The sequence below is a fragment of the Mizuhopecten yessoensis genome, unplaced genomic scaffold (assembly GCF_002113885.1).
Source record: "Mizuhopecten yessoensis strain PY_sf001 unplaced genomic scaffold, ASM211388v2 scaffold7887, whole genome shotgun sequence".
Classification (NCBI taxonomy): Eukaryota; Metazoa; Mollusca; class Bivalvia; order Pectinida; family Pectinidae; genus Mizuhopecten; species Mizuhopecten yessoensis.
This window is the reverse complement of record NW_018407272.1, coordinates 94,922-167,010: the sequence shown is the minus strand read 5'-3', so window position 1 is coordinate 167,010 and position 72,089 is coordinate 94,922. Positions and strand designations below refer to the sequence as shown.

Here is a 72,089-nt window from a genome sequence, read left to right as displayed (position 1 = left end):
TGACAAGTACGTCTCAACTATTTCCAAAGGTCTGGCGTTTCGGTCCAGAGAACTTCTATGTTTGTGTGTGTTTTATAAGCCATGTCAATTCAATGGTAGGACTGAAGGCTATTTAAAAATAGAACGAATGTTTAGGGTCATGATTTCAGACATCACGATCGGCTTGCATATACTTTAAACTATGTGTGTTATTCATGTGGTGAGGAAAGTCCCGAGTTTCTGAGTCATACGGTGAGCGGACATATATTGCGAAACATTGCACTGTGATAAACACCTTAGATCTCTTCTTTCAAAACCCTAGATTCCTTGAAATCTAATTTAATTTGATTTAAGATAGTTTTCAAAATATTTCAGGAAACTATTTTCTCTGTACGTGACCGGACAACACCAAGCATGGGTTAAGTATTTGTTGTGTATTGTTATTGATTATGTAGGTGTTTTCAGACACGTCAGGGTGGCAGACGATGGAGATAACCCAGATAAATGTAATTGTCTTATACAAACAGAGCATATTAAAGTTGCAATTAGTTAAAGAATATTTCTAACTGTATCAGGAGGGTTGTTTTCTCTGTCCAAAGTTGTCAAAGATTTTAAAATCAGCAATAGTTTTAGACACAGGTGGTGAGCGATATCACCATTGTTTCATGACAACGGTAATTTTAAAGTCTTATCTCACCGTGTTAGATTCCTAATTCAGAGAGTAACAGCAATTTCTACTATTATGAGGCTAATTCGTCATTAGTGCTAGGTATTTCGTTATTGTTTCGTACAATAAAATGGGTCCTTTTATGTAGTATTTGTTGATTGCTACAGTTGAACGGATAGTGGTCATAAATATTACATACCCCTATATATATATCTTCACTAGTTATACTGCGTTAGTATGTCATTTGCTATATCGTTAGTTAGGCATTGTATGATCTAACTTCACAGTAAATACTAGCTAGTCAATGAATAAGATCTAGCAAGTAGTTTTTTTTTTAGTAAGTCATGCTGATACATAACCTTAATGTTTTTTCACTCGAGTTTAATTTCACAGTAAATACTAGCTAGTCAATGAATGAGATCTAGCAAGTACTTTTCTATACATAAGTCATGCTGTTACATTTTGTAGTTGGTATCTTACGATGTTGTCATGAAAATGTACGGAAGCCGATAAGTGTAACCTTACTTTTATCATTTTAAGTTCACATCTACAATGTAATGGTAGATATATGCACCGCCTCAAGTTTTTCTTTGCTTAACCCATTGCTGCAATCGTCTGTAAGCATGATCATTTTTGTAAAATTTTATATTATTTCCAAAGCATACTGATCTTTAAAACTGAATTCTCATTAATTCAATGATGTAAAGATAAAATAAAACCAGTTTTGCACTGAGCTTAGGGCTGTCGAGAAGCTTATCTTTTCGACAAATGCGTTTCATCTGTCGTTTATGACGTTATTACAATCAAATGGAATGTAGCATATAATTATTTAAATGTTATCAAATAACCATTACAATGACTAACTCCATATCACTCCAAGCCCTCTATCAGCCCGAGGTCTTGTTTATAACCTTTTTATCATATACTAAACAATATAGGTATTTAGAATTATTAACACTTCCTCATAGATGCATTCGGCAAAATTATATTTCTTATCTATGTTACTCATGTTCTACCTTCAAACAAAATATAATAAACAGTCATATTGTCCTAGCAGATATGGTCGGTCTGGGATATGGTATATGCACAGCTTTAAGTATCGCGCACGGAAAACAACCCAAATTGCGGACAAGTAAAGGCTTATTGCATAATACTTATGTATCTGTGTTTACGTTTCGATGCACAAGAACGCACAATACTTCCAGCTTTTAAATAGTTTCTGGATAGTTATGAATTAAAGTGGTTCCTAACGTTAAAATATGTCTTCATACATGCATGATGAGCTGATGTCAAATATATACATCCTAGTATATTTTCATTAAAAAAACCAATACACAATGATATTATATATCAGTGTAAACTAATATGAGGTCTTGTGTGTATACGCGTGGATTCATCGTACAAGGCGAACACATTGTGCAATATAACATGATGTCAGGGGTGGGAGTGACGAAGTTTAATAAATGGGTTCAAAATATTACATAATCCTTCCTCAGTTGTCGACTTTATCTCTCCTATTTCAAAATGATATACGCTAAGCATAGGTCTCACTAAGAGTCAGTTTTACTTCTATGCCCATCATCTGATAAAAAGAATATGTGGTCACATTGTAAAACGAGACATACCCTACTCGCAATAAGATCATACGACATATTATACTCCAACAATAGTGTGCACGACGTTATACCACCCGTTCTTTAAGAAAGTATCTGTATCAGTGTTTCGGACCTGTTGAACATGTCACACGAGGTATGAGTATTGCACAATATGTACCTGGAGATGTAAGGGTGTCTAGTTAAGGATCGGTATTTGACCTTTACCTGGGAACCCTGAAATATCAACTCACACGATGACTTGCTTATGCTTCATAAGACATAAAATCGCAAGACGGTGATTCCACTTTTGCAAACAAATTTCTATAAACAGTGACCTCACTTTTGACTTTGGAATCCTGAAATACAAATACATTCGAGATGATACTTGGTTTTATCTTTGAATAAAGTGTGATCAAAATCTGCCCCGAAATTTTGAAGCCAGAGAATTCACTATGAATCCGGACATGACGGGATGAGCCGGACTTGGGTTACACTATTATAGGCATCCTTCCATAGAATGGGGAGAGTATAACGATCCTGAAATCACCTTGTGCTGACCAGTTAATCAGCTTCCAAAATTAACCAATGAAATTACTAGGGCTGGGACGAATCAGGATTTTTTCGAATCGGTTCGATTTCGATTTTGATCCTTTCGAATCGATTTTTTCGAATCGATTCACTTGATACACACTTTCTCATTAAAACATAAGAATCAAGTGTAAAACCTTTATTTAAGGTATAACAAAACAAAAGTAACAGTTTATAAAGTAGCCATGGTAACATATTATAATTTTTACCAAGTTAAAATGTTTTCACTGCTAGGGGTAGATTGTGTTGATATTGATTGCCGCGAGTCATTAATTGAAATGCCATGCTTTCTTTTTAAATGATTTGACATCGAAGACGTAGACCCTGTTTGGTATTTGAATAAAACAGTGTTCCCTGTCACTTTTGTAATTGTTTTTTTTGTACCCCCATACCTCTCAAAATGGGGGTATGGCTGCATATATTAGGGGTTCACCTTATCTAAATCCCCATGGGTATGTAATATCATCACAAAATTGTTAACTAATTGTAGCAATGCCATTTTTACATGTTTTCATATATTTCATAATATTTCCAGTCTGTCATATAATAAAAACACCAAGAATCAGTCAGTAAAAACAATGTAATTTTTACATGTTTTTATTTATTTCATGATATTTCCAGTTTGTCATAGAATAAAAACACCAAGAATTAGTCAGTAACAGAATGAACATTGTGTAAGGAGGCAGTACCCAAATCGGATCAGTACCCAAATCGGATCAGTACCCAAATCGGATCCCTTTTGGCAAAAATACTTATACTTCAATAAATGTGCCAAACAATTAGTTATAACAATGATGTATTCTTAGCTATGCACCAGTTTATTTCTACAGATGATTCGTTTTTAAGTTTAAATTGCACAAGAAAACGTAATTCAAACTCAAATGTCAGTGTTTTGATTACGTTTTTAAAAACTGGCGCGTATTACTGAAACAGAGATCATATAACTTACCCACACTGGGCACAGTCATTGTGTAAGAATATGAACTGAAAGTTGTCGTCTTTAGCTGACGACAGAAATCCAAATAGCGTCTGCTGTTTTTTTCCGTCATTCATGATCAATTACGCAGTATAGTGATAATCAGCCCCGAGGATACCGACAGTTCGGCTACGCACTCGGGTATTATCTTAGGACAGTGCGGACTCATTACCTCCCGTAGTAATTATATTCGCCGCTTGGTGCGCTGCATGCATTGTTTACTACTGGACTTCCGTCATTCGCGGGAAATTCTGACAGTCGCTTTCAATTTTCTGAATATCATCATTTAAAATACAAACATGCTACAAAAATGACTTAACATTGTACAAAATTATTGTGCGTACACTGGAGAGCACACCATTTTCTAACAGTCAGAATTGGAACCGAACCGAACCGATTTCCGGAGATCCTTATCGGTGACTCGATTCGAAAGTTCTGATTGGCGAAGCACCGCACACCCTTAGAAATTACATACAAGGGGTATAACTCAAGAGCAAATACATATTTAAAAAAAACTTCTTCTGATTACTATTACTTTTTTCGATAATTTTGCGTGAAAAATATCTATAAGGAAGTAATTGAAGAATTAAGATACCTTTTACATATTTACAACAACATAATGGACCCCTCCGTCGCAGTCCGGAACCGGAGATTATTGATGATACATTGCGCAGAGAAATGGTTTTCTTGGTTCTTTTCTTTTACATATGGTTATAGTCTTAATTGGTTTCCCAAAGTTCCAAAAGCGAGAACGAGGATTGCGTTTCCCTTTGATTACGTCAGTTTGAAAAGGATGTGATTTACACGTAATTTACCAATTTCATTTATATCTCTATTTGTTCTAGATGTGTCAAAAGGTATGCAACAAAACACCACTAAAACCTTTTAGACATTCCGAAATTAAGGAACCAAAAATAACCTTATAGACACCTATCCGATATCTTCAATCGCATCTATCAACGAAGGACTTTGAAAAATAATCTTCAGTAACCACGGCGATATCACTTCTGCTAGCAATCTGGGTTTTTTTCGATGATTAGAATAACAACGGTTAGCAAACACAAAACTAATTTTCAATCGTGAATACCTCTTCTATGCTGCTTCATCGAAACCCGAACCAGGAACCAGCACTTTCAACCTTCTTCGACAGATGCTCCACAGGGACTAAACGGCATATTTTAATGTTGATATATCTAGACGGAATGCAAGTCGGTTAATGAATTGAATCATAAAATACGCACACTTCAGTGGGGTAGATACACTTTATATGTTTGCTGTTGACGATTTGTCATTATGCCTGTTGTAATGATTGATGTCAGCACGAATGACATTCTAACATATGTTTAAACTAACAATACAATACGCCTTCTTTTGTTTTCTGCTTAAGCAGTAAGGAGAAGTACAGGGAGTGTGAGGAGCTGTGGGGCGTGGAGCACACATAGAGTGTACAGCAATGCCCCACCAGCAGGTTAAGTTGTGAGAAATAGGTTAAGTTTATTCTGGACCACTGTGCACCGACTCTAGAGTTACTGCAACACACATGATGACATATTGAGAAATCTGTTCGCATCAAGACAGCAGTCATCCTTTTCTCGTCTTCGGAGATGTGACTCATTTCCGGGCCTTTATCGTGGAGTCTTCCGTTAGGTTCAAAATTACCTTCCAGATCTATCAAATGTAATAAAATAAAATATTAAAGCAGAAAATCATCCAACTGGAGGATGAACTAGATGACTATTATGTTACTCCTGGCAATGACCTTCTTCGCTATGTTCCTAGAGGGACCCGTGTTGATGAGTATTGAGGTCACCTGGGCAGGATGACCAACAGAATCAACAAGAAATACCTCATCCATTATCATCTGGCTGGAGTGACGTTGATCATCCCAATAGCAACACATAGTGTATCTTTGAAATCTAATCGTTTCTTAAATAATGTATATCGTCTCTACACAACATAAGTACAGCGGCAGCGAAACCCTTGGATTTACACAGAGGACATTTCCCTCGTTCGGAAAATTCAAACAGACAATGGACAACGACAGCACGTGCTGTATCTTGTGCTGCAAAGTAACAATGGTGTAGACTGTTGGACCTTCCAGACAGGAGAATCTTGCAATAGTCAAGACAGAAACTAAATATGTTTATGACTTGTGACTGTTTGGGAGTCGTTCTATCCATGCTCCACAAACGCGAAAGGAAGTACCTACCTACTCCGTGTTTCCCGTCATATTGTATTTCCCTTAATCTTGCGCATGCTCTATATATAGCCGTCCGATGAATCTCAGGTCTGTAACTTAGATGAATGAAACCATGGACCAATCCTCCTTAAAAATCGAACTTTACCTGGTTCGTACTCGACGTACTAAATAATGTAGATGCTCTAGAATATCGGATGCGCCAGATTACCACAACTGATTGTATATTATCAAATGATTGTTAAAGTATAGTACGAGTCATATCATCTATATAGTAGAAATCATACTATCCATGATAATGTGTCGTATAGCGAGCACAAAAAGGAGTCGTGCGGATAGTTGATAAGATTCCGAATCTATGTGATGTTTGGGTTTTTTCAGAGCTATTGAAGATGGTTTCTTGAATCATTGCATCTTTTGACTCATATAGTGCAGCCCAAATGCTGCAAACAGTTTAGAAACGAAAAGAAACTCGTGATTTTTTGTTTTGTTTTTTGTTTTTTGTTAGTAATTCCAGACAAATCCTATACACTAGAAACCGTCTGAGGATAGAATACATCAGCTACGGTCCTTTACGTTAATACTCTTTTAATTTAGCATACATATTCAAATTTTATCATGATTAATATTCTGTGCAACTCTGTTCTGCAAGAAGGCTTTGAATTAAAATATATGTATCTCACCGAAATTCCACACATAATTTTTTTTGTTTGTTTTTTGTTGTAAATAATCAGTTCATCATTAATTTAAAATTTTGTTCACAATTATAACTTGCATAAAATACGCCTAGAAAAATAAATATACAATAAATTGACTGGAATTAATTGAAACGGGGATTGGGGGATAGTTTGGTTGAAAAGCAGAAATTTAAGAGAGAGACATAAGAGCAAGAAGAGAGGAAGAGAGATTCCCGACGAAAGCAATAATTATATATCAGCAAACGGAAAAAAATCCGTCAAAGAAGAGATAAAAAAATGCAAAAAGAGGAGAGAAAAAAGTAGATTTAGCTAGTTTTTATCCATACTGACATCTTAGTAGCTTGGTATGTATATATATATATATATATATATAATCATCTCGATGCTGTATGATAGACACTGAATTAAAGCTCTTTGAAAAAACACTTTTGACAATATATTTAGAATTTTGACATTTTCTGCCCTGTTATTCAGATTTTGATTTTGTGTTATTTGCCGAAAAAATAAAATCTTTTTTACATATATTAAAAGCCACATTACAAGTAGTTTGGATCCAAATTTGGAAGCAAGAATAAAATTTTGGACTGTATTACATTCCCATAGTATATGCTGAATAGTTTCTTTTCCTATGAAGCAAAAATTACACATATCAGACTGAACCAAATGAATCTTTTTCAAAAAGGGAAACTCATGAATATACCTGGCACTCACATCTCAAAATGGCGACTGGCGTCACGCTTCGTTGGTTTAAACCTCTTGTTATATATCAAAACAGCATATCTTGTGCATTACATTTCATATAACGATTATGTGATCGCTAGTTGTCACAACAATAACAATGATACAATATTCCACTTGATATTTGATGCAGCTTTCTTTGGTAATTCACACTGAAACTATCGAAACATTTAATACGCAAAATAGCGAGGTTTCTCCCAGTGAACGATCCACGTTTTTTCACACAGTAACTAATTCAATACATGCATGCTATCATTTTTTTCCAAATATTAATTTCGTCACTTTCTCTGTTTATAGGTTTTAAATGCATAGCTTTTTCATACTTAAAAAATCACATATATGAAAACTCTGCCGTTTATATTATTTAAATATATTTCTTGTTTAAAGTTTTCACAAATGTCTGGCCAGTTGTCCCTTATAGAATATCTCCTGCCCTGAGGGACTAGACTTGTATAAAACTGTTTACTCTGATTAAACTGGATTTGAATTCAGTGAATGCAATGTTTGATCAGAGGTCGGCCATGTTGACAATCGGGTTCGAAAGTGACCCGTTATTTAACTGAGTAGCAAACGAGTAGAAATGTTTTAAATATAACTGTTATTACCTAGGCCGCTTTCGTTTATCGCTATCCAAACGGTTCATAGAACCAGTTGGAACAGAGTTATTCGTTTATGAAATAATGTCTGACCTAGTAATCTGATGCTGCTTTCAGGCGAGCCTTGACAAAGCCCTGTAAGGCCTGCATAAGCATTTGTATGGGCGCCAGGATTGATACCCAAACATGTTACATTTAAAAAACGAACAGGCCCCAGAAGGTCTTTAACTCGGGATCAACGTTCTATCAAACACCGCCCCATACCTAACACGTTAGTACATAACAAAACACGCACTTACAATAAGGTAGATCTAGAAACTTTTGCTGAACCATTATTGCATTGATCCTTATGTGTTTAAAAATATGTTACAATAAGGTCGATTTTCAGCTCACACAGTAAAAGAACGCAATTCCACAGCATATATTGGATCGAGTGTCCTACTTCGTTTTGCTTATTTGCTATAGAAAATTGAATTCTATACTGAACACTTCAAGTATTCATGTTTGATATTTAATTAGGAATTAACGTGTTGGAGACTGGACACTTTTTTTGGTCTTTTTACACATAGGTGATTCATCGCCGACTAATGTCAATTGTTAAGTTGACAAATCGTGTAGTAGATTTTGCAAGGTGTGTTACGTATATCACGCGCACCTGTTTGTACTTATCACGATCTATACCTGTTTGTAGATTATTGTCCCCCGAACCTGTCTAACCACTTACGGCAGTTTTGCTAATTTGACAGTAGATTAAAGAGAAGTTAATACCGTGATTCCAAGTTTGACAATGTGGAAGTAATTTGATCTATAAAGTGGTGTGGTTTGGGACTTGTATAATTGTGGGGCATCTTAAAAATGGGGAGGGGCATATACATTGTGAGGGACATAAAATACAATGGCGTGGGACATATGCAATATACAATGGCGTGGGACAAATATGTCACCCTGGTAAAATACTAGCCGCTTCCAATCGACTCGGCTGGGTGAATTTCTTTTTAGCTCATTTGGTAGAGCGTAAGATCACTCGTCACATCTCGGCAGATTCCGTACCTACATCAAATGAAACACATCATAGATAAAGAGTACCGGAATCGGCCGAGGTTAGCCGAATGAGCATAAGATTAGTACGTCAGAGGTCATGGGTTCAATTCCTAGCGGACGCATTGACAAAATAATGACCTCTGTTACTTATACAAAAGTGTTGGACATATACAATGGTGTGGAACCTTACAATGGTTTTACTTGAACAAGGGTGTAGGACCTTACAATGGTTTTACATGAACAAGGGTGTAGGACCTTACAATAGTGTGTCATGAACAAGGGTGTAGGACCTTAAAATAGTGTGTCATGAAAATGGTGTAGGGTCTTACAATAGTATGGCATGAACAAGGGTGTAGGACCTTACAATAGTGTGACAAGAACAAGGGGATAGGACCTTACAATTGTTTTACATGAACAAGGGTGTAGGACCTTACAATAGTGTGTCATGAACAAGGGTGTAGGACCTTACAATGGTGTGTCATGAACAATGGTGTAGGACCTTACAATAGAGTGTCATATACAATGGTGTAGGACCTTACAATGGTTTAAAATGAACAAGGGTGAAGGACCTTACAATAGTGTGTCATGAACAAGGGTGTATGACCTTACAATAGTGTGTCATGAACACGGGTGTAGGATCTTACAATAGTGTGACATGAACAAGGGTGTAGGACCTTATAATAGTGTGACAAGAACAAGGGTGTAGGACCTTACAATAGTGTGTGATATACAATGGTGTAGGACCTTTCAATGGTTTTACAAGAACAAGGGTGTAGGACCTTACAATAGTGTGACATTAACAAGGGTGTAGGACCTTACAATAGTGTGTCATGAACAAGGGGGTAGGACTTTACAATAGTGTGACAAGAACAAGGGGGTAGGACCTTACAACAGTGATATGAACAAGGGGGTAGGACCTTACAACAGTGTGTCATGAACAAGGGGGTAGGACCTTACAATAGTGTGACGTGAACATTGGTGTAGGTCCTTACAATAGTGTGTCATGAACAAGGATGTAGGACCTTACAATAGTGTGACAAGAACAAGGGTGTAGGACCTTACAATAGTGTGTCATGAACAAGGGTGTAAGACCTTACAATGGTGTGTCATGAACAAAGGTGTAGGACCTTACAACAGTGTGTCATGAACAAGGGTGTAGGACCTTACAATGGTTTTACATGAACAGGGGTGTAGGACCTTACAATGGTGTGTCATGAACACGGGTGTAGGGCCTTACAATAGTGTGACATGAACAAGGGTGTAGGACCTTACAATGGTTTTACATGAACAAGGGTGTAGGACCTTACAATGGTGTTTCATGAACAAGGGTGTAGGACCTTACAATAGTGTGACAAGAATAAGGGTGTAGGACCTTACAATAGTGTGACATGAACAAGGGTGTAGGACCTTACAATAGTGTGTCATGAACAAGGGTGTAGGACCTTACAATGGATTTACAAGAACAAGGGTGTGGGACCTTACAATAGTGTGTCATGAACAAGGGTGTAGGACAAGAACATAGACTTACAAAGGTGTGGGGTATATACAAGGGTTAAGAATGTATACAGAGGTGTTGCCGTAGATGCAGAATCTATACAGAGGTGTGGGGTATATTTACGGAGTGTTGGATCTCAGATACAAGGGTGTGAGGCATATCCGTCGGTGCGGGGCTTACTTAAGGGTCCCCGTACCACTGCATACAAAAATATACATTCGAAACTTATTTTTCCGGAATGGTTATAACTTTGATAATACTTTTTCTTTTTTAAAGAAAAGCATACTTTGCAAAATGAAACATAATGAATATGAATTAAACGAAATAATAAAAAATAGTTTACTGGGTGTTAAAAAACACAGCGTGCTACACCAGGATTCGAAACCTGGACTTCAAATTGTTATACTGTCGCCCTATCCGACTGAGTCACTTGGTCAACGGAAGTGTCGCGGACAAACTGTGCTATAGTTATATCTAAAGCGACATTAAGGGGAGGTCACTGTGTATACGAAAAACCATGGTGCAGGGGGACAGGGATACTTAAGTCGGGAAGTAGAGCTTTATATATGTTTGCAGGGACCTATACAATGATATGGGACATAGTCAGGGACCTTGTCGTATACCGTCGTGTGGGACCTACATGTATGTATTATAGTCACGGTATACCGTAATGTATGTAGAGGGGTACTAGGCTACATTCGCGTATACCGGTTGAAACAGTACGTGTGGTGCAGAAATTTTCCACGATAAACGAACACACTTGGCCGTTCTACAAGCAGAGCTAAAAATACACAGTTTCGGAGAATAAAAAACAATGTATCAAGGGTGTTAAAAAGTATGCCCTTATTTTATCCGTCCACTAAATTACATAACGTATCTTAAAAACTACATGTGACTCGACATTGTTTAAGAAAGAAATAACGCAAATTGGCAATATTCAGCATTTTAGTTTCGGTCAGGTATGTCTGTACCCCTCAATCTACACGGTACCAATTTTTCTGAGGTCAGCCTCGGTCCAAATCTGTACCTGCCGTTTTCTTTACAGGTTCAACCGGTTCAACCGTTTCAACCGGTTCAACCGTTTCAACCGGATACACGAATGTAGCCCTAGTGTCCGGATCTGACGCCAAGGTGGCACAGGTAGCCGCGTGAGGCGGGACGGGTAACGTGTAACCGCACGTGTTACAGGTGCGACACGGGTGTCTATACAGTAATAAATGTAGTTTGAGGGCAACATAGTCATTCGAGTCTTGGCGGTTCAACGATTCACTTCAAGAAATTATATTTCCTTTTGTTAAATCATAGAATTGTGAAATTTTCCCGTTTTCCTTGAGACAGGCACGAACTCCAGGGAAGATTCTGGAAAGGGAATTCCTAGCGTCTGCCAGGACCGGATTCAGGACGAAGAGAAAGGAGAAAGGAAGAAGGATCGGGCACGTGCCCTTTGTATTTCGTGTACTTGTTCCTGTCAATAAAATGGTTGACCGTCGAAGGCCACTCCCATACATATAGGTGTTGAGTTTTATATGATACATGCTTTATGTTCGGTTGAACGTAGTGAATTAGAATCATAAATGCGATACGTGTGTGCATGTGGGGTCTATTTATGCAGGAGTTTGGGATTCATAAGGTTGCTACATATTTGAACATTCATCACTAATGAGCGCGTGTGTTGAAACATACCAAAAGCGAAAAAAAACCCATATTATTCATTATTTTCATATCCATAAAAGTAGGTTTAGAAAAAATCCTTTCTGCAAAATACGTTTGGTTCAGTCACAAGAATTTTCATATTTCAATCATAAATACATGCTCAATATACATATGTGTTATGTTCGCCCTCACTCACTCATCCTACCTTGATTATGGCACCCTATAGGGTGTCCTTGTCTTATTCCCTATATGATATGTAATTGTGAGATACCAGGTGTTAAGGAATAGCTAGTGTCTCGTATCCATGTAGAGAACCTCCGACAAATTTGGTAGGGTCAACGCCTATGGAGATTTAACATTAGCGTCGGCCCCCGCTTGGAATTTCAAAACAAGATAAATGCAAAAATGTATGGTTAGTTAGTTTCAAAATTCATTTTATGACAAATGGGACCTCATTGACTAACACCTGTGTGGGTGTTAAGGGTGCGGTAATACAACTCAGCCTAGAGCATTTAAATTACACAATTAGGCCTACTATAAATGATATATCATCGTGTGCAACACATTCCAACTGTTATTTTGATACCGAATATTACACTATTTCAAGAAAGAATTGCTGTTTTTATTGAAGATTTAAGCAGAAAAGTATGTGAAATTTCATTACTAATGAGAAAATTCCTATTTTGGACACGCTCACTTACATAGTTCTAAAACGAGTCTATTTTCATGCTTGCTTAAAAATAAGCTACCAATTATATCTTTTAACATCATGAATTTCCAAAAACATGACAACCGGAAAATTTGTCATATAAAACTTTTGATTTAAAAAATGAAAAACATAGCTTCTTTCCACTTTTCCTTTAACTTATGTTTCTTCATAACCAAAGGTCACTGGGTCTTGATATTTGACAAGTAGGTTGTCCATGTGAATGGATATAAGGTTTGTAGACGTTGGTGACTTTGACATTCGTTCAAGGTCACAAAAATCAAATGTTCTAACATGGGTTTTTTGTATGGGGAGTCAAACAAGGCTATCCTTCCTTGCTTTATTTGTTTAGAGTTAAAGATATAAAATAATGTAATATTCCTTCATATTTTGTTTAATGAATGGGCAACGGGCAAAATAAAATAATAATCAAGCATATATCAGTTTTAGTATTAAGATTATTTAATTGTTTTTATATAATTGTATATCTTTGTCTGTAATACAATCTCAACCTTAATTAATTCTCGAGAGGAAAGATTACTTTGACAGAATACAAATTCATGAGTTATTACTGCTGCACATAACTTTAAAGCATGCGCAATATAATAAAGTATTTTAGGTGTGCTACAAAAAACCCAGAAAATGTATCGGTATTTACCATAATAAACATTGATAATCAAATATCCGTGATTATGTTAAATTGGGTATTTATCATTTTGGCATGCTAAAAAAGTACTTCACCGGTTTTGATATTGCATAAAAATAATTCTGTATACAGAATTTATCTATGGAAAGGGTTTTTTAAAGAATTTTAAAATATAGACTATCTTTGTAACTTTATATAGGCAAGTTAACAATGTTGGTTATATTTTGCATGTTTTTATCTAATCAAAAGTATCACTACGCTTACTTCATGTATACCAATACGACATGTTTAGTATCAAAATAACAATAATTTTATACAATGTACACTATCATAATTCATTTTTTAAATAACATTCGCCTGTGATATTTATCTGTCATTTTGTTAGGACTCCCCCGTCACTCAACAATGTGTTAAGCAAGGAGGTCCACTACGGTTATCAGTAGTAATAGGTTTTAATTCGTAAGGCGTTTTATATTTCTATACTCAAATTGTGAGACTGTTCAATGTTATTCTTTCTCTTTTTCTTTTTCTTTCTCTTTTTGTTTCTGTTGTTGTAATGCTACTATTATACATATTATTTGATACCCAGTTGTGCCATGTTTGTAAATCTGATGTATATATTTGAGGAAAGGGCGTAAATAATGTTGTAATAACTTGTGCCCAATCTTGTTGTCACTATTTTGGCAATAAAATATGTTTAAACAAAATCAGTAGTAATATTTATTATTTTTTTATGCAGTTATTGTTTATTTTTATGTTTCTTCATATGGCGAAATATGGCCAAATGGTGACCCCACCTTTGATATTGTTTTCATAAGCTGCACACAGGCTAAATAGTACGACCCTGCGCCAAAATGTAATAATTGAATGACAAAATGGTCAAATAAATTAAGTTATATCAAAGTCTAAAAAAAATATTTTATAGGCGAATTTACCTTATGATATGTATTTTACATGTATTCTTATCTTTTAAAGATATATAAAAACCTCATGCTCATCTCCGATCCAAAGACTGATTTTTATTTTCATTTACAGACACACATTTCACTTTTTCAGTTAATTTTTGATTTATTAAAAAATAACGTACACGTATAAAAATTCGCAGACGTTTACTACAGATGAAAAATGTAAAACTAATGGACAGTTCTGACATTTGCACAACCTTGCGGGACTTTTATGAGAAATAATAGGATGTTTTAACCAGTTCAAAATATACAACTTTGCATGCAATTTTATGTGGGACTGGGACGCGGAACATGCACGCCCCTCTGTAAGAGATTTGTCGCCGAGTTCCTCAAAAGTATAACAGTTTCATCATTCACATTTGAATGAATTCGATTCAGGAATAAAAACATTTAAAAAGTTTACGGATGAGTGAAACAAATATCTTTTTTTCTGCACTTTGAAAATTATTAATGACAATTAAACCTCATTAGTACACCTATGCCAGTGTTAACGGTCCTGTTGTTGTAAGGCTTTCTTTTCAGAATATATTTATCAAAGCTATAGTCATGCCGGTAAAAACAGTTTCCAACATTTAGTTACAGTTTTTGGCAGTACAGGCATCCTTAAATATTGTCACTCGTAATGTAAGGGAGATAACAAAGTTTACATTTTCAGTTTTTGAACGTTAGCAGTTCCTCAATTCCCGTCCTTTTATACTTAGAAACAAACAATGCCGAAAATAGAGATTTTTTGAATTGCATTGTTATTTTCAAGTTGATCAATGAGAAAAATGTATACAAAGTTAATATTATCGATAACTCTCCCATCCTTAAACTGTCTTTAATAAACGTTTTGGTGATCAAGATTCATGAAATACGTGGCCCTCAGCTGCGCATGTGTGACGTGTCACTTCCTTTAAACGAAACCATGGCCGGCAAAACAGCGTTTTGTAGCATTTTTGCTGTTTTAGTTTGCATTTCGACGGTATCTGGCTTATATTTTCATATAGGAGAAACTGAGAAAAAATGCTTTATCGAAGAAATTCCAGACGAAACCATGGTTGTAGGTAAGGACATTCTGACAAGCGTAAAAACTGGTCACCAAATGTTGCCACCTGTCAACGTTGACGTCTGTTGTGTGGAGTTCAATAATCTGCAAGCCACTCCATGAAGCATTTACAGTATTGTTTGCTAAATCAGTTGGTGTTTCATTATTGAAAATTTCTTTAAAATGTATCAACTAAGTTTAATATTTTTAAATCACAATGTATTGTTCAAAATATCACAGAACGTCAGAAGGAACTGAACATCAACAAAACTGACCTGTAAACATTTTTATTATATTACACGTGTCTGATAATCCCAATACGTTAAGTTATAGATCGATGTTTGCTTGCTAATGACAAAGGAATAACTTATTACGATTAAACTGTAAAGGAAGATGAAGAATTGGTCTCCCATTGTCAGTTAGAATCAACAGCCATGATTGTGATCAATACAAAACTCAATATATGATAAAATAATAATATAATATATAAACAAATAATATGAATTTTAATCAATATTCAACGGAACTTTACTGTCTATATCATTTATAATATTACATTGTACATTTTGTTAGCATCATTAGTATTATTTAATTATGTACTATGAATTGTATGATTTTGAGTCCAGTGAAGTGCTTTTGAACCTCACAACATCCCAGGTTCGTACTCCCTGTCACCACAGAGAGGGCAATGATGGGACATCAGTTGTAACAGAAAAGAGTAATGAGATATTCTTTACTTTTTCTTCATTTTGGGAAAATAAACAAGATTCTTGCTAGGGGAAGAAGACTAGGCTGTAAAACAAAGCAAATAAAAAATCCCTGTCAGGCAACACACACAAAAAGTAATTTGGGAAATATTTGGCTATACAAAACAATCAGATTTATCTACATTTACTCAAATTTATGATCATGTAGGGTGGGAAAATCCCTACATACCAATAAAAAGGCATCCAGGCTGCATCTCTTGCTGTCTTCATTATAGTATTCTAAGGGGTCGACACTAACACTAGTCCGCTAGTCCTGGACTAGTAGATTTCAGCAAGGACTAGTGAATCACCTAACCTAACGGGTCATTTGGACTTGTGAAAAATAGGATTATAAAATACAAATATTCCTTTTTTAAATTTAGAAAACTGCTTAAAATGAGATATATTGTATGATTACTGTCAAAATTTTCCCAAAACCTTTAGCATATATTTATGGCAGTTATTTAAAGTACCCTACAGTTGATTACTTTTGATGTTTCGTGCTGTAGATGGTGATGTTTCCTTAGAGAAATCTTGGACTAGTTACATTGACAAAGGACAAGCAAATAAATTATTCAACTAGTCCTGTGGACTACCAAGCAAAAACAGTTAGTGTCTAACCCTGTTATTCTCTTACATGATCACATCAGAAAGTGAGCTAGGCAAGCCACTGTGTAAGATATTAAAATCTGGATTTTTAAGAAGTAGGATGCATTTTGAATTTAATGTTTCAGGCCATTACAAAGTTGAGATTCTAGACAACAATATAAATGACTATGTACCAACAGTATACGGATTAGGAATGCACGTAGAGATCAGAGATCCTGAGGATAAAGTTGTGATGTCAAGGGTAAGCTATTTGGATCAAATGTTGACCCAAATTCAGGTTAACAGAGGTTTAAGAATTAAAAATCACAGTGCTGTAAATTTCAGAATATTTGTTGAATGTCGGATCAGCTGTCATTTTGAATGACATATAGTCATAAATTATCTTCACTGTCTGCTTACTAAGTATCATTTTTGATATATATACAGGACTCATCTTTTGATCTCATATTGTGATAACAGCTATTAGAAATTAATAGATGCACATGTACCTCAACAAGATTCCTGTGTTTAAATCTGTATTTCAATCTTTAATCTATTGGGAAAATATCAGTAAAAGTGTAAGTTAGACATTGATGAAAATACATTTGTATGTTCGATGCAGGCAAACAAAGGAAAACAAAAAATGCTGATCTGATACTTCTGCAAATAATCTTGAAACAGCAGCAGGTGATACTTTGGACAAAATGCAAGCTTGAAGGCTTGCTGTTTAAAGAAAATTGTTTCAATGCCAAACTACTGCATTTATTTCCAGGTAACTACAAAGTACAGGTGTATGATTATTCTGTGAAAGACTACTTGCCCAGTGCCCCAGGGCTGGGGATGTTTGTTGAGGTCAGAGACCCTGAGCATGAAATAGTATTGTCCAGGGTGAGTTCTGCTGTAATTTCCAGAATTCTTTTACATATGGAGACCATTATTATTTCTTTTTCTTTTCTTTTTTTACCTCAAATTTCTTTCTTTTTGAACAGTGATTGTATAAATAATGTACTCTTTATTTTCTAATATCTATTTTAATTAATATTAGAATTAGCAACATAGCGAAGTGAAAGCTTAATAAATTTACACTGCAAGAAGTCTAGATCATGCAAGTGTCATTAGGTTGAGTTCCAAAAGTAAATTGTCAAATACTATAGCCATTTAACATAAAATATTATAAATTTGATCTGAATTTGAGGTCTTATCATGATCACTGTGTTTAAAGTTTTAATGGACAAAATTCCAACCAGGTACATATAAATAGTATGACCTTAGTTTATAAATTTTACTCTTGAAACTCTTTTTGTTCTTGGGTTTATTTTGCATGCTTTTATTGTTATGAACAGTTATTTACATGAACAGTAGCTAGCTCTATGAATTTGTGTTTGTAAAATTAAGTTTGATCATTGCATGCGCTTTGTTGGTACTTAAATGATATAACAAGCTTAGCCTTATTCTCTCATTTTTCCCTTTTCATTTTTTTTTTTTTTTTTTTTTTTGTGNAAAAGGAATTTGTATATATGCATGTGTAAGCTTGTTTCATTTTACTTGTAATACAATGACATGTATACATGTATAATGAAATATTTTTCCTTTTTAGTTCTCACTGTTTTGGTCTCCATATGGAATTATGGAATACAGTACATATATTTAGGATATTTGAAATATCCTATGGTTACATTTTGTAGTCTGATTTTTTTCTGGGTGGTTGGTTTGTCACTTAGTATACTCCATGCAGTTCTTTCAAATATTTGCATTTTTCGTTTGTTTTCTTTTCTATCACTTTAAGTTGTGTTGCCTTTTTATAATACATTGTATCTTTACAAATATTATTTAAAATGATTTATAATAATTACTGTATTTTGTTTCAGACCATCATCATTCATGTCGGATTGTCCTGAGATACAATATAGCTTTATTACACATTATATGCATGCGCATCATATAAAATACCTGTACATAAACCAGTTCCCAAGCCGTTCTTTCAGTTTATTATCTAACTTTTGCTTTTTTAATGTCTCAGGTTACAAAATTGGTTTCTTCATAACTTGGGCAAGTGGATGTTTACCCCCTGTCTGCTGATTAAATTTAGTTTTATTTCTACTCTTGGACATCTTGTTTTTCATTTATATTACACTTTCGATAGTGTTAATCTAAATGGAAAACAAGTGGTCCAAGAGTGGACAAAGGTTTATGAAAAAAAGAGAGAAAAACATTACCCCCAGAACACAGCTATTGTCAGTATGTTTCTGTATGTGTATATATACTTGTGGTTTCTTTTGATGCAGAACCACTACCATTGGTCAATCTCATTCCCTAGTGTGAGACTGATAAATGATTTTGCAGTTGTAGTTATGTACACTTCCCATGATTTTCTTGTTTCCCACTTACCATTATACACAGAACGAAAATTGATTGAGAAATCATAGTTTTTAGTTTACATGGGTGTACAATTTTCATATTTTAAGTAGAAGCCCTTTTTTGATTTTGAAATGTTCTATTATCGTGACTTATATTTACATAGATTTTATGTAAATGTTGAAAAATGTCACTTGCTCCTACATAAAATCTTCTAGCACTGCTATGGAAATGTATGCCCTGTATTATGCAAATTACAGGAATAGATGTGCTTTAAAAATGATGCTATTTTACAGTTTGAGATTGTTTAATCATGACTGATGAATATGGAGATAATCATGATATTAATAAGCATTACTATCAAGTATTGGAACTTTGATTACAGACTTACGCTGCTGAAGGACGGTTCACATTTACATCTCATTTAGCTGGAGAACATGTGGTGTGTCTCCACTCGAACTCCACCGCCTGGTTCTCCAGTGGACAGCTAGTAAGTAACAACTAAATGCTGATTGGTTAATTAGTAGGTCTACATAACATGATGATGGATTACTGCGCCATCATTACAACAAAAGGTTGTTCACAGTTTCCTGACAGACTCTCTAAAAAATTAAATGGCACCTACCGTACTTGAACATATTATTTTACTTTCGGTTATTAATTATTTTTATTGTTGAAAGTTACTGACACTTCAGGTTTTTAAATAGAAATATGAGACTTCTAAAATGATAAAAATCCCTACCTCCCTATCCACTGAAAAATATGTTAGTAGGGAAACTGCAGACAAACACTACTTTAATGATTAATTAATGATTTCTTGATTGTATAACCCAAAAATCAAGTTATGTTCCCTGTGAAATCTTAATAAAGCACATTAACATTTGTGAGATCTTTCAGAATTTGTGGAAGGTTGGGCAGACTTTTGATTCTAATATTGAGTGAATGTCACGTCTAGTGAAAAGTAAACACTGCATTCCCTAATGTTATTTTGAATACCAGTATAAACTAGACATATTTTTCTTTGTAAATTTAACATTTATATCAAAAAGCCTGAATATTTTGAATGGAAATATTAGTGGTACATCTGTTAAATTCTGTTCCTTACCGTCATCATTTAGACATCAAGATTGATAAGGAACCAGCACCAGTCTGCTATGAGGTTTAAAATGTTAAACAACATTTTCTGCCATAGTGATTTTAGCATGAGTTTGTCTTAAAAAATTGTTTCTGTATCGTTTTGTTTGAGAGAAACCCTTGGTTAAAGAATTGATTTTACTTGATCACCAGTGGGAGGGATACCTCTGCTCGAGGCTATTCTTTTAAAAGAGTTCATTAATGTGCATCCACTATGTAACTGCAAAAGAAGTGATGCATTTGAGAGTATGAATTAAAAAAAAAAGAAGCAAACTGTAAATTGACAGTCCGAGCATTAAAATGTATTTGATATCAAGTAAAACACTGCAAACTGTTAGTGTTAAGATTAAAATGTATCTTGAGAAAGCTCTTCATTAAGGAATCAATTCTATTTACAAATGATAACTAAAATTTAAAGATAGAGATCCCATAGCATTAAACTGCATCTTGTCAAATGATGCTCCAGCCTTAATTACCTGCTCATTACCAAAGGTTGTATTAATTTCTTTGTCAGTTCATCCATCTGTAAGTATTGAGATGAACTATTTTCAAAACTTATTCGGAAAACCGAGGTTGATTTTGATGTTGTGAGGACTTTCCTTATGTGTTGTTAGTAACGTACTGAAATCTGATGTATAGTTGTTGGGTATGCTCTGTATATTACTATTACCTTTTCAATTATATAGAACGCTCACTGTATACTTAATGTTTCCTCACACAGAGGGTTCACCTAGACATACAAGTAGGAGAGCATGCTGTAGATTACTCGCAGATCCAGGCAAAAGACAAACTGTCAGAGCTCCAACTCCGGATCCGCCAGCTTCTAGACCAGGTGGAACAGATCACGAAAGAGCAGAACTACCAGAGGGTGAGTTACAAGGGGCACATGTGTACAGCTAATGCTCTGGTAACCCTGTAAAGGAAGAATTACGGGCAATAACTCTATTTGGGAAAGATCCATCATAACTCTCATAGATTAAAAGCATATTCGTTTTTTGAGGATGGAAAATTGAAATGTGTGTGATAGAATTGAATTTAATCAACATATACAAAAAATCCATTGAAGAACACAGACAATTTTATAATTTACTATCATTCTATCTGAGATGATAGGTTCAAGTTAAATTGAAATATGGATAGAATTGATATTGCTGTGGTTGATTTCATTGGGTGATGAATTGAGGTGGTGTTTAAATTTGTTTTACTACAAACCATTTATCAGCCCATGAAATAAACAGTGGAAGGATTCAGCCCTCAATTATAAACTATTCCTTAAATATTATTTGTTTGTCTCAATTTCCAATATTAAATTATATTACTGCTTTATTTCAGTACCGAGAGGAAAGGTTCAGACAGACGAGCGAGAGCACTAACCAGAGAGTGTTGTGGTGGTCCATTGCCCAGACCCTTATCCTTCTTCTCACTGGCTTCTGGCAGATGAGGCATCTCAAGAGCTTCTTTGAGGCGAAGAAATTGGTGTAGGCCAAAGCATTGTCCTAAGGCAGCAAACAAGTTGTAGATCAGGAAGTGGTGGATCTTTTCTTCAAGTTCTACCTGGAAGAGGAATTGTAGACCATGCCGGGATAAAATATCACACTTTTGTGAAAGTGACTTTGAGCAAAATCTGAATTCATAATTCGATAATTGTGTGGAAATATCCGACGGAGATTTTTCTACACAATTATCAATGAAATATGGCTGGACTTTGTCAATATTTACACTACTAGAAAAATCAGGCAGTACAGTGTAGTAAAAATAAGCACTCGGAAATTGATTACCATGAATGAAGTCTGCTGTGGTTAGAATTAACGTAATCTATTTGGATAACTGCCATAATATGAAGGTGGCTTTCACTTTGGCCTGTGTTTATTTTTCCATGTTTGCAGTTCCCATAATCTTGTGTTTAAACGAAATCATGCTTTAGAAAGAACAGCATTAAACAAAATGACCTGTCCACTGATTAAGTTTAAAATCTGAAAGATTATTGCATTTCACTCTTCTAGTAAAGAGTTTATTATATTTCTTCGCTTCTGGAATTTCACATTTTTGATGTATTAATTAAAGGCCTGTGTTTCCTGATATGCAATTTGTTGAAATGTATCACACTTTTTGTACATGTATCTATGTAATGAGAACAAGAAAATGTGATAAAAAAATATGTTAATGTTTGAAAGTCAACTGTGGTGGTTACGATAAAAAAAAAGTCAGATTTAAATTATTGTAATAACAAAACGGTTACCCCGGTAAACTGCATTATTATTTTTCAAATAGTCTTGTGTACTATGCATTCTAAATACTATAAACACAAATTCATTGATCATGATTACTATACAGCTATCTTGAAATGTACACACTTAATTAAACCTAATTTTGTTATTTTGAATTCTTTATATGCTTGTCAGAGTCCATGCAAGATAAATGCTAAATAAACAGTGTTGCAAAATCGGAAATTAGCACATAGACATTTTTCTTTGAACAAATTTAAAAACAAACAAAAAATGCAGGAATATTTTTACATTATGTTATTAGCATTATTGGGAATAGTGGGATTACTGCTAAACAGATGTATAGTTAATTACAGAATATGATAATGACAGGAATCATGGAAGTTAAACCGCACTAAGAAAGGGCCAATTTCCAGGTATTCCAACTCTTTAAGTGGGCCAGTTCTTGTAAATCTGTATTTAATTTTCTTTGGCCCTGCCCTTCCAAAACCCTGTCGGAATAACATGTTCAGAAATCAATAATTTTTGTGGGAAAATGGTATTTAAGTATTATACTATCCCTTGTATTATATCCTCTATTTTCTCCTTATATATTTAAGAATGTTGGAATGAAGTGCTTTTTAAATTAAATTGGTATTGCTTTACAGAAGTTGAGCTATACATTTTGTGATAGTTCATTCTAGAGTTTTTATTTGGTGTGAGGACAAAAGTGTGGGTGTGAGAGCGAGAGATCAGAGCCTAAATGGTGAATGTACGGATACCAATACATATTGTATCTACTGCCTATTGGTTTACCTGTAAGTATGTGACAATGAATGGAAGCTTTATGGTATGTGAGAATGGTATTCACTGTACAATACGTTTTGTTTTCTTATGAATGAATGAAATAATTTCTCATGACACTCGATGTAAGGATGTACATGTCAACGAGTTTTTTCCTGTCTTTTTCCCCCCCTCAATATGAATTGAAAATTATATTTCATTTCATTGTAAGTCTGAAGCTTCATAATACATGTGAAATCGTGTTTGAATTGAATGAATGTCATCTACATGGAAATTATCTGTGCATGTCATTCCTTGTGATTTATCTTTTTGGTGATTGTAGTTAATACCAGAATTAATTTCATTTCTTCTGTTAAGTTAGGTTGAAGCACAGACTTTTAACAGCTTTTCATTTCTTAAGTCAGTATCCTGTACTTAGCACTAGCCATGGTATTTGTGTATAAAGTGTGCCAGTTCATACACCACAAAGTAATATTTTGTAAGCTTCATAATATTGATGCACTTTGGAAAAAAGAACTCCGGTAAAAATGTCTCGACACCTGATGTATAGTAACATAGCGTATTTAACCTCAAAAACGCAACCCAAATATTTATGAGAATATCAAAAATGGGTATGCTTTAAAATGTGTGCTTGCTCTATTTGTACATCTATACATGTGATTATATATACTGTTCAGCCCCATTAATCTGTATAGTTGAGGCCCATTACACCAGCGAGATTTCATGTATAATTGAATTCCATTCATCCATACAGTTAAGACCCATCAGTCAAGCCACCGCCGGTCCGTTTCGCTTTTCATGTAGAACAATTCTCCTCTTACGAGTTCTCAATTGTCTGTAAATCCAATTGTTTCACTATCCAGGCACGTTCAGAGAGGAACACATGTTTTTCGACCAACAGGCTCCACTTCTACATTTGTTCTTGTCTTTTAGTAGTAACAGGTAACAATTCCTGCCGTATGAGTTTGAGAAACACTACCTCCTTTGGTGTCACCATTCACATGTATATTTGCTTTGTGCTTTTCAGTTTAAATGCATGATTAAATTGCAATAAGCGACCACCATCTAGTTACAAAAGGTAAACCACCTTGTGCCAGCAAGAGCAGGATTTGTATGGGCATTATACATACTTCTCTTCTGAGAAAAATGCACACTTATTTATGCTTGATGGCAAAATACTAGATTTAATTCATTTATGATTAAGTCCAGATTATATTACCTTTTTATTGATGACCCATTTTCAGATTTTGTCCATCTTGTAAAATCACTTTGATTGAAAGCACAATGCTATCATGTAGTCAAATGATCATGATTTGCTTTTAATACAAACAATTACCACTTCTTGGTATATTTATTTGCTTTATTTGCTGTTGAGTATAATTAAGTTCTGACATCATGTAAAAATGTCCAGAATGAAGATGGCACGAGAGAATGATTTACTCTGAAAAGTTATATGAATCAACTGTATATATTTTTCAGCGCTCGTGTAATAGTCATGGCAATTTAGATATTTTTCCAGCACCTGGCTGACAGTCTCTTATTTCTTAGTGTTTCTCTTCTATTTATTATGACTGAACATGTATTTGAGAGGATGTGTGAAATCAGAATAAAAGAGTAAAGAAATATTGATGCTCTTCCTTCTCATCATTTATTAGCTCTCCTCGTACAAAGGACTAGTGAGCTGATGCGGTGGTGCAGCGTCAGTCTTGTTGACTGTCCATTTTGAATGTTTCCTTCTAAACACAAATAGTCTAGAATGACTGAATATTCGGATTTTGACCAAATTTGGCCTAGAGTATTGTTAGGCGAAGAGGAATCAATGTTGTATAAACGGAGGGTGTGCCCCCCCCCCCCCCCCCCCTTGGGCCATGAGGATTTAATATTAAATTTGGTCTAGACCAAGGTATGAAGAATTATAGATATTCATGCTACATTAATTGGTTCTGGGATCAGCCCCACCCCAAGCGACTTACCCATTGGGTCATTACATGGAAACAGTTGAGATCCCCACCCTATAACCATCTATACAACTATTGGTTAGGAACTGATGGATACACTCTGCTACCATGATTAGTCTTGGGATCTGGCCCAATCCTCACGACTTACTTCATGGGTCATAACATTGAAACAGTTGAAATCTCCATCCTAAATCATGTATAATATATAGGGGCATAAAGAAATGAATACAGTCATAAACTTGTCTTCCTTGCCCCTAGGTATTTCTTGTAATCATTTGAGAAACATGTATGCTATTCAACATGTTTGAAATTGAATATAAAGTTCCGTGTAGGCTATTAAGGCCCCAATGCCTCTTGTAAACATGAGTAGTGAGGAAAGGTTACTGTTTTGTTAGTACTTCTGGTACATCACACAATTGTATCTATCTAACACACAACACAGACAATAAAACATTCAATCTTAAGGTAGGGTTAACGCCTATGGAGATTTAACATCAGCGTCCGCCCCTGCGTGGAATACCAAAACCAGATAAATCCGAAAAGGTATGGGTAAAGCATGCTTAAATCAGGAATAGTTAGTTTCAGAATTCATTTTATGATAAATGGGACCTTGACATACACCTGTGTGGGTGTTAAAGGTGCGGCAACACAAGTCCTCCTAGAGCATTTACATGTAAAATGACACAATTACTATAAAATTATATCCTCATCGTGTGCAACATATTCCAACTATTATTTTGATACCAAATATTACACTATTTCAAGAAATAATTGTTCTTTTTATTGAAGATTTAAGCAGAAAAATATGTGAAATTTCTTTACTAATGAGAAAATTTTCATTTTTGCCACGTTAATTTACATAGTTCTAAATCGAGTCTATTTTTCATACTTGCTTAAAAGTTGGCTACCAATAATATCTTTCAACATCAGGAGCTTCAAAAAAATTGACAACGGTAAATTTGTCATTTAACACTTTTGATTCAAAAAAAGAAAAACATAGCTTTCTTTCCACTTTTCTTTTAGCTTGTGTTTCTTTATGACCAAAGGTCCTTGGGTCTTGATATTTGGCAAGTAGGTCGTTCATGTGAATGGATAAAAGTTTTGTAAACGTTGATGACCTTTGACCTTCGTTCAAATTCGCATAAATCAAAAAATATTTTTTGTATGGGGAGTCCGACAAGGATATCTTTCCTAGCTTTGTCTGTTAAGAGCTAAATGGGCAACAGGCAAAATAAAATAATAACTAGAACTGTAAGCAAAAGGCTAACTAATACCCCCGCTCCTATATAAACCAGAACTGTAATCTAAAGGCTTACTAAGGCAAAGCATTGCAAAGTCCATAGGGACCCTGGGGTCTCACGTTTCCCCCTGGGGAGGGGGTAAACTTTACTATAGTTTATATAGGGAAATCACATTTTGGACTAACATTTGTTTAATTGCCATTGGAAGTAATTTAATCTGGGTTAGCATTATCAGTATTCGACAGCAGTTTGAAGGTATGCACATATCAGCCCTGACTGACCCCCCCCCCNGTTGACAGTTTGATACTTTGAAAATTTTGAGCCATCCCTACCCCCAAGGGCTGTAGGGTGGGGCCCAATGGAGTCTGTGTGCTAAAATTTCTTCATTTTCCTTGTTTAGAATCAGAGGTGCTAGCTTCAAATACTTTTCAGTCTTAAATCTGCATGCTAGATATTGAATAAGGTGGTTTTATTGTTTTTTTGTCACTTTGAATAATATTTCTGTTTATGTTAAAAACAAAAATCAACTCTCTGTATAAATAATCAGGTGATTGTTAAGGCCCATGGGCCTCTTGTTTCAACAAAGAGCCATAACTCCTTTTGAAAGGGTCGGAATGAAAACATACTTGGATGCACAATATCAGGGGGCATGTACCATATCTGTAAACCTCCGTTGAAATTGGTACTATAGTTTTAAAGGAGTTGTCTGGACAAGTAATTTTCAACAAAGGGCCATTATTCCGTATAAAAGGGTCAGATTGAAAAATAATACCAGGATGCACAACATCAGGTGGTAGTTATCATATCTGAAAAATTTCGTTGAAATTGACCCCTAAGTTTTGGAGGACATGTCCGGACAAGGATTGTTCAACAAAGGGCCATAATTTTGTAAAAATAATGGTCAGAACGAAAAAATACTAACTGGATATACAACTTCATGTGGTAGGTATCATATATGGAAACTTTTGTTGAAATTTGTTCATTACTTTAGCAGGAGTTGTCTGGACAAACTTTTTCTACGGACAGACAGATTGGACAGGCAAGCTGATTCCAGTTTACCCCCCTAACTTCGTTGCGGGATAATAATAAAGTGTATAATAGTTTTACTATAAAGATTATTTCATTATTTTTATATAATTGCATATATTTGTCTGTAACACAATCTCAACCTTAAGTAGTTCTCCAGAGGAAAGATTACTTTAGCAGAATACATATTTATGAGTTATTACTGCTGCACATAACTTTGAAACATGCGTAATGTATTAAAGTGTTTTGGTATGACACAAAAACAGAAAATGTATCGGTATTTACCATAATCAACATTGATAGTCAAATCTCCATGGTTATGTGAAATTGGGCATTGATCATGTTTGACATGCTAAAAAAAGTACTTGACCGGTTTTGATATTACATAATGATTATGTAGACGGAATATATATATACGGAAAGGTTTTAATAAATTTTAAATATAGACTACCATTGTAACTATATATAGGCAAGTTGACAATGTTGGTTATATTTTCAATTTGTGAAAATTTTGCATTTTTTTTTTTGTAATTAAAAGTATCACTACGCTTACTTCATTAATACCAATATGACATATTAAGTATCAAAATAACAGTAATATTATACACTTTTAAATAAAAATCAAAATAACACTCGCCTGTGACATTTATCTGTCATTTTGAAAGGATACCCCCGTCATTTAACCCGAGGTCCACTACGGTTATCAGTAGTAATTATGAATACTTATTATGCAGTTATTAATCATTTGTATGTATCTAAATATGGCAAGATAATAAAAGAAATCAAAGTGGGGGCCAAATGTTGACCCCACCTTTCAATATAACTGATTCTAATCGTATCTAGTGACCGTTAAATGTAACCATGCAATACCGTATCTAATCACCAAGGCGGCCGGGGTTCGATTCCTCGATCGGACGTAAAAAGGTTGGGGTCACCTGCCCGACCACGTGGGTTTCCTCCGGGTACTCTGGTTTCCTCCCACACCAAGATCCCCCACCCGCTAACATCCGGGTCAACAAGAAAATTAATATAAGTTGAAATAACTTGTTTCATAATTGTTGTTAAATACATAAAGTTTATGTATTTATATTATATATATATATAGTGACCGTCAAATGTAACCATGTAATGTCGTATCTAGTGACCGTCAAATGTAACCATACAATGTCGTGTCTAGTGACCGTCAAATGTAACCATGCAATGTCGTATGAAGTGGCCATCAAATGTAACCATATGCAATGTCGTATCTAGTGACTATCAAATGTAACCATGTAATGTCGTATCTGGTGACCGTCAAATGTAACCATGCAATGCCGTATCTAGTGACTACCAAATGTAACCATGCAATGCCGTATCTAGTGACCGTCAAATGTAACCATGCAATGTCGTATCTAGTGACTACCAAATGTAACCATGCAATGCCGTATCTAGTGACTATCAAATGTAACCATGCAATGTCGTATCTAGTGACTATCAAATGTAACCATGCAATGTCGTATCTAGTGACCATCAAATGTACCCATGTAGTGTCGTATCTAGTGACCATCAAATGTAACCATGCAATGTCGTATCTAGTGACCGTCAAATGTAACCATGCAATGTCGTATGAAGTGGCCATCAAATGTAACCATGTAATGTCGTATCTAGTGACCGTCAAATGTAACCATGCAATGTCGTATGAAGTGGCCAGCAAATGTAACCATGCAATGTCGTATCTAGTGACTATCAAATGTAACCATGTAATGTCGTATCAAGTGACCGTCAAATGTAACCATGCAATGTCGTATCTTGTGACCATCAAATGTACCCATGTAGTGTCGTATCTAGTGACCATCAAATGTAACCATGCAAAGTCGTATCTAGTGACCGTCAAATGTAACCATGCAATGTCGTATCTTGTGACCATCAAATGTACCCATGTAGTGTCGCATCTAGTGACCATCAAATGTAACCATGCAATGTCGTGTCTAGTAACCGTAAAATGTAACCATGCAAAGTCGTATCTAGTGACCGTCAAATGTAACCATGCAATGTCGTATCTAGTGACCGTCAAATGTAACCATGCAATGTCGTATGAAGTGCCCATCAAATGTAACCATGTAATGTCGTATCTAGTGACTATCAAATGTAACCATGCAATGTCGTATCAAGTGGCCATCAAATGTAACCATGCAATGTCGTATCTAGTGACTACCAAATGTAACCATGCAATGCCGTATCTAGTGACTACCAAATTTTGCCATGCAATGCCGTATCTAGTGACTACCAAATGTAACCATGCAATGTCGTATCAAGTGACTACCAAATGTAACCATGTAATGTCGTATCAAGTGACCGTCAAATGTAACCATATGCAATGTCGTATCTAGTGACCGTCACGTCTTACCAAGCAGTGACGCATGTATTGACCGTCGATAAAATAACCTTGCAAGCAGTGATATATTTAGCGATAGTTAAATGTATATTTTCAATATGGGGTTCCATTATGCTTTCCATAACATGCGTATATTTAAAACAAAAAGGGAAAAAAATAGAGAGCATTTTTTCGTCAGGTGCGGAGCCCCTTGATTCCGGAATATATGTCTCTGGATCCACCACGGTTCTGTCCAACTTAGCTGGAATTTTCGCTGTACTCAAAATTATGATCTGATTTTTAACACGATTGTGAGATGGCAGGGTGAAAGGAAAAACGGACTTAATAAGTAGATAGAAATGAAGTCATTAAAAGATCTCTTTCCTCTTCATAGATACTTAAGGGCATCGGAGAGTCACTTAACGGTTTTCAAATTTACTGCGATTATTTCAATAAATATCCTTATGGATCGAGAAACATAATATCGAACGGATTTGCAGTTGAAAGCTTCGAAAAATGAAGTTAGGACACTAAATTTGTTTTAGCATAGTACATGATAATACTTAAAAGCTTACAGATGAATGTCAAGCACAATTGACATTTGCTCGCTTAATTCACCTCCTTCTCATTGAATTATAATTGTGGGACATTGTACAAAAACTGTAAAGATTTAGTGATAATAACATATGTTAGAACGTCTGAACGTGTCATTGGCTTTGTGACGTCAGACGTCATGATGTCACCTGCATATGACGTCACACGCATAATTTGAAATTGACGTGAAATAATTTTTCGCAGGTGTTCGTCAATAAGAGAATCGTAAAAACTCTCGAGGTACGTACTTTAATTATCTATTTTAATAGGAGTGTGTATATGCAAATAATGTGCATGAAACCATGTAGTTTTGAAACCACGAATAGTTTTGCGCATTGTTTGTCGCAAAAATAGCGCTACAGCGCTTATGTTTCACTGTTTGACGTATTCGACGTTGAACAAAGTTTCTTGTATCTTGCATTTCTTGCAAAAACGATCATAATTCAATCGATGATCTATTTCAAAATATAAAGAAAATCAGTGCCTTAATTGCATTTTCATTTTACCCGAAATTTATTATGCATGTAAAATCGATATCAGTATTTTCCGATTCTTTATTTTGCAGACTTAATCCTTGTAAATGGAAGCTCTTTTGAGTACGGATACCGAAATTCCCGTCTGCCTCAGTCCCCAAAAGGTCAAGGAAAAGGTCAAACGTCCAAGGCGTGCTGTCACTTGTACATACCACACAGCTGACGTTACCGATGACGAGATCCAGATGATGAAGCTGACAGCCCAAACGTGTCGTGAAATTAACGCTCGGGCCAAAGATCAAAGTGAAACCATAGATACCAAGAAACCTCCAAGTTGTAATCGGAAAGCTAGCAAAGCTATCCTCAACACTTATGCTAACGATGCGTTCTTTGTAAAGACGACTAACCGACCGGACTATGTTGGTTCTCTTGCTATCGCCCGTCATCTGGTGCATATGCCCACCACGATGTGCCCGGATGTGGATAAGCACGTTGAGGGGGTTTACACACTCAGACACACACTTCCTCTTGCCTGTCCCACGTGCTGGAGTCTCCAAAGAAACTATGTCTAAAATGCAAGAACATAGCTAGTGCTGTACCAAAAGTGCCGCGATATCACTATCGCCATTTATGATTCATAACCTTTGAAAGTAACGCACAGCTCAAGTTAGTTCACAAAAAAACTTCTTTTTTTCAGTAGCGTTCTGTTATGCAGATAAAAAAAGAAGAAGAAAACACGCATTACACACAAATGACTGGGCGATTGTTTGTACAGTCCGGATACATGTATTATAGTGTACATTATATTTCCTTATTTAAGTCTGAATTTCCCCAGTATTTTCATTCAAGATTTTGTTGTTAATCAAAAGCATAGAAGACTAATCTCGTTAGCTCTGCTACGTTTTTAAAAAGTCACTTAATAGGTTTAAGATGTACCAGAATCATGCGATTTCTTTTGTTGGATACGGGACGAGTGTAGTTACACGTACGTAATTTACCAGAACCTCGACGTCTACAAAATCGTATCACACCCAATAAACAACCCGGAAGTAGCTTTCAGTTGACTGAATTAACAACATAGTGACATACGAATATTGCTCCTCTGAAATATAAGTTATGTTAACTTACAGATATATATTTTGAACCCGAATAACTAAGATCGAAATATTATCGAAGACCAGCGGGAACCAAAATCTACTCTTCTGACACTGTATTACTCCTTTTCCTTTCGTAGATGGGTTCCTATTTATTCAAAATACAAACATTATTTTTATAATTTATTATCAGCCATGTTCTTGTTATTCAGAATTCAAAATGACTAAACAAAGTACGAAGTACATTATGTAAGATCCAATTTTGCTATGTATATTTTCTATTTTAATCTGCACCTATCAAACTCCGTCTCACACTTAATCTAACTGATCGGTAAGTTGCTGCTAGATTGTACATAAGTTTATTAACTTTTTTTCTGAATCCTTATGGACTATATTGTGAATCATGAAATGTTTTTGTAAAAGTAAACTAAAAAAACTTAATCAAACTCCAATCGTGATGGGTTGTAAGACGTGCCAGGTCCGTGCGATTATACTTCAACAGTGGCGGATCCAGAGACCTGCCGGGGGGGGTTCCAAATTTCCTGGGGGGGTTCCAGGTGGGGCAAATTTGAGGAAAATGGTGAAAATACATGATTTTTAAAGAAACTTCTCAGGCTGGGGGGTTCCTGAAGCCCAAAAAACCCCTCTCTGGATCCGCCACTGTTCAATAATAATAATATCATTTGATAAAGCGCCCTATCTAGCGATACGTTTTAAACACATACACTTGGTACAGCACAGGGATCTGAAAATTTTGTACAGCTATATTTGGACCTAAACTAAGTGTTCGGAGTCATTTTAAATGTTTTAGGGGTTTAGATCGACTTTCGGTAAAAATGACACCCCCAAGGATCATATATATACGGATCAATGGGGGTGTCATTTTTCCCGAAAGTCGATCTAAACCCCTATTGCTGTAAAAGATTCTCAGGTCCCTGTGTTGTATAGCAGTTATATGTCAGATTGTCATGCACCAAACAGTATTTTGGTATACGAAGTGGTCATTTGTCAAAAGAGAGGTTATATTTTTTTGCGAACATGTGCGATTTTTGGGTATTACTAACCGTTATCACCAATCGAAAAATCCCTTTGCCAAAGTCATGAAAGTCTTTTGAAGGTATCAAGCTATCAACAAGCTTGACCCGTGAAAGTTTGCTTAAAGAAATTTAAACGTGAAAGAGGAATAAGTTAATCTATTTCAAGAAATTCAAACATGATAGCTCTTCCCTAGACTATAAACACGGCTTTAATATGATTCATCATCATTAGTTGTCGGAACATATCACGCCTTTTCAAATGAAGGTCAAGGTCAATATATATTTTTTTTATAAAACTTTTATATCCATTTACCCATGCACACTCTACAGACTAATAGTATTACTCTTTAAGTAGTGGGGTTCTTTATTAGAACTTATGTGAAATGTTTAACACATTTGGCCCCTGATTTCGAACATCTGTAAATGTGATTTATTTACAAACCCTGCCACCTCACCAACTCACAGGTCAAATACTACTCATGATCGATAAGGCATCATTTGAAGATTTTAACACATTTGGCTTTGTGAACTTTATTTAAATATCAGTTATCACCCTTTACCACAGCACAAACCACATTCCTCTAGGCCTCCTGGTTCCTTAGATGTATTTCACTCTTGTAACTAGGGTAATCCACTTTGACAAATCTGATACTATGCAACAGGCCAAATTACAAAGTATACAACAGGCTATGTACATACACTGTATAACATGACCATAGTCTTCATAGTTCTATTAAGATATTGGACTCCTGCTTATGTGGCCATTTTAGCCAGAGACTTTACCCAAACAAATATCTACATCCAGATGTTGTATCAACATATGAGCATTTTCAAAATGACCCCCCACCCTGGCTCTCAACTCTTATGAACCACTTTGTTCAATTTGGAGCCGTTTGTCATGGGGCCTGGTCATTTATTTAAATGTGATAATTCTGGGATAAAATACATAGCTTTGATTGACTTTTAAACATTAATGCAGTCCTTGAAAGTCTGGTAAAGGCCCATCAGAATGCAACATTAGATCGTTAGGTCAACTCTTGTTCGACCAGTCAGACTTTTTGAAACACCATAAACAAACGGGGCCCTATTAACCAAGTAAGCAACATCTAGTCATGCTTACTCTGGTGCATTTAGAGAAGTAATCAAGAAAAATATGAGAAGTGTTGATGGTGGAAAGAGGAGAGACACCACACAATGGCATAGGCTAACAATGATAGCCTTATTGTTGGACAGGCGAGTTAAAAATCAACAACGGTATGTTTTCCATTCACATTTTAATGCAATGGTCATTTATCAGGACAAATCTGTACGACATGTAACACGTTATGAAGAATTACTTATAATCATGTATCCTGTTGATGGCGAGGTTCCTCAATGACTCCAACAAACACGACATCATTAAAGGCGTTTAATGTTTCTGAGTTACATCACATGTCGACACAATGACTGCATACATTAACAACAACCACAACTCAACTGATAACGATGATGAAACTGATGAAGACGAAGATGATGATGAAGATGATGATGATAGATGACAAGAATGAAAACAAGCAATTTAATATCTTGTTTTTGTTTCTTGTTATAGATCTAAATGTTTTCTAGAATGAAAGTGTTTTCTGACAAAAAAAGAGTGTTTCGTGTTTATTTTTGAAAATGTTTCATATCAAAATGAATGATTCCGTTGAACATTCTGATTACTGGGTAGTTTCCTGCTTGTATTGTCTATCTGGAGAAAAACAATCCCTCTATTTCAACAATGACAAAAACACAACATTACTTTTATCATTCTCCAAGTCTTGACAGAATCTTGAATGTTTAAATTAAACATAAATATCTGCACCACTAGTTACTAGTACACATCCTTCATAAGATGAAACAGTTTATCTCGTAATATCTCGTTTGTTTCTTAGGTCTTCTCAGTAATGATGACAAATCCAATCTCTGGTAGGCATTGATTGCATATGACCTTGACCTTGACCTCAGGCCTGGCTGGTACAGATGATATATCAAATGACCTTAACGTCAGGCCTGGCTGGTACGGATGACATTTCATATGACCTTGACCTCAGGCCTGGCTGGTAATGATGCCAAACGACATTGATCATTTAGAATCCCTCTTGGTACTGCTTGGTCTGCATCTTAGCTATGATCCTCTCTAGTTGTCGGCGAGCCTCACAATGTGGGAAGTTTTCCATGTCGTAATACTGAGGAGCTACTGCTATCAACCTACAACAAAAACTATCATTCTTAGAATCCTTCAAACACATTCTTGTGACAGAAAACATGTAAAATTACACCACTGTTTTATTACATTTGCATGTGTAATCGTGTTTTAAAGGCAATATACCCGATAAATATTTTACTTCCTTGGCTAGTATCTTGTAATTTTATTATACGGATTGTCTCCCTTATCTCATATTTTTCGCCAACTGTGTCATGCAGCCCAAATGTGCTGGAAAAATAAGGAGGAGCCAAACCTGTTGCAAAATTCATAAAGAGTTTTTCGTTATAGGACAATCACTAGGCATGATCAAGTGGAAATAATTTGAACTTTGATGCAAGACAAGCTGATGTAAGAGTTTTTTTTCTCACCTGATACAGGTAGGATACACACTGGACAGAGCCTATATACATTGTATACTGTCCATGTAGAATGCTCCCAATCAAACAGGACCAGTTTGTCTGTCCATTAAGTTTGTTTTAATGTACAATCTTGGAGTGCTTACATCAAATGGTAGACACAGACAGGAGAAACGTGTGTTGAGGGTATTTTTAAAATTTATTTTCCTCAATTTGTAATTCACAGAGCTGACCAAAATGAGGTATTGCTCATTATACTCTTTGGAATATTTAGTACATATATGATTTATATTTCTCCCACCCTCCCGTTTTAGACATGAAAGATCAGCTTGTCACTCCCTAGGGGGAGATAGCCTTGTGTCGATAAAAGAAAAAATAATCATCCCCTACCTAAGTGTATAACAGAGAATCTCCAACCCTCAGGATGATTTTTGTGTTTGTCTAACCCTCGGCAGAGCCTTGGGTTAGACAACCAATAAACATCACCCCTCGGGTCGGAGATTTCTCTGTCAAACCCTCAAGGTAGGGGAGGATTCTAATATTCCCCCGTGACATGTACGTACCAATCAGGTTTGACATCAGACACTGTGCGAATGTAATTCTTTGTGGTCAGTACAAACTCATTGTAAAGAACCCATTCTGGTTTATGGTCAAGGCAGGTGGAAGGATGAAGCTGGACAATCTGACTGTCCTTCACCGTCAGGTAGTGCCCAGTCCTCTCTAAATGGGCAACCTGTTACAAAGGGCAAAGGTCAATATTAGAAGAATGTTTCGTTTACTACTTCAGGAAAGTTTTCAATACACACACAAAGCTATTATTCCTGGTGTAGTTTTCTTCAGCTCTGTTCCCGAGAATATTTCAGTGGTATTTGCCATTTCATAGCTATCTTGATTTATTACCCTATCAAAGGCAGTTGGCATTCATATCAGCTGTGAACAGCTGTGATTACTGGTAACATGTCATCGTTGCTATTAGGTCATAACAGTAACGTTATATACCAATGGCTTCCTGGAACATAGCTTTTACTTAAAGCATACAAAGCATAATTTAAACTCATATATTAAATCTTAATGGATGAATAGTATTTTCTATGAGATTACAATGCCAGGTAATGCAAAATGGGAGAAGGTTTCACGGTATTCAGTATCTTGTTACACCTGTTTGCAACTAATATACATCTAAGCTGTCTACATAAATGCATGTGTATTTACTCATAAACAAGACAAATGTGTGCTGTTTAACGACAAACGACAGGTGTTCAACAGTTAAATTATATAATGAATTGGGGCTGTGTAAAAAGATCACTCTAAATATAATTACAGTCAAACCTGCTCATGGGACCACCTCTATTAAAACTCCACTTTAAATGTTCTCCATCGCCACCCGAACCCGTACATGTACTAACCCCTGTGTTAAGAAACCACATTTTGGACTTTCCGAGGATGGCCTCTTAATGTAGGTCTCACTGTATTCATCAAAACCTGTATTTGCTGCATTTGGGAATTACATTCAAATTTTAGTTAATAGAAATGATAAATAAATGATTAATTAATCATTTCTGACCTGCATGAAAAATCCTGATACAAGAGCCTTCCTGATGTTCAGATAGTAGTCACGGCTGGTGAAGTCGGTGCTGGATCGCCGTAGATTGAATCGATCCATTATCCTGGCCAACTGCTGCCGTACGTTGTCAGCACTCTTCAGTGATCGGAAGTTTACAAAGTTGTCGTAGCACCACTGGGGATCTTCCTGGCCTGAATACAGTAAGGTGTTTACATGTACATTAATTTAGATCAGCAGTGTACTTGAACAAGCAACATTTCTTGACCTATCCTTTTGAATCATCTATAGAAATATGGAGCATTAAGGAGCATCCTTCTTCTCTTCCTACAACTACATCAGACATTGATTTCATTTGTGGTTTTACATAAAACTGTCTTTAATTAAGTAATTACATCAAAAACATAAGTTGATAACAGTTTACATTATGCGCCTAGGACTAAGGTGTGACTAAAGACCCCAGGATTTATTTTGAACTGTTTCAAGAAAATATAATATAAAGCGAAAAATTAGTGGAAGGTACCGCCCTTAAATCACTTATGCTTCTTTCATTCCATCACATACATATGTCAACATTACACCTGGGGCATGCATATATATACAAACACACAACAGAATTCGACATCTACTTACTTTGTTTGAATGCGTGGTATACATTGAGGAGAGTGAGGTGGTCCCCGTCGATGTGAGCAAACCTCATCTTGGACTCATCGGCTGCCTTCTTTGCCTCGGTAGGTCGCACAAAACACTGTGGGACTAAATTGATGATACGGGGTCGGGCACAGAGCCCATCCGCATCGGCATTAGTTATCTAGTCTGTCACAGGCATTACTGATAGGAAGATGACTAAAAGGAAGCCAGTATATTAGCCAGGGTTCTATGGTAAAGTACAGCCAAACACATCATAACATCAACCTTATGGCTTTGATTGAGTACAGCCCAAATCATAATGATGTACCAACCAAACGGCTTGCGATGGAATTATATGTAAAACGTCACAACATATGAACCATGGGTTGGTGATAGTTTACTGCCAAAACCTAATAACATAAGGGTCTGTGGTGGAACAACATGATGGAGTACAGCCAGTATTATACTAACAAGTCACCATTTGGGTTGGTGATTGATTAATGTATAAACATAACAACACATTAGTGTATGGGCCTGTGGTATAATTATAGCTAAAACATATCAATGTGAGGGTCTATGATGGAGAACAGCTCACATCAACTGAAATGTTGGTGAGCAAATATTACCTGGTAACCGTAAGATGTGTAATCATTTACAAACATAACAGTGACTAAAGTATGTTTGTATCACATTAAAGTGTTAGCACCAGCATACAAGGTACACACAGACAAAAAGTATAAATTATTTAAAGCTCAAACACATTGACGTGTCGGTTTCCTGGGGGTAATCTGGTTTCCTTCCAAATTGACACCCTGCACAACTCGTTCCGTAATTGTCGTAAAATAAATAAAGTTTATATACAAATAAATCAACATTTTTCAGTCTACTGTTGCAGTGTAAGTGTCTATAGGACCATTCTTATGATGAAACGATTTGGACGCACTGATGATTATCATAGATTCTACGGAGCCAAGTCTTCCTACTACGGTATACAAATTACCTGTACATGGTATATTATTTTTCAATTAATTGAATACCTGAACATATACAACACCTTTTTCCTTTCATAAAAATTTGTTCAATGAGGTTAAACAACAAACTGAATTCCGGATTGTGAGGTATCTGCAATACTGAATTAAAATGGGATCGCTTCCCTCGATGTAAATGTCTTCATACACAGATGTTCCTAGAAAACCATTGCCCTTTTAAAAAACCCATGTCAAATAGACATTTCAACAGGATAAGGGATTGTACTTCCTTTGGTTATAACTTAGCATATACCTATAGGTCATGTAACTTGCAGCTAGACACAAAAAACTAACTTAAGTTGAAATTTTGCCAAAGTCATGTCACAATTTTTGGCCTAAGCTCAAGACACTAACTGTTGTGTGCAATATTTTCACCGCGCATATATATTACCTGACAGCATGGCAGTTATTGACAAAATCTCATTGGAACAGGTAAAGTCACAACTGGCTATCACCATCTTGGCCAGTTGTGGGTCGAGAGGGAACTCGGCCATCATGGACCCTAGCTCTGTCAGTTCTCCATCGTCATCTAGGGCTGCCAGGTAATTCAACAATTCAAGAGCTCTCATCAGTGTCTCAGGAGCTGGAAAAAACGACATAAGAAATTCTCAGCCATGAAAATATATCTACAGCATATTATTACACACTTAGCCAAAATGTGTTTCAACCAAGCATTTCACTATCTTCTATTCGAACATACCAAACGATATTTTTAACCAGCCAACTTTGTAACACTACATATGAGATATATAAGAAAAGTTATTTGAACAGGTGTGACAGATACATAGCTGAACCAGTCATTTGGCCAGTTGCCTGTTGTTAATGAAAACCCTTGTTTCAACAGAATTAACATACTCTAAGACTAACTCTCTATGAAGTGTATAAATATATATTCAAGGAAACTCAACAAACTAATGGACTGCTTAATGGCTTTTCTCTTTGTCATAAAAAGTGTGCAAGTTCCCCTCCCAGAACTCAACTTCAAACATGAAAGCTCATTTGTATCATGTATGCATTTGCCATCAGTTCTTATATCAATGTAATCTCAAAGCATCAACTCCAGCATACTGCTTTCTTCACTGATTGATGGACATTATGCATTGTTTTCCCCCCCAGAAAACTTACGGATTGTTTCAGGGTTTGAACCCTATTGTGGCTAGTTTCTGGTTTTGAACCCTATTGTGGCTAGTTTCAGGGTTTGAACCCTATTCCCAAGAAATATCTTTGAAAAATACAGTATACAGATTTATTTGTATCATTGCATTAGAAAAATATTTTGCTTGATAAAAATTCACTTCCAGAAACCAACCTGGAGGGTCCATAAAATCAAAGTGGACCAGATCGTCGATACCAAGTTTCTTCAGTTGTAGCACTACGGATCCCAGATTTGACCGTAAGATTTCTGGGTATGTGTTTTCCTGCATTTCCTGTTTGTACGCTCGTTCTGTATACAGACGGAAACATTTTCCCGGCTGCGTTCGTCCAGCTCGTCCTGCCCTCTGTTGGGCACTTGCTTTACTTATCGCTGTTACTAACAATGACTCCACTCGTATACGCGGGTTGTACACCTGGGTAGAACAGAATCAATCCAATTTACACAAATTCGTATTTTCAAAATGAAAAAAAAAATTTCAATACAGGAATTATTGCACTGTTTAGACTTGAAGAATGTATTTCCCAAAGATAAATCAAGAAGTTGACTTTTAATCTGACATGAAGTTAATATTTCAAAATTTAAATATGAATTCAGACCGGGCAGTGACTCAAATTTCAAGTCAGTTTCTGATATGTTTGTTTTGTATAGGTATAATGTAATTTATTCTCGTAATTGTGACATACCTTTTGTTTAGCGAAGCCTGGATCTATCACAAACACGACCCCGTCAATTGTTAAGGAGGTCTCTGCTATATTAGTCGACACAACCACCTTCCTTCCTATCCCTCCATTGGCCTTCTTAGCAGGCGCGGGTTCAAATATCCTCTGTTGTAGGTTTGGTGGAAGTGTGGAATAGAGCGGTATACATTTCATGTCGCCTATTTCTGGTCCCAAATTATCAACTTCTCTTTGTATTCGTTTACATGCTTCATCTATCTCCTGTAAATGAGAAAAAAAACATGTACTGGTTACATCTGTAATAGCCAACTGATGTCTATTGAGGAAATTGTGGTAATAATGACATTATAACTTTGGCCAAAAGAATTATGTGTGTTTCCATTTCCCCTAGTCACTTAATACCTGGAAAAAATCTTTCCTGCCTGAAATTTTTGATAGTCAAAATTAAGAAATTGGATTGAACTAAATACCCTTTTGTAGCATCCACTTATTCGGAACCATTGTAGTGCATTCCAAGAAATTACTATATAATCCAAAATGTTTAAAATGTAGTTTTCTTAAAAATTCCACACATCTTTACAATAATTATTTTATGCTGTTCATTAAAATGACTTTAAAATATTTTGGAAAAAAATTCTATCTTTTGACCATATACCTTAGTCCTACCTGCACTCAAAATCTAATGGAATAGGGAACACATATATAACTTTATTTGGCCTTGCTAGCAAACTGTCTGTTGATCAACATTAAGAACATACTGACAACTGAAAACATTTAGTAGCATAACATCGTAACTTACTAACCGAATGTCTGTTGAGGAACATTAAACATACTGACCTCCTGTCCGGTGAGAAACAGTAGGATGTCTCCCTCCTTCTCCTCACACATGTGTATCTGGACCACGGTCCGTATAGACGCCTCCAAGTAGTCTCGCTCAGGCTCCGGTGTGTAGAAGATTTCTACAGGGTGGGTTCGTCCAGGCACACTCATCAAGGGAGCATTGTCAAAGTAATTCTGAAATCACAATTTTTCTTCTTTCAGATCTCAATCTTCGTACAATTTTATCGGATGCTCAATCGTAAACACTCCAGTGCACAGCGAGTGTACAATAACTGGGCAACAAATCTTTTCATCAAAAATATGTATGAAATACACTGTTTAAACCCGACTCAGTCCAATCCGTATTTCAGCGTAATGTGGCAGAATAATTTGTTATGTCAATGACAATGTTTACATGTATGACCAAGAGAGTCTCTACATCAGGAACTCTCTGCAAACTTCCAAATTATTCTAGCGGTGTCAAGTTCACACAGTATACACAGTACATATATACAAAATATCAGTATTCATATGCATTTCAGTATCCCAGATTAAGCCCCAATAGTAATAGAGAAAGTTCCTACTTAATTCTAATGAGTTTCATTTGTAATCTATAATGTTTTCGTTTTAACTATTTTGTTTCAACTTGACAAAAAGGATTTACGGAGAAAACAATCAAATCTCGCCCACTTCACTGTACCTGAAACTTTCCTGCATCCAATGTGGCACTCATGATGATGATTTTTAGATCTGACCTCTGCTTGGCGACCTCTTTCAGCAGACCCATGAGGATATCTGTAGCCAGCGTACGTTCGTGAGCCTCGTCCAGCATGATGATGCCGTAATTTTCCAACAGTGGGTCAGACATTCCTTCTCTCAACAACATACCGTCTGTCATATATCTGTCAAACACAAAAGTGCAAAATTGAATGTAATCACTTCTGTGTTTTCATTTAAAGCTATTTGCTAGCAAAAACAGAAAGCATTTCATCAACTCTGAACTGGCAATTTTTTCAGCATATACAGATTTATAATATTATACCATGTTTATTCTTAAAATTCAATACCCGTTTTAAAACTAAATAAAAACACTGTACAGGAAGCATGTCTTTGTATTTTAATGTTAAAAAAATCTGATTTCAGAGGATAAGTTGAGGAGTTATTTTCTATTTGGAGATATATAGATATAAAAAGAATGTTAACCTATATACATACATGAATCTCTGTAACATTTTTATTTTTTATTTTTCAAACATCGTTACAGAAAAAACCCATTTGAGACCCTATTTGGAATTGTGACAAAGTGAGTTGTAGAGCTAGGAAATAAACATGTGCTTTTCAGAACAGGAGTTTAAATATTGATAAACATATATCTTACTTGAGCAGTGTTTTTGATGAAGTACAATCCTCGAATCTGATACTGTATCCGACCTCCTGTCCAAGGCCGACGTCCATCTCCTCGGACACACGCTGAGCCACTGACATGGCTGCCACTCGTCTTGGCTGGGTACAAGCCACTCCTTTCTTGGCAAACCGTGCTCTCACCCACTCTAGGCACCATTGGGGAATCTACAGCAGACAAGATACAATTTGTCAAAACAATTTAATGGGTCCAATTTTATTCTTCCAAAACATGTCAAGTTCTTAGATTTGGGTTGTTTGTGCTTTACATCCTATTAACAGCTATGATAATTTAAGGATGTGCCCGGTTTTGCTGGTTGAGGATAGCCGGAGTACCTGGAGACGAACCATCAACCTGTTGGCAGCACCTGTTGACTGCCCCACACAGGCCTTGAACCTGCGACCCAGTGGTGGAGGACTAGTGATTATAGACGATCAAACGCCTCTCTCATTTATAACATAAAATAATTCCGTTATTTTGTAATCATAAACTTTCTTCAGAATTTATTACAGTGTAATTTACATATGTTTTAACCGTCTTTTTATATATTATGTAATTTCAAATTAAGAAGTTTGATCCTAGTTGATCACACACCTGTGTCGTTTTGCCGGAGCCGGTCTCTCCCACCAATACCAAGGTCTGGTTTTTGTGTAGTACATCCATAAACTTCTCTTTGTATTCCCATACTGGTAACTTGCTCCTTTTGTTAAATAACTCAAAGTATCTTGGAGAGTAGGGTAGCCCTGGTAGAGAAAATCAGGAATACAATGAATCAAATTGTTTTGAATTTTATCATTAAAATATTAAAATTGTTTAATATTTAAGATTTTAAATCTTTAAAAGTGTGTAACAATATACATAAAGGTTTTCAGTATTTGTTGTTTCTCTAATATTCAAAACATGAGTTTTCAGAGTTAAATATTTTGTGTTCTAAGTTGAGAATGACTGCTCAATTCGAAAATGATTTAAGATCACCATGATGTTGTAACTGATAAATTCGCCAAGTACTGGAATCGTGAAATATTCCAACACATTTTGTCCAGGTTTTAATTATTAAAAATAAGTTTAAATTTCTAACACTTGTGGAAAAAAGTCATGGAAATTGGCCTAAAAATGGTGAAATGCTCCAAACATACAACATATTCAAATGTGGATATAAGTGCATATTTCTTTCATGGTTCTCCTGGGACCCATAAACAAAACACAAACCATGAACAATTTACTCTGTAATAGTAAAGTATTTGTATGTACCTGTGAATGGGTTCATTTGTATCTGTGGCTTGGGTATATTGAACTGTTCGAATATTGATTTGGGTTTTTCATCTTTGACTCCATCTTCATTTCTGAAAGAAAAAGAATACTAAATAAGTATTTAATCATATCGCTCTACCCATCTACATATCATGAATTACTTAGTTCAATATTTACAATAGCTTATCCAGGTCGCTTGATTGCCAAATTAAACCTGGCAGGAAGTTCAGCGACATTACATATCGACGTAAAATACAACTTTTTCTTTGAAATACATCTAGAATATGTTTTAACATGTCATAACTGCGGGAACCGTGGCTTCTAGGCTGGATATTTTGTGTGTGTGTGTGTGTGTGTGTGTGTGTGTGTGTGTGTATGTGTGTGTGTGGGGTTATTATGTTATTATGGCTGATAAAAAATCAAAAACACTAAAATAATTGGGCCTAGAAGCTACGGTTTCCGCAGCTACATATCATGTCATCTTTTTATTATTGGCAACAAATTCAATCTGGAGATGCAGAATTTTATGTTCACCAAGATCCTGTAGGGACTAGCTAGGTAACCTTTGGTTCCAGAATACAACTACCTGGTAATTTGGCAGCCATGCAGGCAAACCATGTCTAAGCCTGTTCCTCGGTGGGAATGTTCTTCTTTAAAAAGACTCATTGTCTCAGGGATTGGTCATTCAACAAATGAAGAATAGGACATGAAGCTGTTTTCCAACATCCCTTAATCTAATGATGAATATAATTTTTCATTTAGTTTATCCATAGGTGTTACAGTGCATCACCCGTGAAACAATGGTCACTGTTTGACCATTCAATTTCTATAGGATATCGATGTTGCCGACACTTTCTAGAACCACTGTGTTTTGGTTTGAAAGTTAGCTGCCTTTCATGCAATTTGAATACCAGTGTCTTTGGGATCCTATATATCTGCCTCTATTCTTGGGTGGACACTGGCAAGCAGTGTTTTTGGGGTTGCAGAGACTTCTCCATCTTTGAGGTATTCGACTCGTGCCTTATCTTAACAGGATCTATGCCAAACCCATTCTTAATACGAAGCCCTTAAGCTCCCTTGTCTCTGTCATCGGTTCTATCCCAACCTCATCACCAAATGAAGGATGCTCACTTTTATCTGGGGATATAAAGGGAATGCCGGATGTCACCTTGGCCAAAGTAGGTGGAACCAAGGATATCATTACTCGATCCAATATATACTAGGGAATGGCCATGGGGGTACAGACATTTCAGTTTTTAGTCATTTGGATACCGAGATACTTTTTTATAAGATGTTTCATTACTTTCCAAAAGTTTTTTCAATATTTTGTAAGAATTTTGGCTCATGGACGAATGTTTAAAGTTGTATTTTGTTTACTTTTTGCGTCCTGTGCATTGCTGATTTTATTGATTTCAAGTTTTTGCTCTGCATTTTTCATCTTTGCAAAAAAGGTAACGAAACCTCTTATTCTTAGATACCAAATCTGCCAGGTATCGAAATGTCTAGGATTCCTGGGCAGTTTGGTTTGTGTAAATGTGGATATTTGATTATCATACATGTACCTGCAATTATTTGCCAATGCCTTATATTATTGATAAGAAAGAGAGCGAGCAAACCTGTAACACAATTTTCAGTTTGGTCGCCTGCTTGGGCCACGGGGATGTATTATTCTCCATTACTCGGGTGTTTGACTGGCCAGGGACAATATCATTACAATGTGAATACTGCCATTGTTTATTGCAGGTGTATCTTGTTTAGGCTATAACTCCACCTGTTACGTACATATACGTACCAGTTCCATACATGTTAAAGATGTGGATTAATTAGGTTGCCTTGCAAGCGTCAAGCTGTAGGGAATTTCCCTTTAGCTTAGCGGTAGAGCATTGTGCTGGATAGCTGTGAAAACGTAGCTTTATGATGACGAGAGATTTATTTTATATATTGCATCGTCAGAGCTAAGAAGTGGTCCTTTGCCAACTAATGGAGCAAAATCAGAAGTGTTAATCTGTAAGATTGCATATAATTCACGCCTCATATGAGTATAATGTTATCAAAATATTGCATAATTGTTGAAAAACCGAATCCTTACCCATGCAAAAACTCTTTTACGAAATTTACAAAGTCTGTCTTGGGAAAAAAATTAGAAACGACCGCCATGACAGATCACGCGTGATGTTATCTCAATTATCCTTTCTATATATGGACTGCATGGCCAAATATAGTATTACTACTGATGCCGCCATGTTCACTACAATTTCCATATTGGGTCATGACACCCATATTTGGACGTGTGACCTATATCGGAAGATAGACGCACTTTCCAACATGGCGGTCAACATCGCGGCACATTCAGATGTTCAGGCGGAGCCATGTAACAGATGATTTTAATCAGATTGCGGACCAATGTGCTGTCAATTAATTCTAAAATCGCCCCGGTGTGATTCACACCGGGCCTGCTCCATTACAAGGCATGGGATCGATTTAATACCCGGCCAGGGCAAAGGAGGCCGGGTGTTAATATTAGTACTACGGGCTGGAGAGCCAAGGGTCGTGGTTTCGAGCCCCAGCAACGGCACTATCTTTATCACTTTTCCTCGTCCTACTATACATACATTACATCTGAATTCAAGAACATTTGTTGTAATATAAAGAAACCTGAATTGATTTAGCCGTACTGTACAGATAGACCTGGAAGGGGTCATTTGGCCATTTGACACCTCCATGTTCCAATTGTCTTTTTTATTTCTACATATGATGGCCTCTCTTAAGTTCGATATTGACTAAAAAGTTCTGTAAATGGCCCACTGCTCTCAAATTCCAGGGTTTCCCCCGCAAACCGACGTAGAAAACAATGGTGCATGTGTGTATGGAAGGGAGGGGGGGGGGGGGTTAGTATCATCATAGACAGAACATCAATTAATATTCGAAACCATTGGCAAAATCAATGACAACCCTTTCAACCTATTAACTCATCATTAAAAGGGTTCCCCACTGTTATTGACAGCAACATCGTGGTTGTTCAATTACCGTGTCCTTTTAGAGGAGTCTCCAACATCTATCCGGTGTCTCTTCGACATCGTGGAGGACAGTTTACCATACAATAAATATACGTCAGTTCGTCGTTCTACAGAACCACAAGGTATGATGGGATAGGTTTTTATCTATTCGGGTAAAAGGTAACTAGAATGCCCGGATGACAGCATGTTAGGCACATCAATTACTTCCGGTTTCATTTTGACCCCCGACGTGGTTTGGAGATAAACAGATCGACCTAATGGATTTTAAATCTAAGTACCCCCCTTTCGAATTGCAGAAATCACGATTCGACCAGGTTTGTGTTTTTGTGCCCTTGTGTAATGTCCATTAGTACATCTGAATATATATTGTCAGCAGTGCGTCTGCGTCCCGGTCTGTTCAAATAATATCGAAAAACAGCTGTTAAGCGTTTATGATAACATTTCCAATGCTTTATTTTACAAAATTCCCGTCTAAATATCGATGATGCATCATTCAAATTCAACAGTCACAATCGTTACACTTTTCGGCAGGAGGCGTTTGACAGAACATTTAGAAAGAGTTATCGCTCTTGGTACGGGCGCACGACGTGAACAGAACACAGGCACTTGAGTTGGCTATATAACAAAAAAACCCAAAAAACCGGTCCGAAGCCTATGCACTTGTATAGATGTTTATAGGCCGATCAGTTTCTAGACTATTTATATCTCTCACTTTGCCTGTGCATCATTGTTATGTTATCATTCAGGGGTGGCAATTTTATTGAAAGTTGATCTAAACTGTTAAAACATGTACAATATTTCTGAACATCTTAGTTTAGGTCCAAATATAGCTGTAACAAATTATCAGGTCCCTGTGCCTGTGCACAGGGGTTTGTCTCGATAAGATATTTATAAGAATTACAGACGTTTGGCACCAAAACCGTTATGCCCCAAACCAGTTCGCCCCATTTTTTTTCTACGTCACCCAAATTTTCAGTTCAGTTCGCCCCAAGTATGACAGCCATATCGCCCCAAAATTTCTTTTTGACCCATAATCTTGTTCGTGCCAAAAGCTATATCGCCCCAAAAATTCTGTATTGCCCCAAACGTAACGAACCTATATTGAACTATAAAAGGCAGTTAATGGGAGGTAACTCTTTCAATTTTAGAGCTGTGACTATTTCCTTATCACTATCAATTATTCATTTGTTGCTTCGAATAATTTCGTGTGGAAATAATTTTATTATCTTAAACATATATATCATTTAAATTATACACATACATGCTTTACATATATATTATAGATATGATAAGTTAGCTACCTTCGGCACATGTGGAAATAATCTAATTATCTTTTACATATACCCGAATATCATTGTACAAATATACATATATATATAGAGACAGATAATTATTAATTACTTACAACAACAACAACGACAAATGATACAACATATAATAATATAACTCAAAGATATATATCATGCACAATACAGAATACATTACTTAATATTTTTGTGGATACATTTTCCTAACGTTGTTATTTTAATAACACCTGCCACCAATGCGGCGACACAAAATAAAAGGAACTAGGAAAATAATTGCCCCTGATCCATGTAATTTACAACAGATCATCGATATATGGCTTTGTTGTATGTTTAATAGCTACAGGCATCAAAGTTTGATGATAAGATGTACATATACCTAAAAGAAATATGCTCTTTATAATAGCACTAAACATACAACACATGAAAACATGGATTTGTTGTTTATTTTGAAGCCACATGCATCGTTGTATGATGAAAGAATGTACACAATGCTACATTTCCGTAAGTCACATCTGAAAACGAACGTTAAAGGAAACACATCACTTTTACTATTCCGGCTTTGCAGATGCACCAACCTTTCCGTAGTATACACGAAACAATAGTTATTCCCCTTAGCACGGTAAACACAATCACATATAATCATATTTAACTACGAATTTCCTAAGAAAATGGGAAAATAAGCAAGCTCCTTTTTTTTGGAAGGGGGCGTTACGTTTATATTTTTGGGGCGAACTAGTTGAGGCGTTATGCTTTTTTTGGGCGAACTATTTGGGGTGATATGTTTTTTTTGGGGCAATATGGTTTTTGGGGGCGATATGAATAAAATTTGGGGCGAACTGGTTTGGGGCGTAACTGTTTTGGGGAGAAACGTCTGACACCCTATATATAATATATATTTAAGTGACGGGTGTGTTTATTTGTGGCATATAAAGTTTAGAAATGAACCCCTGTGATTCAAGTTTGACCAAGTATTAGTTTTGGTTTTTTCTCTTTCAACACTGAAAACCCAGTCCATTAAAAAAAGTATATTCATTGATTGTAATATATATAAAATAAATACATTTGTGTCAAAAATTAACAATTGTTGGGAAAAAATCCAAAGTTTAAATTTTGAAAACTTGTTTAATCCTTGTTCATTTAATTAAAAGCAAAAAAAACCCTTGTGGTTTACACGTATAAGATATTATTCTGTTCTAACATATTGGGTGACACTTTGGTGAAATAATTGTGAAGATACCATGACCAATCAATGCATCATATTTATTATGTTTTAATTATTTCTTTCTTTTTCAGGGAACGTTTTATGGACGGTTACGCCATTTCCTTGATGTTATCGATCCATCCACACTGTTTACCTCAGAAGTGAGTTCTATACAATGAAGTATTGTACAGTAATATCGAAATACTGGAAATTAACACTTCTGATAAAACAATGCTGTCAGACTTCTTGTAACTTTTATCTTCTGTAACATTTTCTTTACATCAGCTGTTTCATAATTAATGAAAATATGCAACATTGTATTGTTTTAATGATTGAAATTCAATGGTGTTATTGATTAACTGGTTTGGTTAAACTTCTTATTGAGAGATAGTAGAAAGATGCTTTTTTTCCATCAGTACCCCACCCCTATCCTTGTAAATTGTTGGAGAGAGAACTAACCAATTTGAGTGTGCATATCATACCTTCTAACCCACCTCAATTCCATGAATTCACCACTGGAATAAGTAATATATATATATATATATATTTGTTTTGTTTAGAGCAAACTGAATGAATGTAAACAACTGTTGGATGACTACAAAAACAACAAGACACCACCAGGCACAACAGATGAACAGTTATGGAGGGCCCAGAAAGTCAAACAGGTGAGTTTGTTTTACAAAACCGAGGGTGCTGCTTGCTCAAATTACAGTGGAGGTGAACCAATATAACTTTCATCTAAGAACACTTTGAATCTTTGTCCATAGGGTACTCTGAATTATTCTGACATTTTATTGACTTTTTTTTATATCGGTGTGTCGTTAATCGACGACAGACCGATATAAAAAAAGTTGATAAAACGTCAGAATGATAAAACAGTGTAATAATGTATAATAATGGCATCATATCTTTTTCTTCTTTCCCTGTTTTTGAAATTCTGTCAATGTATGTGCCATTAGGTGTCGCTGTCTTAATTAAGATATTTTCTGATTATTAACACCTATAAATAGTGTGTGTAATGACACTGATTTTACTAAGCCCTTCTTGTTTTGTCCCTTTGCTGTTCAAAAGTTTTAATTGGTGTTCCTGTAAATATAATTAAAAAACGGGTTCGTAAGAAAGAGGAATGTTTTTTTTCTTTCCGTTCTTCATTTTGTCCATCAGCACATCCAACCAACACCTCCTTATCCTTTATCACAAGTTATGCAAATTCAAATTTTAAAACTTTGATGCATATTCCTCTTTTGAAATGTATTGGCCACAATATTACCTCAGTGAAAAAATCAGTCTTTTGTGAATGACAGCAAATAAATTGAATTTCATTTTTTCACAGGCAATAATTCACCCTGATACTGGCGAGAAAATTTTCGTGCCATTTAGAATGTCGGGTAAGTGTTTATTTTGATTAAACCTTCTCAAATTATAATATCACTGTTATTTCAGCATTGACAGAATAATTAGTTTTAAAACTAATCGAAGAAAGTGTTTTATGAAAGAAATACTGTGAATTTTCAGTACATGTAGTTTTTATAATCGGCCTTATAAAAATCTTTTTTGAATTTCACCAAAATTTGAAAACTGAAAATTAACACTCACTTTGACCATGAAGTGTACATAAAAGAACAAATTTCCTGGAAAACAACTCATAAACAGTATCTGCTTGCAGATGAAAATGAAATGATTATAGATGACTGCTAGTGTACATGTACTTATAAATCTGGGCAGTAGGTCATATTAAGGATCCCTGTTCCACTGTACTGTGGTATTTTGTATAAAGAGAGTAATCACTCCTTAACTTCGTTTTGGACATAAATATAACTGTAGGTCAGTTGATGCAGAGCACTTCCATTGACTGACCATGGGTCAGGCCGCCGGGTATCTCAGTCCCTTAAGAGTAGAACAATCTGAAGTCCTGGTCTGGCCACACTCCTTTTTTTCTTTTTACGCTCAGAAACTGTTGTTGATTATTTCTGATGAATCCATAGGGACCATCTGTATTATCTTTCTTAAAAGTCCCGTAAGATATGGTTTTCTTTTCAGAAATAATTCATCAAAATTAGTCATCCCGGAAAAATCAGTTACCACTACCTAGATACAGGTTCTATCAGTGGTATGGGGATCTTTAAGTGTTTCCTTTTTTTCTACCTGATTATTCAAAAGCAGCTATGACAACAATGTAAACCTTATTTTTCTGTTCATTAATTTTAGGTTATGTGCCTTTCGGGAGTCCAATTGTAAGTGTTTTCTTTTATTGGCAATTCATTAAATAGAAAGGAATTTAAAGACCACTTCATTTCATTTAATTGTTCTTGAAGTAAAGATCCCCCCTCCCCCCGCAAAATAGAGGAATAGATAAGAACTAAACTACTGTGCTTCTGCTGGAGAGACACACGTGCGTCAGCTAGCTGGGGCTGTACTTCCGGCAGTAACACGGTAGTTACCTCCCTTTTTTGAGGTAGCGCAACACGAATGAATGGGACAGTCGTGCAAGAGACGAATGAAAGAGTGAGTGAATGAAATGATATTTAGTATGTTGAAATTGATGCTTTATGTTTACATTCAAATTGTCATAACAGTATATCATGTTACGATACTTATGTTTTTTTATCTGATCTAAGCCACCTAGTGCTATAATGGACTTTTGATAGCGAGGAGCTGGAGTGATGGTGAGCGAGGAGAGGATAAAAAAAATATAAGCAGGCCTGATATAAAAATTAAAAACAAATACTTATGAATAATGAATAATATAAAAAAGTTATAAATCGATAGTTTATGAAAGAGAGTGAGAGATATAACGCCATGAAAGAGAGTGTGGTGTATGGAAACCCTCCTACGAGAGGACCCGATTTGTCATCTTAATATTTAACAATATCATAATTGTATGACTTTTTAATGAAAAAACACAAAAAAACCAACAACAACTTAACTACCGTAATACAGCAATTTAGTCAACACATTTTACTTTGCAGTGACACGAGGTCGCCTATGTTAACTATTTACTGAGCAACTTTATACCAATAAACACTGGAGTCCTTCAGCTGATGGTTCAGTTCACTGTTCAACTCCCATTCAATAGTCCAAACTGAACTCTCACAAGGGCAACAGATTTGTAGGGTTTATATTAATACATCTTGTATTTTCATGTATTTTTTCAGACTGTGAATATAAATCAACAATAAAAGATCCATGTAAGATCAAAGCTATACCATACAGCATGCACTGCGCCCTGTATAAGTTGCAACCTTTTTCAACCAGAACTTTTCAATTTGGGTGTCACTGATCTACATAAATATAACTTCCTTACTAAAAACAGTCATAATTTTGTTTAACTCATGATCATTCACCTCTGAAATTTCATAATGAACTATTCTAACCTTTGAATTGGAAGATTTCAAATGTGTCTTCAGGGGTGAATGAGTAAACTGAATTATCACCTTCTGATGTTTTAAAACAAATAATGATGAATTATTATATTGCTTACATTTGTACCAGTATTCTTGACTGTAATATTTTTCACTACACATTGGATTATAAGCCTTTTTCAAGGACAATATAGGGCAAAAAATAAAATAAAACATTTTTTATCTGAAAGTTACCTAAATACCTGTCTATTTTTATATTAGTACTAGTTAATTTTTTAGGTCACCTGAGACAAAGTCTCAAGTGACCTATTGCGATCGCCTTTTGTCTGTCGTCGTCCGTCGTGCGTCCGTAAACAATTTACATTTTCGACTTCTTCTCCAAAACCCCGAAACCAATTTCAATGAAATTTTGCAGAAACCTTCCATGGCCAAAGGTCAACTAAAATTGTGAATTATATGGTCCCCAGCCCCCAGGGGTCTGAGGGGCGGGGCCAAAAAGGGTAAAATTGACTGAAATTTCAATAATCTTCTTCTCAAGATCCAGATATGGTAGAATCAAATACTCTTCATAGATGGAAGGGTCTTAAGGTGCTCTACCAAAATTGTGAATTTCTTGACCCTGGGGTCTCACGTTTCCCCCTGGGGAGGGGGTAAACTTTACTATAGTTTATATAGGGAAATCACATTTTGGACCAACATTTGTTTAATTTCCATTGGAAGTAATTCAATTTGGGTTAGCATTATCAGTATTAGGTAGCAGTTTGATAGTATGCACCTATGAGCCCTGACTGACCCCCAGGGGCTGATGGGTGGGGCCAAAAAGGGTTGAATTTACTGAAATTTCAAAAATCTTCTTCTCAAGACCCAGATATGGTAGAATCAAATACTCTTCATAGATGGAAGGGTCTTAAGGTTTATGACCCTAGGGTCTCACGTTTACCCCCTGGGGAAGGAGTGGGGGGGTAAAATTTATTATGGTTTATAATGGCAAATGATACTTTGAATATTACATGTTAATAACTTGATTGGAATTATAACCTTGAGTTGACAGTTTGATACTTTGAAAATTTTGAGCCAGCCCTACCCCCAAGGGCTGAAGGGTGGGGCCCAAAGGAGTCAGTGTGCTAAAATTTCTTCATTTTCCTTGTTTAGAATCAGAGGTGCTAGTTTCAAATACTTTTTAGTCTTAAATCTGTATGCTAGATATTGAATAAGGTGGTTTTATTGTTTTTTGTCACTTTGAGTAATATTTCTGTTCATGTTAAAAACAAAATCAACTCTCTGTATAAATATATCAGGTGACCGTTAAGGCCCATGGACCTCTTGTTTGTTGTTGTGTCCGTCAAACCTTTTTATATCATCAACATTTCTCAGAACATAAGATGACGGTTGCTTCTATATTGATGTTTAGATATATACATGTATATCCAGTAGCCGTACTGAAGATAGGCCTCTGGTTACTCTTAAAAATATACTTTATCAGTTCATGACAGGGACAAATGAATGGATATATGATATAAAAATCTCAATAGTCAGGTATATAATGTCACAGATTAGCAAAAGCTACATGTACGTGGATTTTTTTCTGACTTTTGAGGCTTTGCCTTTTTCATATTTCATTTGCAGGCGAAGTGAATGCAAAACTCAGATGGATCCTATACGGGAATATATCCGCCCTAAAACCTATAACAATAATGCTAGTAACAAATCAATCTACAATTGTTATTCGGATTACTGTCCTCTCATTGGTGAAAAAAATTAACACAAAAATACATCCATTCCGGAAAAACAACTCGCCTCCGTTGATTTAGTTGTATTTCATTACAATCGCTTGTTACGTAACGTTTGTTTATTAACGACAACATGCTAACCAAATCTTACCTTGTATGGAATTTGAACTTGTGAGCTTTTTCCCATCTTTTTGACAGGATATCAATATCCACCTTCACTTTAGTAAGACGAATATCGGCCTTGCTTGTATTTCCGATATCAGCGGTAGCAACAGTCCGACCACAGGGGGTCGTTATAAATGTCTGGAATACACATATGCTATACTGATATGGGGCACAACACATATATAGTGTATGTTTATGTGCATTGTGACCCATATCAGTATAGCATATGTGTATTTCAGACATTTGTACCGAACCCCTGTGGTCAGACTGATCAGAACTGTGTTTGGTCTGTCCGACATTACTAATATTAATAGCCGTTTTAGACTCGTCGGTGCTTTAGTTAATGTCACAAGAGGATGTTGTTTCATGTGTTCCTACAGCTGCTTGGAAGAAGTCACGTATCAAAAAAAATAAAAATATATATATATAATAGTACACTTGGATTTTTGATGTGCAAGCAGCTGCTTATTTCCTCACGTGGCAGCTACGCGCCTGATTTTGACAATATAGGACTACTTTTTTAAACTGACTTTATCCTGATGATTTTTGACTTGTCAGCCATCTTTATTCCTAGGTTGTAGGTCTATTGCTGCCCAACCCTTCTATAAGGTGACTTTATCCTGATGATTTTTGACTTGTCAGCCTTCTGTATTCCTAGGTTGTTGGTCTGTTGCTGCCCAACCCTTCTATAAGGTGACTTTATCCTGATGAGGTTTGACTTGTCAGCTATCTGTATTCCTAGGTTGTTGGTCTGTTGCTGCCCAACCCTTCTATAAGGTGACTTTATCCTGATGAGGTTTGACTTGTCAGCTATCTGTATTCCTAGGTTGTTGGTCTGTTGCTGCCCAACCCTTCTATAAGGTGACTTTATCCTGATGAGGTTTGACTTGTCAGCTATCTGTATTCCTAGGTTGTTGGTCTGTTGCTGCCCAACCCTTCTATAAGGTGACTTTATCCTGATGAGGTTTGACTTGTCAGCTATCTGTATTCCTAGGTTGTTGGTCTGTTGCTGCCCAACCCTTCTATAAGGTGACTTTATCCTGATGAGGTTTGACTTGTCAGCTATCTGTATTCCTAGGTTGTTGGTCTGTTGCTGCCCAACCCTTCTATAAGGTGACTTTATCCTGATGAGGTTTGACTTGTCAGCTATCTGTATTCCTAGGTTGTTGGTCTGTTGCTGCCCAACCCTTCTATAAGGTGACTTTATCCTGATGAGGTTTGACTTGTCAGCTATCTGTATTCCTAGGTTGTTGGTCTGTTGCTGCCCAACCCTTCTATAAGGTGACTTTATCCTGATGAGGTTTGACTTGTCAGCTATCTGTATTCCTAAGTTGTTGGTCTGTTGCTGCCCAACCCTTCTATAAGGTGACTTTATCCTGATGATTTTTGACTTGTCAGCTATCTGTATTCCTAGGTTGTTGGTCTGTTGCTGCCCAACCCTTCTATAAAGGGGGTTATTCTGTGGCAGTGGCTCAACCAGAGCCACAATGCTTGTGTCAACTACTCCAACAGGAATGCAACCAAGGTGCGTACTCTTTGATTTATTTGTAGATTTATTCTTTAATGGAGATAGAACTAGTGTAGCTATTGAAAACAATAAAAACAAATGTTTTCCACATAAAGTGAGCCTGCATTTCAAGCTAATATTTCTGATAAACAAATATATCATATGTCATGCTATATATGTTATTTTCATAAGTGTTTACTTAACTTACAAATTCAAGGTTATAAAAGTTATTGATCAGAAAAAAATATTTCTCAAAATGTGACAATATTTGCTGAATGGAAACCTTTATTCTTTTGCATACTTTTGAAATTAAACAAATCCAGATACAAAATAGAATCTTACATCTGTTGGTCCAATATTAAATTACTACACTTTTTACACAATTATTACAAACCAGAACTACACAAACTAGAACTACACAACAGTTGGATGTTTTTGATTTCTTCATTATCAAAAGCACTTAGATATAGGTCTGTTAAAGTTATATAATGACGTCACATAATGAAATTTGAGTTTGTAGCTGTTATGTGTGACTAGTATTAATTGTGTAATTGGCATGAATATTTTGCTTTGAACCACTTATTAGTAGGAACTTGAATTAGCAAACTAGCAATAACTGTTAACAAAAATTGTACCTTTTCTTTAAATGTGCTTCGATAAATGCTCACAAGATATCTTAATACGTACTTAAATTACTTTTTCTCAAGAATTATATCATCTTAATACTTGAATTACTTTTCTCAAGAATCATTTGGAAGATATATAATTTAGAAAATATGATTGATTAGGGTATAATGAACGTCATTTTGAATGTATTACAGCCGACCCCCACCAGTAGGTTCATGGCTGGGTATGTGGGCGCTGTCACTAGTGCTGTTTCCATCGCAGTAAGTATCTTAATTCTTAGTCCAAAGACGATATGGTGAAATACTTATCACTTCAAATCAACATCATTATATTTGCTTGATAACAAATTTGAATAAAAATTGTAAAACAGAATTAAGAGGTTTTGTTACAACTTCATTACTTAAACAAGTATTTTTTTTGTTCTGATGAAGGCACGCCTAGTGTGTTTAAACATGTCAACATTGTAATAAATATTGCTGATCACATTCAAGTGGATGTTGTCCTATCATCTTTACTTTTAAGTATATTTTTGAGTGAGGGATCCAGCTCTTGAAGGTTTGATAGATGGAGCTTCAATTTTCAGAGCAATACCGCTTTCTCAAAAATATTGCTCTCCCAAAAATCCTTAGTCAATAAACTAAAGGAGAGTTACTTCCCTTTACCCTGTGGTAAAGGCACAATTCTCCTTTCTTTGAAATATTTGAGTTACCAGGTATGTATGTCCCTTACTAAATTAAATATCAATTCAATTTTTACAGGTGGCTTTGAATCAGTTTATCCGGAAAGCTGATAAATTCAGTCCTGCAACAAAATCGTTGATCACCAGATTTGTTCCTTTTCCAGCCGTCGGTAAGTCAGAATACTTTGTTATTTGTTACTCTCCTGTTCGGCAGGAATATTTCATGATAAATATATCTATGTTATCCTATCATGTAACCAGAATATACATCCTGGACCTCTCTAAAGGCAAAGGTTCAAGAGAGTTTACATCTTGGACCTTTTTATAGCAACAGATTCAAGGGAGTTTACTTAACATACTATTATGTAAATATCGAAGGAAAGTATGAAGTCACTGGACCTCCCACCCCCACCCCCACCCCGGACCTCCGCCCAGCTACTACATGGGGTTGATCTACATTACCAAGTTATACATTTATCACAATTGTCTACATTTGTACCGATGTCTTGTTTCACATGTGTTAGATTTTCAAACCTTGCTTGTCCTCAGCGGCAGCCAATGTCTGTAATGTGTTACTGATGAGGAACAATGAGCTGGCCGAGGGCATAGATGTTGTGGATAGCAGCCAGAATGTGGTCGGCACGTCAAAAGTAGCTGCCAAACGGGTAAATTTTCTTCAGAAATATGTCAACTTTTCTTACAAAACAAGGTTTTGTATGAATGTGAAATCGGTTGCTCATATCTTGTTTTTCACAAGAAACAATTCAAAACTATAAACCTTGTTGTTTGTTGCAAGTTTGATGCAATGGATCAATAAGAAAAGAAAAATTGATCAAATTCAATGTTGTGAAAGTATCTATTTTTTTGTGTAGTAACTTTTTACACATTGTCAGAACCTGTGTGAGTAATTTAGTCACCAGGATATTTAAGATTATAAATTTTGAATTTCGTGTAATTTGCATTGATTTATTGAAAATAAGCAAAAAGTTTCCCGCTTTTCAGCTTTATGAAATTCACTTCCTCAAAGTCGTAATTTTTCGTTTGATAAACGTCAGTATTTTAACTGTAAATGAAAAGCTGCCATATTGTCACGTCAGGCTCTACGAGAGACTGCTATCACAAGGATGTTCCTGCCCGCCCCAGTTCTGATGCTGCCTCCGCTGGTCATGTCACTGGTAGAGAGGTACATGTTCGAAGTTCATCCATCTAAAAAATCTAAGGTTTCCCACTCTCAATAAAAATATCTTCTTTTCATTCTTTGAATATGCTATGACAAGATCAAAGGGCCTGTATGCGTCAGCTTGTTGATGATACAAGTAGACTGGTTTGATTTTTAATATAAGCGCGGCAGCATAAAAGATGACCAGTTTGAAGATAGGTTTCTCCCCTCTGTAATCTTTGAAGGACAGGTATCTGCCAAGAGATTGGTCAGCATTTTATACCAGAAACCAATCAAATTGCTCAATGCATGCCATCAGTTTGTCCCAGAGTATCCCAAGTATGTAGAGAAGATATGTAGATCTAGAGTGGAACCTAATAAATTCTTAGAAACAGTTTGTAATATTTTTCAAATCTATCAAGAATTTGTTTCTGTTGAATAAATATTTTGCCTTTTTTTATAAATTTTCTTACATACGAATTGTATCACATATGATTGGGAGTCATGAAATTATAATTCCTACAGCCAATCGAAATTGAAAAGATGACTAACTTTATATAGTAAAGGAGGTTGTATTCTTTGGACTATATCTGGATTTTAGTTTGCATGATTTTAAAAAAATGTTGTCAAATTCAGTTTAATGTTGTCATTGTTTCGGACAAAACTGATTCCAAGTTTTGGGCTTATTTATTGTCTTCATATTTAGGCAGGAAACGCATTTTAAGTAATATTGATATTTTTTGAAAATTCAAATCGAAAATAAAATATATCGAGCTGATTTTCTGTATAAAATCCTCTTCAGCCGTGAGTTAAGAGCTTGTCAATGCAATCTATCGTCCTGTATCAGAAACAATTTCTTGATTCACTGCTTATATTTCTCATTTAACGAACCACTTGTAAATGAGTATGCTGGTACTGAGGTGAACATTAAATACATATTTGAAATGACTCATTTGTTCCGCTGCAAAATCTAATAGTCATGCAAAGCGTAAGCATTGTAATATATATACTATATTGACAAAATGTTTCAATGATTTGGGTCAGATAGGTCAGAGCAGAGTAACAATAGATTCGGTCAAACTATTTCAATGATTGAGGTCAGAGGTCAAAATAATGGGCGACCTATAGATTACTATGCATGATACACCACCAACTGGAATATACCTGTAAACAATAAAAATGATGTCACTACATCCAATTGTCATCCGAAACAATGAACGCAATAGCGAGATATTTATATAGTGTATTTTAGCGATAAGTAGGTATGTGTAACCTTGAGCTGTCTGAAGTTGCAAAAAAAAGAGAGAGAAAAATGTCACCAATGCATATGACGTTTAAAATCTCAGGTTATCAGTAAGAATGAACCCTTTTATCTAAAGAAAGAACGAATTCCTGCAGCTTTTTGGGAATATGGTGTTTGGCCTGATGTATCCCACTTCATGATTTCAAAAGGCAACTTATGTGGCCCACTACAGAATCGGAATTTCATCTGTATCTTCTGCTTAAAGGATATGCATCAAACAAACTTGATCTCTTGCTACATTGCAATATCTGTCTCTTTGTCCCTTCAGTTGTTATTCTCTCCATGATGTCATCTTAGGTACTTGTCGTTACCTGACTTAAGCTTTTTTTCCCCTTACACTGTTGCTTTACTTACCGTGGTGAGTATTTCGGTATTCGTCGTCATATATAGCTTCTCTACACAGTTGAGATTATTACCACCGTTTACATGAAACAGTAGTTAAAGATCACGTTATCTGTCTAAGCCAAAATATTGAAGTTTATTTAAGGAATGATTTTTATTTTTTCAACATTTATGAGGTCATAACAACAATGGGTTTATGGACATATTGAATGAATCGCGTTAGCGATTCATGTAAAATATGTCCAAAAACCCATTGTTGTTATGACCTCATAAATGTTGAAAAAATAAATATCATTCCTTATATTTACATTGACGAATCCTTTCAGTGGATCGATATAACAACGAATAAAACAAATAAACAGGGTTTGTTCCTGCTTATACACGGGTGCAACGCAGTGGCGAGAACAGTGTTTTTTCGCGGGGAAATGTGACACTATCGTGAGAGATCTTAGCAACCGTCAACAACAATAACACAACAAAATGTAGTTCCATATTCAATGTTTATTTGTAGCACAGGACACGTGAATACGTGGATATTTCACAAAGCACAGTTCAATAATATTTTAAGATGTAAGAATTAAGCATCTAGTTCGGTCGTTCCGAGTGAGTAGTTTTTGTAGTGTATTACTACGCAGTGTGATCAGGTTACTATCAGTTCCCACGTGCTGAGATTCTATGAACACCTGTGTTATGCATTTATGAATGTGATTTTTGTCAATGGGTCTAAGCATACAGAATGTAAATATAGCGTCATAAAGGGTTCTGTAGTCAACTTCTCCTTTTGCAATTTTCTTCGTTTGTTTTGGAACACTAGACAGAAATTGTCGATCTTTTGACCTGAAGTACCACGACGAGACTTAGATGGACAAAATGACCATATGGTTAAAGGATATTTTAGGCTTTCTGCATACATTTATTAAATGTTTGAAAAGGTGTTTCCATACTTACCAACTCTAGTCCCTATCTTGCACATCCGCCGTCACATGACTTAGGGATTGTACCTCTTCTCTGTTGATCAACTTTCAATGATGACTCGGAGTTTGTTTTTCTACACTGCTGCTTTGCTTTTCATCGGTATCAACGTATTGCTTCTATACACTATTGGTGTACTTTCCATAGGGTCGCTCAAGACAAACGTCTTCATATGACCTGTTTTGTTTTGTTGATTTCCTTACAATCATCGTATTATTAATGAGGATCTGTTCCACTGTAAAGACACAGACATGAAACAATTACTTTATGCACAAGACAGAAAAACAAAAACACATAATTACTAAATATTGCTTTAATTATTTATTTATCCTTTCATTGTGTAATTGATGTTGGATCAGCTGCGAAGAAACAAAATAAAAAGTTTCTACGATACTCAATTTGATATTACACAGACTATGTTCTAAGTATGGGTTTGTTTAAATGTGATTGTAAATATCGTTAGTTAATGAAACAAAGAATAACTCGGCCTGTTTGCTTGTCTTTTGTTAGGACCCGGTTTATGAAGAGTAACCCGAAGTACCACCTGGCGGTAAACGCGGTAGTATGTACCGCTGTGTTCGGATGTGCCTTACCTGTCGCTATTGCCTTGTTTCCTCAGTACTCAAAGGTAAGTGTGGTTATGATCTATCCTGAAATATCGAAAAGCAAAAAAACAAAAATCATGAATTTCTTGTCATTGAAGACATTCTTGAAATCTACATGGACTTACAAAATGTTTTACAGTTTGGAACGATTTTATACAAGCAGGAATTTGTTTGATTATTTAAAGTAAAATTGATGATTTGATACAATGTTAACAAGTATCAAAACAGAAAATCCTCATATACATATATAATACATATATTTTAAACTGAGAGGTGACTGTTATTTTTGACACAATGTTGTTACACTGAGAATGGACAAACGCTTACATAAATACATAACATTGAAGTGGAAATCACAAATATCTCTTTATGTGCATATTAATTACCTAAATCTGTTAATTTGATATTTGTGAAATTGAGTGATATTGCAGTTCTTCCCTAGTCTTATTAAAGATTCGTTATCGTAAAAAGACATGATTTGGTAAATAAATCAAAAATGACCAAATGTTTGCTGATGACAGCGCTCTGTATAAGCTGTAAGTAAACAGATGTTGAGGATGGTTATACTCCCTTTTACGTGGATGCACGTGCGGATGTATGATAGATGGTAGACAGTATTGTATGGTGACAGGCTGTATTTTATCAGTGTGCATGTCATAACACACCACGTGTTCACAAACTGTTGGACTGTCCTCCCTCAGAGTATCGTTTGTATTGAGGAAAAAAACCTAACAAATGTTCAGACCACCGTGAAACTGGCGATACAAAAAACGAAGGAACATAATTGTTTCGGAAGCTGTGTGGGTATTAAATTCAAAGAAACATAGATGTTTATATTTATATGCATGAAAATACAGAAATTAAAAAAAAATGTAAACATTCTTTTTTTTTTTATTATTGTGTACTTTTATAATATCTCCCGATGTTGTGTGTATATTTGTTTTGACAACCCTTTCTAGTTTATGACAAACAGATACGTTTTATTTGATAACGATTCTTAATTTCATAGAAGACAATTAAATACTAAGTTAGACTTAGCATGATACATATAAAAGACTAATATACATGTAAGTTATGCATGTCATCTGAGCATGGTACTTAGCAGATTGATATATGATTATAGTTAATTTAAGAAATTGGAGGAGTAGACATATTCTGCCTTAAATATTACGTGGAATATATTGGGATTTGTCTAAGACACGAAAGATATTAAAAAAATCCATTCTAAACGAGAAAAGTTAAACAAATTGCGTTTTTTGTGTTTCAACTTTTTGGCCCCTACCATCACCAATGAGTCGTAGAAGGATGAAACAGCTGTGTGGTGCAGTGTCACTCAATTTTGGCATGCTGTATCTATTACTTAATTTAAAAGGTTCAGTCCCATGTTTGTGTGTTTGGTTTAACTTTGTTGTGTTTTCACCAAGAAGCCATCATTTAATGTTTGTAAAACTGGTAAGAAATCTCAAGGAAAGTTTAAGAAAATCTAATAAGAGTTTAGTTTCTTTAAATGTTTTTTTTAGATTCGACTCTACCACATATTATCGATTTTGCGACATAGTATTGTATTATCCTAATCTGAATCGATTATAATTCGGGGGATTAATATTTCCGCGTTAATTATTACCATTACTTATCAAGTCATATTCAGTACTTTATGGCGGTTCTGTTTGCTTTTGTGAATTATGTCATCGCGGATTTGTCACGGAAAAAACCCAACTGCGTAAATAGAAATTAACAAAAATTATTTGATTCCCAGTATCTACCATAAGTAAACTTCACTTACTTCACAATTTGACTTAAGGATCGACCGCAAGTTCCAGTATCAGGAGAATGATTATTTACACAGAGCTTTAGACTTTGAGTGAAACATAAGTTACACAGATACACAGATTTTATTCTGACTATAGCACTGACAAATCCTCTGCTGTCAGCAAAGTACAATAAAAGTATATATATATATAATTTTATAACAATTCTGACATCCTCATGGACATATCACGTCAGTAATGACTGAGTCTAAATGATAAATGATATAATTAGGATTATATTAAATTTAATTTTTACTAATTAAAGCCATTACGTGTATTCTTAACTTTGAAATATATATATATTCAGTCCATGTATATAACTACTGGTGCATTGCAATTGGTATCCTTTAAGTATAACGTATCGGTCTGTTTCTCCAGTGACAAGGCAAGATTCATTTTATAAATCGTATGTTAATGAGATATTCTCAAATGGTAGACTGTTTCAAATATCGATAGTTCTGTGACAAAATTAGTTTTTCTTATGTTGAGGCGCTAGCGAGAATAGTACGGAAGCGTCAGATCACGAAATTAAGTGTTCAGTAAACATAAGTTAACCACAGAATGTTCATTGGAATTTGCACTTGTAACACAAAACACTCAGATTATACATTAATCTGCAATTATGGCATTAGTGTTCCATTGTTGGCATTGGAGGGTGAAATCGGGCTCCTTTACAACTTGTTTTACGTTTGACATTTTAACACATGTATGAAATATTAAAAAGTTATGTTTTTTAAAACATTAATGAAATCATAATAATCGAGTAAATAAATTGATGATGACAGCTATTAAAACTTCATCATTACAGCAAAGCGATATCATCATGGCAAAACATTTACCCATTTTGTAACAAAAGTCGAATTCATTAACTATCAAGGTGTATTTAAAACAAAAAGATAAATCTGATTAGATGGTCACATAAGTTTTCGTAAATTTCAGTTTTTGTAAAAGTTAAGTTAAAAAAGTTCAACTAAGAAACTAATGTTGATACCTGATTTGTGAAAAAATGATCAAATTTGATCCTTTGAAGCTTTTAATACACTATGCATTACTATTTTGAAAATTCAATGGAAAGCAGCTTATTCTACGATGCAAATGATCATGTTTCCCACATCATCTGTGTATTTTTCTCCGTCCAACAATACCACACATCACATCTATTGTTCTAGTGCATGAAATGACAAAAACTGTATGTAATTATATATAATTAGGGCCTTTTGTGCTATGAAACATGTGCGGATAGGTGTAATGGATGCTGTGAGAGGAGGGAGGAGACATGTGATGCTTGTAAGACAAGCGATATCAGCCTGTATCTACATGTCGTACAGCCCTCCAAAATAGTCTGTCCACCATCTGATAAAGTCGGTGTCTGCTGCCACGTGTAATGCTAACAGACAGGAGAACTAAGGCTCAGGGTACCAATTACTTCGGTGTTGAAATAATTCTACTGTTTGTCCGATGTCGGGTACAAATAAACGCCAAGTCCCATCAACTCTCGCTGTCCATCAGTTTCACTGAACAAATAAACGTCTTACCCAATCCTGTAGCTCAGTCCATCAACTGCCGCGGTTCGACCCAAGCCACCCTCGTTCTCTCCATTCCTGGCATAGCTATTTGGTGGGTCGACATTCCCACAGATTGGCTGTCGTACGGTTCAGTGCCGTCTCAGGGCCCGTCCTGGTCGTTATGTGGCACTTTGCAGCACATTGGTGCTGATGATTTATCATCAGATTCCTAATTGGCAAATTAGTAGACTATTCATTTTTGTTACAACGGAAGATAAGACCGGGAGACTATGCAGTTTGCGTCTTATTGTTTCCATTAGGGCCCTGATAAGTCGAAAACGGAGGTTATATTATCTTTCGTTTTATGCTTCTCTCATAGTCCTCGTGTAACAAGAACACTTTTTTTACGATCCCAAGATACACTGTAAACACATTTGAGCTGCCAATGGGATCTTGACACCGCATCCAGTTGCCATGTTTTGTGACATGTTTCCGTCATTCTGTAAGCAATATACTCCAAAGTGTAATATTCTTTGTGTTTTACGAGTAGTCAAGCAAGGTTCACGCAGTTCTTACAGGATTTCCTGGTACAATGAGTTTGTATACACAATCCCACCCACAAACTGAGGGATTTCGGTGGTGTCATAAAACAGGCATTTGAATAGTTAAGTAAGGCTGATGTTGTTCTCGCATTAGTTCTATTTTCTCAGTACATTACGGATTTTTGCATAGAATTTCATTTTTTGGGGGGTTTACTCCACGACGATACAAGATACGCTTTTTGTTTCTGCAGATTTCCGTAGCAGACTTGGAACCAGAATTCCAGACCAAGACGTCAGAGTCGATCTTGTCATACAACAAAGGCCTTTAGTAACCTAGTTACTGACCACTGTCCACCTCCAATGTGCCATATACATACCTCATACGACGATCGCTCGAAATCTCGGCAAACTAGTTTATATATGGTTTAATGTATTGAATTTATAAAAATGTATTTGATTTTGCACCTTAATTATTTTATCCAAGCTGACGCACCTTAATATTTTGTAATAATGACTGTAAAAATACATGATCTGATGATTCCGAGTTTTCCTAGTGCCAATTGAACGCGTTTGTTCATATCGTTTTACAGGAGAGGTGGACACTATACAGTTGATTCTTGCTCATTGTTGATTACCGAGTGCTTTTGCAACACATTTGAAACAGTTTCAGTTTCAGCTTAAATTTTGAGAGTGTGTAATTTCAAAGATTGTTCCTAATGCTATGCAGAGAAGGGGAAAAATGATTTCATTAATTATTTTGAGGAATTTTTATAAAGATATGTAAAATTGTCGATGAAACAGTTGTTGCATCAGCATTAACTACTTTTGGACTGTAACGTGTGACATGTACGTGAGGTATAAAGATGTGATTATAATTATACAATTTTATAACATGTTCAATTTGCATTTTTTATCAGGTAAAACAACTATTTTATCACCTATTTATTTCATAATCAAGAAAAGTGTCTTCCAAACGGCAATATGTAATCGCTATGTTGATAATTTGTTCAAGCGTTGAACGTTTGTTTTGTGTCTCGTTAAAGTCACCTCCGATGTTTTATTCGATGTTAATATTATAAGAAACCCATAGAGTCCGAATGTTATTAATGTGAAACACCAAACGCAAAAGAACGACACGGGGCCAAAGATTTCTGATGTACTTTTACAAGTAGTTGGAGCACATATATGTATACATATACCAATGGTATCCCGTGGATGCTGTTGGAATGGTGACGGTGTACCAACTGAAATATCTAGTCATCCCTATACGCAGTATAATATTTAAAATGAATATCTTGATTGGTTATAATTATTTTTGTCGCAGTCATTTATGTAATCTTTGCTGATTTTGATATAAATATATTTGTGTTAGGTATAAGTAAAACATTTCAAAAGATGGCATTATGAATAATATTTTGTAAAAGTAATGTTTCTAGAGACTTAATAAGAATTCCACATACCTTGTGTTCTCAAGCTGGCTTATGAGCGTTGTCTTTGATTTTGATGCAGTGCTCATGACAATTCAAACAATGAAGACGTAGAGATGTATTTATCTTTTGTAATCCACGATTTCCAAACCACTTTCTCGTTTTGGAAGATTGACGGTAGACCGCCATGTTATATTAAAAGGATTTTCGGCAGTTTTGTTGTAGTGCCCTCTCTGTGTTATGTTAAAAAATCCGTAAGTTTGAAGTTTCTGGAAGTTTTTTTGTATTTCCCTATGCGATACATATAATTTCCGAAAGTGGTAATGTTCTTTGTTAAACATATATTTTCCAAAACTTTGAATGCATTTCTGCTGAGAAAAAGGAGAAAAAAAATATATTATACTGCTTATAAATTATCATGCAGTTTTTCATACGTACAACTTCTTGGGATTGGATATTGAAATTTTAGCACAAGGGCAATCATCATATATTGTATGTTAATTAAGAGAGTGTTATAACTCCTATGATTATTGGTTGTGTATTTTGTTATCCTCTGACAGCCGATAACTGACAGCTTGTGAGAGTATCTATATAGTTCTAGTAGGAATTCATGGATTATAGAAAATGTATGTATCAGAATTATTGATTTAGTGTTCATAATGGTTAATCCATAGATTTTGACGCGTATTGAGAACATTATACGATTTTGTATTGTATAAGATGAATTGATTATTTTCAACACGGAATACTGCTTTTAGTATTTCAGTATAATGAATTCCATTTACACAGCCATTAACGGGGTATAATTGTTGATGTTACACAATGGTATACCTTACTTATGATCGATGTGCTTTACTGTTAAAAGCGTTATTCAAAGTAATATGTATCAATATTTTTCTATAATTATTGTGATGTTAATTTACACAATTACGTTGAACCGAAATTGTTGTCATAGTTACCGTGTTTACATTGATAATTTAAGGTGTATTTAACGGACACGCCCACTCGCGCGAATATGCTGAGTTTAGATGACATCTTATTTACACTTGATGTTCTAATCTCTTTTAATACATATTACAGGTCTTGTTGATTTTTTTACAAATCACTTATTTCCAATTTCGTAACACACTCTCGACACATATTTATTTTTACAAATCTAATAACTGATAAAAAGGGGGTATACTGTACAGTTACTATTCATCAAGGGTACTAATTCTTACAATGTTTATTGACTTACATAAATGCACTGATACTGATTATTTTATAATGAAAATTACATGTATACTTAAACTTGATATCAGTATGTATTCTAATGATATACCTAGTCCGGATCTATTGTACCTTGCAGTTGCCGCCGAACGGTGTAAAATGCTATACGAGCCAAATATGAAAAGGAATGTGTGTCAAATCATATTGTTCCTATTTCAGAAATTTTGTTTTTCAAACAAGATAAAAAAACAAAAATTACGTGCACATTTAATTTTTCAATTAAAAATGAAATATTTTTATATTTATATTATTAATAAAATAAGATAAATTTGTTCTGGAAGTCAAGATAATTAATAAAGAAACATGAGAGAGACAAGTTTTAGGAGACAATAGAAGCATTTGTTTTGTATGAACCAATATACGTTTGACACTGGTTACTTCCGCGTTTTGACCCGGTTCGATCAGTCAGTTTGTTGTGTTTTTATTTGAAATCATTTCGTTATGATATTTTTGAAATGTTTAAGTCTAAGGAATCCCTGCACCTAATCGCATAAATGAGATTACCGTGGTTACAATGAATTTGCAATATAATTGACGCCATTTTAGTTGTTTGTAGTGGAAATATGAAATTATACACGTATACATGTATTATCCAGGAAATTATTTCCCTTTGGGAATATTATATAGTATATATATATAATAGGATTAACGCAAAAATAAAGATAAATAAGACAAATCATGAGGTCGCAGTTGTTATTTTTTTCAACAAATACAGTTTTTTTCTCTGTTCATATTACGAGTCAAGAGTCATATCCTGACAATCACCTGCAGTTTGACCCAAATATTCACCTGGCTACTAAACCCCAAGACAAACCTGACAAATTAATTTCACGACTTGCAAGTTTCATTTCCTCGGTAGTAACATACTAGCCTTCCCTGTGTATACTTTATAACATGAAATGTTCTTGAGTCCTTTCCTCCGTGGTTTGAAACAATTCAGATAAAAGATAAAATGTAGTTGCCTATTACAAATTTCGTGAATGCCCCATAAAAAACATCGCTAAATATATCAATTAAGTGCATTTTATTTATTTCATGGTTCCATTGCAACCTCCGAATCCACGAGTGTTTATACACAGTAAATTGTTGTGTCGAACAGTAGATATAACTCCAAGACAAACATGACAAAGTTAAATTCACGACTGTAAAGTTTCATTTCCTCAGTAGTAATATAACATGGAACCTTCGTATGTACTTTCCTTCTTCTGTAATGGTACCCGTTACAATAAGACTCATTGTTCCTATTCGGCAGGGTTTAACGAGTGTTAGTGAACGTGAGGCGTAGGCAAATGACTTTTCATTTTAGATCTTTACGGGTTCGCTTGAGAATGCCATAGTTTCTGTGATTAATTTCAGATGTCAATAGACAAATTTACAATACAGCGTTTCAAGAAATGCGTGAAAATGATGATTTTATATAGGTTTTATGGGCGTCGTCATTATCCTAATGAAATGAGTTTCTGACTATGCTTATTGGCATGTCTTGTTGTTTTCCTGTCACTACCCCGCCTCACACTTTTTGGCTTGTCTTGTTGATTTCCCGTCACTACCCCGCCTCACACTTATTGGCGTGTCTTGTTGTTTTCCTGTCACTTCCCAACCTCGCACTTATTGGCGTGTCTTGTTGTTTTCCTGTCACTACCCCGCCTCACACTTATTGGCGTGTCTTGTTGTTTTCCTGTCACTACCCCGCCTCACACTTATTGGCGTGTCTTGTTGTTTTCCTGTCACTACCCCGCCTCACACTTATTGGCGTGTCTTGTTGTTTTCCTGTCACTACCCCGCCTCACACTTATTGGCGTGTCTTGTTGTTTTCCTGTCACTACCCCGCCTCACACTTATTGGCGTGTCTTGTTGTTTTCCTGTCACTACCCCGCCTCACACTTATTGGCGTGTCTTGTTGTTTTCCTGTCACTACCCCGCCTCACACTTATTGGCGTGTCTTGTTGTTTTCCTGTCACTACCCCGCCTCACACTTATTGGCGTGTCTTGTTGTTTTCCTGTCACTACCCCGCCTCACACTTATTGGCGTGTCTTGTTGTTTTCCTGTCACTACCCCGCCTCACACTTATTGGCGTGTCTTGTTGTTTTCCTGTCACTACCCCGCCTCACACTTATTGGCGTGTCTTGTTGTTTTCCTGTCACTACCCCGCCTCACACTTATTGGCGTGTCTTGTTGTTTTCCTGTCACTACCCCGCCTCACACTTATTGGCGTGTCTTGTTGTTTTCCTGTCACTACCCCGCCTCACACTTATTGGCGTGTCTTGTTGTTTTCCTGTCACTACCCCGCCTCACACTTATTGGCGTGTCTTGTTGTTTTCCTGTCACTACCCCGCCTCACACTTATTGGCGTGTCTTGTTGTTTTCCTGTCACTACCCCGCCTCACACTTATTGGCGTGTCTTGTTGTTTTCCTGTCACTACCCCGCCTCACACTTATTGGCGTGTCTTGTTGTTTTCCTGTCACTACCCCGCCTCACACTTATTGGCGTGTCTTGTTGTTTTCCTGTCACTACCCCGCCTCACACTTATTGGCGTGTCTTGTTGTTTTCCTGTCACTACCCCGCCTCACACTTATTGGCGTGTCTTGTTGTTTTCCTGTCACTACCCCGCCTCACACTTATTGGCGTGTCTTGTTGTTTTCCTGTCACTACCCCGCCTCACACTTATTGGCGTGTCTTGTTGTTTTCCTGTCACTACCCCGCCTCACACTTATTGGCGTGTCTTGTTGTTTTCCTGTCACTACCCCGCCTCACACTTATTGGCGTGTCTTGTTGTTTTCCTGTCACTACCCCGCCTCACACTTATTGGCGTGTCTTGTTGTTTTCCTGTCTCTACCCCGCCTCACACTTATTGGCGTGTCTTGTTGTTTTCCTGTCACTACCCCGCCTCACACTTATTGGCGTGTCTTGTTGTTTTCCTGTCTCTACCCCGCCTCACACTTATTGGCGTGTCTTGTTGTTTTCCTGTCACTACCCCGCCTCACACTTATTGGCGTGTCTTGTTGTTTTCCTGTCACTACCCCGCCTCACACTTATTGGCGTGTCTTGTTGTTTTCCTGTCACTACCCCGCCTCACACTTATTGGCGTGTCTTGTTGTTCTCCTGCCACTACCCCGCCTCACACTTATTGGCGTGTCTTGTTATTTCCCTGTCACTTCCCCGCCATACACTTATTGGCGTGTCTTGTTGTTTTCCTGTCACTACCCTGCCTCACACTTATTGGCGTGTCTTGTTGTTTTCCTGTCACTACCCCGCCTCACACTTATTGGCGTGTCTTGT

The 72,089-nt window shown here is 35.8% G+C and overlaps 3 protein-coding genes across 4 annotated transcripts; 2 read left to right on the top strand and 1 right to left on the bottom strand.

Moving 5' to 3' along the window:
* The first annotated feature begins 15,406 nt into the window (after positions 1-15,406).
* On the top strand, positions 15,407-25,023 carry LOC110454463 (transmembrane emp24 domain-containing protein eca-like). Of its 2 annotated transcripts, none has more exons than XM_021503967.1 (5): positions 15,407-15,586; positions 17,674-17,789; positions 19,642-19,746; positions 21,112-21,258; positions 21,723-25,023. In XM_021503967.1, exons 1-5 carry the CDS (start codon positions 15,415-15,417, stop codon positions 21,870-21,872), a joined length of 690 nt encoding a protein of 229 aa, XP_021359642.1. In that variant the 5' UTR covers positions 15,407-15,414; the 3' UTR covers positions 21,873-25,023. The 2 variants fall into 2 exon arrangements, with proteins under 2 accessions (XP_021359642.1, XP_021359641.1); XM_021503966.1 differs by lacking the exon at positions 17,674-17,789 and adding an exon at positions 17,048-17,163.
* A 9,410-nt stretch (positions 25,024-34,433) lies between these two features.
* LOC110454464 (putative pre-mRNA-splicing factor ATP-dependent RNA helicase PRP1) lies at positions 34,434-47,431 on the bottom strand. Its single transcript, XM_021503968.1, has 13 exons — positions 47,309-47,431; positions 44,282-44,373; positions 43,625-43,773; positions 43,007-43,197; positions 42,329-42,530; positions 41,647-41,823; positions 40,816-41,070; positions 40,286-40,544; positions 39,368-39,559; positions 37,952-38,074; positions 37,322-37,512; positions 36,321-36,490; positions 34,434-35,403 (listed from the first exon to the last, which is right to left on the bottom strand). Exons 1-13 carry the CDS (start codon positions 47,356-47,358, stop codon positions 35,283-35,285), a joined length of 2,172 nt encoding a protein of 723 aa, XP_021359643.1. The 5' UTR covers positions 47,359-47,431; the 3' UTR covers positions 34,434-35,282.
* A 53-nt stretch (positions 47,432-47,484) lies between these two features.
* Positions 47,485-68,634, top strand: LOC110454468 (sideroflexin-5-like). Its single transcript, XM_021503973.1, has 12 exons — positions 47,485-47,612; positions 49,899-49,967; positions 50,367-50,471; positions 51,140-51,194; positions 52,015-52,040; positions 56,478-56,588; positions 57,392-57,457; positions 57,956-58,046; positions 58,426-58,541; positions 58,974-59,059; positions 62,163-62,280; positions 66,364-68,634. Exons 1-12 carry the CDS (start codon positions 47,556-47,558, stop codon positions 66,439-66,441), a joined length of 978 nt encoding a protein of 325 aa, XP_021359648.1. The 5' UTR covers positions 47,485-47,555; the 3' UTR covers positions 66,442-68,634.
* Positions 68,635-72,089: the final 3,455 nt, after the last annotated feature.

Excerpts from the sequence above, each read along its gene's own strand:
- LOC110454463 (XM_021503967.1), top strand. The coding sequence starts at position 15,415 with ATGTGTGACGTGTCACTTCCTTTAAACGAAACCATGGCCGGCAAAACA. Across the intron at positions 19,747-21,111 it reads GGTTCTCCAGTGGACAGCTA|AGGGTTCACCTAGACATACA; the intron begins GTAAGTAACAAC and ends TTCCTCACACAG. Across the intron at positions 21,259-21,722 it reads AAGAGCAGAACTACCAGAGG|TACCGAGAGGAAAGGTTCAG; the intron begins GTGAGTTACAAG and ends GCTTTATTTCAG.
- LOC110454464 (XM_021503968.1), bottom strand. The coding sequence starts at position 47,358 with ATGTCGAAGAGACACCGGATAGATGTTGGAGACTCCTCTAAAAGGACA. Across the intron at positions 38,075-39,367 it reads AATAACTGCCATGCTGTCAG|TCCCACAGTGTTTTGTGCGA; the intron begins GTAATATATATG and ends TCATCAATTTAG. Across the intron at positions 37,513-37,951 it reads ATACCACGCATTCAAACAAA|GCCAGGAAGATCCCCAGTGG; the intron begins GTAAGTAGATGT and ends TACTGTATTCAG.
- LOC110454468 (XM_021503973.1), top strand. The coding sequence starts at position 47,556 with ATGGATTTTAAATCTAAGTACCCCCCTTTCGAATTGCAGAAATCACGA. Across the intron at positions 47,613-49,898 it reads AGAAATCACGATTCGACCAG|GGAACGTTTTATGGACGGTT; the intron begins GTTTGTGTTTTT and ends TTTCTTTTTCAG. Across the intron at positions 51,195-52,014 it reads CGTGCCATTTAGAATGTCGG|GTTATGTGCCTTTCGGGAGT; the intron begins GTAAGTGTTTAT and ends CATTAATTTTAG.